This window comes from Lygodium microphyllum, chromosome 2, assembly GCF_053477565.2.
Source record: "Lygodium microphyllum isolate KBCC chromosome 2, Lygodium_microphyllum_v1.1.10, whole genome shotgun sequence".
NCBI lineage: Eukaryota > Viridiplantae > Streptophyta > Polypodiopsida > Schizaeales > Lygodiaceae > Lygodium > Lygodium microphyllum.
The window spans coordinates 134,634,500-134,706,588 of NC_141136.1; the positions used below are offsets into that span (position 1 = coordinate 134,634,500).

A 72,089-nucleotide genomic window follows, 5' to 3' on the forward strand; every position below is an offset into this window, starting at 1 on the left:
AGCAACTCGATGACTAAGAATTCATATTTATCTAAACTAGCTCTTATTTGCATGGGTTTGGTTAGTTAACTCCTAAAGATTTCATTATAGCAACATCATTAGGGACTATGGTCAAAACTAGCAAAAGGTGGTGAAAATCATCACTTGGGCTCCAATTCTTTAGGACCATGGAGTTGCCTTAAAATCTCAGCAATTCGATGGTCTATTTGAGCTCAACAACATTGAAAAGATAAATACAACAATTTGACTTCCATGAGATGCTACTTTTTTGTTTGGATGATACTTATATTGTACTCGGTTTAACTATTTGCAAGCCTCTCAAATAATGTGGAATCTCATCTCCATTGTTCACATCTCTTGTTCTTGTCAATAAGACTCTCAAAGAGAAATGAAGGATTGAAGTGAAAAGAAGAACTAAGCTAGCAAGGGCCAACATCTCAACTATGAGAAATTGCGCCTCACCTATAACTCTGTCAAATCAAAATCTTTGAATTTTAAGGTAAGCATGGGTTTTATGATAACATTAGTTATGTTTCTAGTTCAGCTCTCTTCGCATTTGCCAAATTCCTTATAGGCCATTGTTTATTATAATTTTTTTGCCACAAAACTTGCTTTAGTACGAAACCAAGTGTGCAAGTAATGTCTATGACCCATGCACAGGATCCGCAATCTACCTACTGACAGTTCAAGCTATTGAGCACAAAGACCTCACCACGTCCTCTAAAATGCAAGATGTCATACCATTTCAGTACATAATACTGTGATTGCTCAAGACTTTCCCAAGTCACTTCCAACGGCACCCACCAACCAAGAGCAAGAACCACTCAGGTTAAGGTCACAAATTCTTTAGTTTTTACTCACAAGGGCGGCCTAGGACCCAACATCCATCCGCGCCACCCCCTCAAACTATGAGCAATAATGGGAAACATAGAAGGTCAAGGTTGAACCCCATTTCATAGATGAAGATCCCCCCAATAAATGCCACAGCCGACCCTACACAAGACCCATACCACAGTACAGATGCTCCTATGAACAAGACTGGAATCCATCATTTTGAGGGTCCACGGTGAATGCAACTACCAAGAAACAGATCGTACCAGCTATTACTAGATCACCTTACTCTATTACTAGATCCCCACTTGTGATACATATGGACTCAAACCTGTGAGAAAAGATTATTGGAACAAATGGGAGCATGTTGATTGATAGACAAGTTTCCTTTACAGACTGAGCGCCTTTGTAAGAGTACATACACATGGCTTAGCTGAGTGACAAAAGGAGCATAAATTTTGAGAATCATCAGCCCTTCATAAAGGGGATTGACAAAAAAATTGCATGACTCTGCAGTATTACTACTGCACTCCGCCTCAATTGCTGTGGTTCCTTTTTGGCCAGCCCTCTGGTTGAAATGCAATGTGCTCCTTTACACTTTTTTCAAGCTTAGTGATCCTATCCTATGATGGGCTGAAAATGGCTGGTCTGACTATCTCACAAGTCCCCCTGTTATAAGGCCTGTGATGGATTGCTATGAAATGGCAAGGGAAGGAGCAGGTAATAAGCCTGTTTTACACAGGGTGTTTCCACCCGTCACTCAAAAATTATGCCACAGTTGTCGCAGAGATTACAAGGTACAATTCTGAATGGTGATCCAATCAGTGTAGACGATGCTTGATTCGAAACTTTGCAAGCAAGGCTATGTGGTCTGATGACCATTCTGGAGATGGAAGAGCTGTGTCTTTACGTATGCTGTCTTCATCCAGCAGCTCCAGAAGGCCCTCTACAGATAATGAATCCACTGGCATACAAGCAAATCAGGCATAGATAAGTTTGGCCATCTCCATACACTTGCTTTAAACACTACACAAGATGACAGCCTGCAGAAAACTCACCTGTGTAGAAAATGTAGTCAAGAGTGCCAAGGAACTCCCTGGAACAGTTTGTAAACAATGGTTCACCATTGCTCACATCCATCCTCTGCTGTTGCTCAAAGCTTGACCGGACAGCAGGGATATGTGCGAAGGATGCATAAGCACTAACCTGTCAATTTCATATGCAAGTCCTTTAGATGACAGAAAATAAATGCCTTGAATGCATGTCCTTATGACTCACAGAAGTGTCCAAGTATAGACAAAACCCAACGTGCTTACTTTAAAAGTTCTAAAGGACTTTAAAACTTTCTATCCAGCAGGAGTAAATTCACTACTGATGGAGTGCATAACAATCCCCCTGCCCTTATCTCGCCAGTAGCCCACATATAGGAGAAAAGAAATAGAAAAAGAAATGGGCTGAAAAATAGGTAAAGAAATGGAATGATAGAGATCGCACTTCTGAAATTCTAGTGTGCTCTACGTAATACTACTTTCATCATTTGATTTCAAGAAGCACTGGAAGCCAAATAACAGTGCAGAATAACTTTTCCCCTCTCGAAAAGCACTTGGAAAGAAAACAATAACAATGAAAACTCAACTCTCAAGGCATTCAATAGTCTTGCACCAAAACACTAAAAAGAAAGTTCTCCTGCAAACCATAGGAGCATGATGTATACTCAAAGTGACATGAAATATCATTGGCATTGATAAGGATCTCTCGCTCTCTCTCTCTCTCTCTCTCTCTCTCTCTCTCTCTCTCTCTCTCTATTTGTACATGTTATCCTTGCGCACGGGTTTTATCAGATGTATCCGAAGAGACTCTCTCTCTCTCTCTCTCTCTCTCTCTCTCTCTCTCTCTCTCTCTCTCTCTCTCTCTCTCTCTCTCTCTCTCATGAATGCATCTGTGAGAGAGAGACCCATCAATAAGTGCATCAATTGTTTCACACCTCACCTCTCAGTTTGAAACCTAAGTCTCTTTGACTTAAGAGTATTCCCATAAGATCCTAGCCACTGCACTCTCCACCTTTGAAAATACGACACTAGGGTAACTTATAGCTAAGCATTATGCTCATGCTTCAACAGTAAGCAGCCACAATTCCAATAGCATTTGAACACTGCTTTGACAAAAATTTCCAGTGCAATGCACAACACAAATGAGTGCGTCTGTGAGAGAGGCCCATCAACAAGTGCATCAATGAATTCACATCTCACCTCTCAATTTAACTGAAAAAGGACTGGTCACTCACACCACCTACTATCACACTCATGAAGAAATCTGAAGCACAACCCGCAACTCATGCCCCACCTGATTAGGATGAAAGCTCACTTCATTCAATTGTTGCTGATGTCAATGGTTGATGAAGAAATAAGAATGATTGAAGGGAATAGGGAAGTGGCCTAAAAAATAGGGAGCTCAATCTATCAGTTGGGGTGGCATAGGAGTATAGGAGAGTACAAAAGATTGCAGTTATCATCAAATGGTTATACAGTGTACCAGGGGCGGTGGGCGAGGGAAACTATCCACTAGTGGACGCACCCAGGAGCTGGAACTCCACTCTATAAAATTGCAATGGTCTCTAGTGTATTAGGAAGCTTCAAGTTCAACCTTAAAAGTTCAGCCTCAGACTTTTTACAAGCAGTGAAAGTGATGTCCCCAACCCCCACCCCCCCGGCCCGAAATATCTCCGAGAACATGAATAACAAAACAACTTAAAGTGATGTCCCCCCGCAAAAGCCAACAAAAAAAAACACCTCTGAGAACATGAATAACAAAACAACTTAAAATAAAGCATGACCTACCAAGGGAAGATGATGAGTCAGTTTACTTGCAGGCCGTAGAATTCCGAGAGGATCAATAGCCAGGTCAGGGTGTGTTGGATCTACTCTTCCTGTTGCCAATAGGGCATGGGGAGCACTGTCCACAACCGTCAAAAAACACCATGAACATCCAATAGAAAACCATATGAATAGAGAACATTATAATACAAATCCGGATATACAAACCTGCCAGGTGTAGAATTAAAATCACCACACACGATCATAGGAATATCTGCACTTGCAGCAATTTTCTCAAGCCCCTTCAAGAGAGTATTGACCTTCAACATTAATCCCCAAAAGTTAGTCCCAGATACATAACAGAAACACTAGCTTCTACTATCAAGAACTTGAACAGAATATATAGACATGAGGAAAAACATTCACCATAGTGCAGATCAACTCTCTTAAGCCACTTTACATAATATATGGGACTTGGGCACCTTCTCCCACCTTAAGTCACATGTGACTTGGATTTACACACCAGATCGGCAAATAGATAGCCCTCTGGTATAAGGCTTTCTAGGAATGTGCATATGGACTCATGCACACTGCTTTGTTGTAATAGTTTAGTGTGTGGGAAAACCCAATGGAGTGAAAACCCACCATGAAGGACCAGATAGAAAGATTACAAAACCCTGTTTGCTTCAGAGGTGGAGGGTTACATGTTAAAAATGCAAAGGGTTTAAGTGAGCAACTGTGCTGTAGTGTTGTTGAGCAACACACAATGTACACATGCACACATATCTACCTGCAAAGCAAGAATGAGGTCAAGATTCTCAAGCATAAGATCAGGCATGCATATTCATGCATGCAAAATGTGAGCATTTATCTGTGCATGTGCATGGTTAACTAATTTTCTGAACTGCAGAGGGTGACATTATCCTACCATTGACTGAATTATCTAAATGCTTTGAATGATTACATCAAGATCAACCTGTTCTTTAAGAACTTATAGTATATACCAACCTGCCATAGTTTTACATCCTTCAGCTCTGGATTAGCATGGACATGTGTATTGGCCTGTATACAATAGTCAATGTAAGAGCCTGGTCAGAAAAGAAAGTTGTATTATTTAGTATCCAAAACATACCTGAAGGGTATTAGTCTACCTAGAAAAGCTTGGTTAGCTTAAAGGGGAATAGATAAAACCTAAGAAAAAACATCAGATTCCTGTCCAATAAAATTGAAGTTCAGAAGTGTAATTTGAGACCAGTACATTAGGCGTGTATCTTAAGCCAGGATCTGAATCATAGATTATGCTAACTTTCATCTATTCTCTTTTCTTTACAGGTTTCAAAGCGATGTAGATTAAGGATCCTAAATTCACCTAATTTGTATGAGTTTTCATTTTCCCAGTATGTATGAATTTTCTCAGAATGGAGAAAAACACAAGCAGTGGCCATTTTGTTTTACCACATCCCTTTTGCCCCGCCCCACAATTGACCGATTATGATCCCACATACTCCTAAAAGAATAAGCATCTACTTGGGCCAATTGAATGAGACTAAAATCTAGAGTTGAACCAACTGTCTTAGGAAACACTAGCATAAAGCTAACCAGTCTGTGGCTAAGAAACTTTTTCTTTGACACAATTTTTTGATTCATGTTTGAAACATCATGCTTCATCTAAACTTGCCCATAAAACCAAACGTATAAGGAGTGCAATAACATAAGGTGGCCAACTCTCACTTTATTTCCAAACCCCAACCAGCTGGAGTGATTAGACTGAGCTTACCCTAGATGAAAACCTTAAAGCTAAATAAAATTCTATCCACGTTTACAACCTTCGATTGTACATTTAAGTACCAATTACAATCCCATTAACATACTATTTTATACTACATACCAGGCTTTCTTAAGATATATCAATATATGGTCAGTTCTTTAACACCAATATGATCTTTTTTTTTTCTTATTTCCTATTAGAAAAAAGGGTTGGTAACACACAATGCGGCAATTAGATGTGTTCCAATGAGAAGCTTCAAGCAATACTATTCTTCACGAAGTTGTCACATGACACAATTAGCACCCGTTTCCTAGATATTTGAGAAGCATGACATGTTTCTTTAAACGTTTCATTTTACGAATCCCATTGTTTAAAATGTTTGAGTCATATCTCTAAAAATACAAGGCAATTTGGAATAGAATAAGATGTTTTTGAACTACAAAATGATTGTGCAATTTATTCACCTCTCACATAGCCCCATAAAATTGAGAGTTTTGGTAGGAAAGTTTCCACAAACCTCTATAGGAGGGGCCCAAGGGAACAACCACTTTTACCCTCGAGACATCATTGTTCCAACTTCATGGTATGTGTGTGTTATATGTGTGTACCAAAAATTTTGGGATCTTGGTTTGGCTTGAGACTGAAACTTTGTTTTGCAACTCCACTATTTCCTGTTTCTGAACTCCTTGCAATTAAGTAGCAACTATCCTTCCAAGGTTTATTAAATTTATTGATCCCTGTGTGTGGACACACATTATTGCATGTAAATGTGTGTTTAGGTGTGAACACCTTTTACACCACTTAGCATTAAATAAGGATCAAAGCTGTAGGTGGATATCTCAGCCTATATGTTCAAACCCTATCACTTGTACTTTCATCAACATCTATCACATCAATATATTCAACTTTGTTGTGTACTTGCAAGAGAGCTCTCTCTCTCTCTCTCTCTCTCTCTCTCTCTCATATCATGGAGCTTCACCCTCCATAGCCTGCTGGCCACACAAGTGAGATCCATACCTAACAGTGGTATTGCAGCGGGTCTTATCTGTCCAACGAGGGTCTGCAGCCCATGACTGTTGCTGCAACAGCAGATGAAGTAGAAGAAGCATAGGAGGCATTGTCCTGGCCATCGAGCCCCTGCTAGTCTGGCCGTGTTCCCTGCACCCTGTGCCCTGGTCACACGTGCTCAACAGCCCCATTTGTGTTCCCTGCACCATGTGAGACATGCTCAACAACCCTGTCCGTGTTCCCTAAGCCCTGGTCAGAGGGACATAACCCGCACAATCTGTCAACCTGGTGCATCCAGGATAATCGCCAAGCCATGTCTTGTCTTATTGGCTCCATCCTGTCATCTATTGAGCACCATATCACATCGATCTGCCACATCTCGATTGTCACCAGCCCATCGATTTGTACCACATAAGCCCAAAACTAAAGCTTTAAGTAAACTTTAAACGTTGGATTCTTAAGGGCTGTTCATGTGCAAATTGGGCCTTTCCAATAGGAACCCAATTTCTCCAAAATTTGGAGGTTTTTCAACTGTGATCCAAAATTCGTAAAATCTCCTTCATAAAATTTGGGGTTTTTCAAATTTGAGCCTACTTTCTTCAAATTTCATCATCAACATTTCACCCTTTTTCAACTTGAGCTCTCTCCATGGCATCCACCATCAAGATGTCAAGATATGGCATCACAATTGAAAAATTCTCGGGTATCAAGTTCCCCATTTGGAAGACAAAGATAAAACTCATACTTATGCAAGAAGGCGCATGGAGAGTCGTCTCCACTAACGAGCTAGAGCACATTTGGAGCAATGCACAACCTCATCAAGAATGGCTCAAGAAGAACAAAAGTGCACTCGCCATCATCGAGCTCGGCCTCTCTGACAACCTTCTTCATCACCTTGATCTTACAAAAATGGCAAAAGAGATATGGGATGGCCTTCAAACCACATTTGGGGAGATATTAATAATTCCAAATTATTTGTGAAGATGCAATTGTTTGGTATCTCCTAAAATCCTTCGAAGACTCTTAAGTAGCATCTCGATCATTTATGTCTTCTTTACCAACAATTGCCCACTCTCAATAGCCATCTGGATGATGATGATAAAAAGGTTGTACTTCTTAATAGCTTGATGAAAGAAGCACGATTCCATGAAACTGTGGCAGCTTTCAAGATGGCTCAAGAGATGAAATATGAAGAAATACTCGCCATCCTTTTGGATGACGAGAGGCGCAACAAAAATGTTGACATAGCACCAATAGCCTTCTACATCAAGAAACCACTGCCCAAGGGTCGATACTACAAGTGTATTGGCCACACTATTAACCAATGCTACAAGAAGAAAGACAAGCAACAAGGCAAGCAACACACCCAATATGTCGCTACTAATACCTTATCAAATAGTGACTCTGATGAGCCACCTACCACTTTTGAGAAAGCTCTCAATGTATCTGTTTAATCATTATCTCTTGGCAATGCTGAACCCTATCAATATGTCTTTAGAATTAGAACATAAATAAATAAATAAAGTATTTTGGACTTAGACATTGACCATGCCAATGCATGTGTTAAGACCTTTCCAAACACATCTATTTATTGTGGGGGATACTCTGCTCGGATTTTTAACCAAAACGATTTATACTTTTCTTTTATAATTCAATTAGGAGCTATATTTTAGGAGGGATTGTAACCACTTCCGCATGACCTCTGAGTTAATCCCAAAAGCTATACCCATGTGTTTGGCCTCTAGTCATGTGCTTAGTGCCTTTAAGCCACGCTAGCTTTTGATCAACCTTCAAGCCATGCACACGTACCTCTAAACCATGCCTTACTTCGAGTCCCTGAGCTTTTTGGTACACAATGTCATGACCTTCCTCATGATGCACCTCTCTCATTTATGTATGTCCTTTCCAAAATAATTATACAGGATTAGACATTGCCTCTTAGAGGTAAGACCTTCCCTTTTCCTTTTCCATATATTTTGTGCCATGGGTTCAACCACCCATAACCTAAAGGAGAGGATACTTTAGCCTATATATTCAAGCCCTATCACTTGTACTTTCATCAACATCTATCACATCAATCTATTCAGCTTTGTTACGTACTTACAAGAGCTCTCTCTCTCTCGTGAATAAGTGTATATTAATGTTGGAATATTTACATCCGGCCTTCAAGCCAACCAAACACAAAGGATATAAGTCTCACATTTTTACATCAGACCATCAGGTCAGCAATACACTTAAAAGTCTACTAACACAGAAATATCACTCGGAAAGAATAGCTAGAGTGGAACGAACAATATCCAGCCAAGGAGCTGCAATGTCAAGAAGAACCAGATTAGCTGAAACCATAGAGGAGATCTGCCATAATAGTAAACCATGAATACGTGCCACATGACCATGGATAAAGAGCTCTCTCTCTCTCTCTCTCTCTCTCTCTCTCTCTCTCTCTCTCTCTCTCTCTCTCTCTCATCATGGAGCTTCACCCTCCATAGCCTACTAGCCACACAAGTGAGCTCCATACCTAGCAAGGTTTCCAATGGCCATCTTGGTGCCAAACATAGGGCTGAAAACTTGCAAAAATGATGCTTGGGCTTGGGCTGGGCATTAAGAAGAATATAGGTGACCATGGTCTTCCAAGTGGGAAATGCAAGTTGTGACCAACGTGATTCTGGTGCTGGCTTGCTTGCCACTGTAGTTTTGGGGCCAAACACATGACTTGGAAGAGATATTATGTGAAAACGCCGTCTGCAGCTAATGAGATTCTGATGTCCTCCTGTCTACTTGTGCAATGGCCTATTCTCAAACCTACAAGAGGATGGGAAGGCTGAGAAAGCAAGTCAGGTCCGATGTTGTGGACTGTTGAGACACTTTGATATAAACTATTACCAGCTGCTCACATGGCAAGGGTTACGAAGTTGCAGAGGGCCTCAAGCGTGTGCATGATAAACACTCAACAATTGGAAGGCAAATTTTTGAGAATCTATTTAATGCTGATCTGAGAACTTGATGGCAAGAAAAGTGTTTGCCAAAGCAGCCATTGCAAAAACGAAAATAGATGTTGATGGAAGTCCTTTTGACATGAATAAAGCTACTTGGGACTGAAATCAGGAGTAATATGCCTCTGTTGGGGAACCCTCCAAGCACTGCTGCCTCACTCAGAGAGCCAAACTCCTGGCAAATCTTGCTCCGCTCTTCTAAGGCTTGTGCCACCTCCCCTGCAATCCTTGCATCCTGCACCCAGTCTTTAGCCCAAAGCTACCTACTCTGTTTGTGCCACCTCCCCTGCAATCCTTGCATCCTGCACCCAGTCTTTAGCCCAAAGCTACCTACTCTGTTTGTGCACATTATCATGCTCATAGGCTGAGTCTGGGAACGAATGTGAGCGTAGGTCTAGGGCCAAATTGGATGCGTCCAAAGAAAGAACATGGGTATGATCTGACAATGTGATCCCTGCCAGCTGCCCTATCTGGCAGCCTCAAGAGCTACCCCCAATCACCCACCTAGAACTTGTCTAAACACTCCATAAGGCTGCCTCCCAATCACCTATAGCCCCAGGAGAAGTCCAGTGATCCATTCAGCTTGCAGAGGGCCAGGTCTCTCAAGACATCTCTAGCTCCAACTTCGAAAAGGAAGGCCTCCCAAGCCTCCTGCTCTCTATCCACAATATCCTGGAAATTTGTGCCTTTGCCTAGCTGATCTTCTAAGGTCTCTAGATTGTTGAAGTTACCTCCAACGATCCATGAGTCCACCCCAAGCAAGCCAACCACCACCTCTAGCCAAAAAGCAGCAAGTACTCTAACCTCTATATCAATGCATCCAACAAGGGTTGGTTGTAGCTCCTACTAAACGATCAGCTTCCTCAGATTCCTTACTCCACTAAAGTGAAGGCTATTCACGTTCAAAGCTGCTAGTTGTATGCTCATGGGGAAACTCTATGGTTTAAATGGATTCCCATTCAGCATGGTCAAATACGAGGATAGCAAGGAGATTCTCCCCCTCCCCATTCAGCTTGGAATCTTGGACCTTTATCAAAGGATATTAGACTACCTTGAATGGAACTTGGAAAAGATGCAGCCTAGAACCAGTGGGACAACAAATGGGCAACCAAAGGACAATGATTGAAATAAGCATACATTATTGAAGGAAAAATATCCTAATGTCAAAGGGGGCTAAGAAGGAAGAGATAACCATACCACTACCACGAGTCCCAAGGATAAGTTTTGTTCAAACTGGTGCAAAGATGCATGCCTATCAACTTCCTTGTCTTGAAGTGAATGTTAAGATGTTCTCATAACCATTTCTAGTCCCTTTCCAAAGCTTTCACTAACTCTAGCTTTTCACCCTTTCACATTCAAATATCCAACTAAAACTTAAATAGTTTCTAACATTGAATGGTCCTATAGAGAGTTTAAACCACATGCAAATGCACCAATGTGTGTATTGGAAGTGAGCTACAATTCTCGAGACATCATAAAGATAAACATCACATATTTGTTTTTGGGGAAATTCATGTCTACATACCACACACAATAACTGTTGTTTACCAGGGGCCAAGGCTTCCCCTCCTTGATTCATCTCCTTCACCTCCAAGACAACGATAAGAGCTACATTATCCTGTGGTAGAATATTCAAACTTAGTCTTCAGAAACAAAATCCAAATCCTTGTAAACCAAACAAGTATCAAGCCCCAAGAAAAATCACTTATCAAAGAGTCTTCAAAGAATCCAAATCTTATAAACTAAACAAGCTTTGAGCCCAAAGAAAAGCAATTTACTTTCATAAGCCGAGCCAGGGTGGCCTTCTTTTGAGATCCTGAAACCATCAAAGACTGTGCAGCCTTATTGAACTCAACCTGCAATATGTTAAGAAATCAATTTGCAATGTACAAAACATCCGTAGTCCTTTTTTGCACTTTTCAACAAACCAGCAAGTTATTTCGAAACTATAAAATTGAACCCAACCTGCAATATATATCAAGTCAATTTGCAAGGTGTACATCAAACAAGCTACCACAAACCCCTGTGCTTGTTTCAACAAACCACCAAGTGATATTTAATCAAAGACATTCACTACCATATAACTCATAACACTTTACTTTCTATATACAACCATGCATAGTATATATGCATGACCTTTACTTCATCTAGACAAGGCACAGGGTTGTACAAGGTTGAAAGCAACGCATGAGACAAAAAGACTCTTTTTTTTCCATCTTCTCTAGCAAAGTAAAAAGCATGAAAGCATGTGCATTTAAGTGTGGATTTAAGTGCCCCCTACGTTGCTTAATACAAGGTGGATGTGTGGCACCAACTCTTGAGGAATAATTGATAAGTAAAACATTGATCTACTCTTTCTGCCCTAGATGAGAATAAAGATTTCAGCCACTCCCAAGTAGGTGCAATATAGCCTCTCAACCTATTCAAGGATGGTTGTGAGTTGCTCAAATACCCCCCTCTAAGTTACATGCCCAAGTATACAGCCCTCAAATCAAGAGAAGCCCTCATAGCCACTCAACATTGATCGAGTCTACATAGGCCATCTTATGACCATTCGGCCTACAAGACATCTTTTCAAATTAAGAGAAGCCATAGGCACTAGACAAGCATAGCATCTCCAACCTGCATTTAGTTGTTGGCTACCTGCCACATCATCATCTGCAGCTATGTTTGCAATTTCAGCAATCAGCTACACCATCCAGACTCTACTCAGACTACTGCCCACTCTTCTAAATTGCTCTTGCCATCTTTAACCTTAATCCAAACTCTGCAAATCTGCAATTGCTGCTGTTGAACACTTTTAGAGGATGCTTGCTCCCATTCAGAACCCATACAAAGCACGACACACTCTCTAGCTCGTACCCTCTTCCTTGGTCCTTCAAAGACACAAGAGTTCCAAGTTTTTGTATTCACCTTGCATGGTGTGTTTGTTGCATTGAGCATTGTATTTATTCATTTATCTTCTGTATCCATTATCTTTGAGTCAACCCTGAGTTCTTTTATTAGTCTTTGCTTTGTCAAACGATTGTGTTTGTATTTTGTGTTTGAGTATTTCTTTACAAGCCAATGCCCACTCAACCAATGACTCACGTTGTTTCTATACTGTCTCATGTCTTGGTATATGGATTCAATTTCCTAAGCATCTCTTTTCTTCTGAGTTCTCTGTGCAATCTTCTTTCCTTCCTAGTGTTTCTTTTCTCTCCTCTCTTGTGTTACACAATTGGCTACAAATATTCTTATGCTTCCATCCCTCCACCCACTTCTAACACTAGCCAAGTCTAAGTTTGCAAAACGGTCGAACTGGTTACAAACTTTGCAGCATGGATGTTGACAACAACTAAGTGGTGGATCTAACACCAATCAAGTCTAAGTTTGCAAAACAATCAAACTAGCAATGAACTTCAAAGGATGGACGTTGACAACAACTGAGTGGTGGAACCATCATCTGAGTCTTGAGATCATCATGCTCCAGCCTAGATTCGTCACTCCAGTCACCAAGAATAGGTGAGTGAACTTACACATTTTTCATTCATATAACATAGGCTAGCCTATTATTGATTGAAGATTCTAGCTGCATATTTGTCATTCTCTTGCCATTTGAGCTGCAAGCAGCTACAAGAGCATTAGGTTCAAACTTCACCTATTGTCGAGGGCGGTACATCATCAATATAGTACTATATGGTCGTTTTGAGATTAGGCAAGAGCTATGTACTCAAACGTCATTCTTGGCAGCCCACTCACAATTCGGCAGCCTGCTTATAGTCCTAAGCTCACACAATCTTGGCAGCCCAGTCAATGCTCACAGTCTCGGCAGCCCGCTCACAATCGACCATTAACTAGACGTTGATGTTTCCACTACTAAGCTCAATACCAGCTAGGATAATATTGACAATTTACCAAGACAACGTCAATGAGATGATAGACCAAATTATATCTGAATTTTGAAACAGTACACTGAAGTTTGAACCAGGACAGCATGTCAGCAACTGCTGGGAGCACCTCAATCCTAAGATCAATACATTATACAATGCACACTATCACTAGGATGGCCACTGCTCACAAGCCAATTATCCTAAAATCAGACCAGTAGGCCATTGTCCATATAAGAGGGACTGCAACAATTCAGTCTTCAAGATAACAACTTTACTTCACTACTTTGATTGTGAGATGCAATTTAACCAGTGTACATTCTACAACGTTGCAAGTGTGTTTAGATCTCACAGTTGACTATTGGAATGTAAAATAGTATGTCATAGCCAGCAAAAGAATGATTTTAATGTTGCAAAGGACTGATAAAGTGTTTTTTTTAAACAGCACCAAGCAATAACTGCACACAACTCGAGGTTGCCATATCAAGATTGGAGTCCATGGTGTCGTGTGAGCACACCAACAATTCAAGAGTGATTGTGCATTTGCTATACCTTCTTGTTGAGCTTAAAAATGGTGATTAGCTATTTATTACAACCCCAAGACTCATATTAACCAAAGTTCATTAAGCATTGTGTGGTCCTAAAAAGTGTCTATGTTCCATAAGCCAAACCTTAATTTGGGAGGATCCACTCATCTATGAATAGACATGCTGCCCAACACTCGATCAATCCTTGTTTTGCAGATTGTTGGCGCCTGTCCTTTGCTGCCCATCCCGACAAATATCTCAATTCAAGGTGGTGGTCTATCAGCTTGCAGCTGTTTTCTACCCTGCAGGCCTGTGTTTACTGATCTGCAGCCATCAAGCGACAATTTCCAGCCATCATCCACTTCCTCAAAGTCACTAGACTACTGCATTTACTGGTGACCAAACATCAAGAGCCTGCATTTTCAATCCATTAATTGTCACCAAACTACCACGTCATGATTACTGCTGCATTTTGCTGTTTACAGCAGTCAGCTACATCCTACTAACAGTTTCCAACATGCTGCCTACTGTTCGAGCTGTCCCAAGCCTATTCAACACTAACCCAAACTCTCCAAATCTACGCTTGCTATTGCCGTACCCTTACGGGCAGGATCCATCAAAGGACAACACACTCTCTAGCTCATACTCTCTACCCTAGTCCTAGAGACATGGGAGTTCGAGCTTCAACATTCACCTTGCATAGTGTGTTTGCTGCATTGAGCATTGTATTTATTCATTATTGATTCATTCATCTTTAGTGTTCATTGTCTCTCAATTACCCTAACCATACTACGTTCTTTATCAACTTGTGCTTTGTCATATGATTGTATTTGTTATCTGTAAATGAGTATTTCTTTATACTACTCTTCTATTGGCGCCCTAATTTCAGCCATCGCCCTACTATCTAGGAGGTTCCTTCTTCTGCACTTGGTGTCCTACTGCAAGCACCAACTACCACTGTCATCTCAAACCCTGTCAAATCTATGTTTGTTGTTCCAACTACCAAGCGACAAGCCATTCTTCACATCTCCTGCTCCAAATAGAATCCACGAAACTACAACCCCTGATCTGCCATTTCCAATTGCCGCCTTGCTCTCCTAGAATGCCAAAACTACTCCATTTTGCTGAAGTTCTAGTCATACAATTGCCAGTACTATTTTGAAGGTCTCCATCAACATCCACACACCCCTAAAGGCTGTGTTTTGCTGCCTACCCTCTCCAACTAGTGGTTACAGCACTCCAAATCTCTCTCTAATGGACATCACACTCCCGCTACATTCATTGCTCTACCTTTAAGCATTCAGCACACTCTTTCCTTCATTTACAGCATTGGTTCATTCACTTCAATAAATTGGAGAGATGGAAACTAAGTCAAAAGAATCATGGCCAAATCCTCTAAAGATATCATCCTGCCAACGGATGCAAGCTCATCCCTATTATCCTCCAACCTATTGATATGGTCCTTCAGTGTGGAAAAGTCATGAACAACGAGCATCAGTAATCTCTTCTCAAGAGTAATCTGGTGGGCAAATGTCTTCTGATGGTACAAAGAAGCAAGCTTTGTCCACATCTCCGCTACTTTCCGCAACCTACGCACATGTACTAGGACAAAATCCTGTAAGCTTGTAAAGAGGAAAAATCAAGCTCTGGAGTTGAGCCGATCTGGACGACATTGATGATCCCATGGTAGGATCCTCCACTAGACAAGGAATAGGGTGGATAACAAACTCCCAATGATCGAAGGTATCAAGGATACACTCCACCTTACACAACAAACGCAAACAATTTGAACCATCAAGCCGGTCTTCTTTGGGTAAAGAAGGAAGTACAAGTGCCTGTATAGAGGGTGCCATAGGTGCCATTTTGAAGCCAATACAGCAGGCTTTCTATGAAACATGGAGAGAACCGAGAGTAATTAAACTAGAGATCCTATAGACAAACTCATGGCCCAAGTTGCTCAATTAGTTGCTCTTCAAATGGTGAATAAGGAAAGCAAAGAGAGTACCCTAGCTACCAATGAGACTTAAGGCAACCATTTCTACCCCTAAGCATTAATTCACCATTGGATATCATTTGTAGAAAGGGTATTCCAAACAACCATTATGAAGTAGGGGAGCCATCATAATGAAATGAAGAGCAAGAGGGATCCCATACAAATGGGCTAGGTGACCTCCATCTTTCTTCACAATCATTGTCGCATGGTATCTCCATACGCTCTTCACAGTAGTCTTCGCGATAATCTCCTTGCCGTTCAAAGGAGTAGTGAGACCGTGAGAATGCTCCTCACCTTATCATCAAAGCCTTGAAATTGGTTATAAGATATCTTCAATATCCTGCAAGACACCCAAAAGGTCCAAAATCTACAATAGACAAGAGAAATCAGCTACGAGCATTGTATGGATGCCAAACCTGGCCAAGATAGGCTATTGCTTGCCTAGAAACCTGCTTGCCTGGGGAAGAAGGGCTATCACCAACAGCCAAAAGGGGTCACTTGATGCAGAGGATGCTACTTTTGCAGCAAACGCAAATGTTGATGCTTGTGTTTCAGCCTAGGGTGGTCAAATCCGCAACCATCTCCACTCTGTCCTCTCATTTGGCGATGCTACTATGTGAGAGTGCGCAATAGAAGAAGGAATACACACACACACACAAAAAGCAACTTTGCAAGAAAAGAAGAAAAGAAATTTGCACTAAACAAGGAAAGAATGCTAAATAAAAGAAGAGGACTAATCAATCCCTGCACGCAGCCCATAGTGTCAATGAGGGCACCAAATCAAGCTAATGATGACAACATTGGAGACGGAGAAGAAAATCAAAGTCGGAGTGTACACCTGCCAAGTGGAAGACAAAAGAATGCATCTACCAAGTGGGAGAAGTGCCACATATATAGACACAAATCATGAAAACTAGTTGACTACACTCTAGGGCCCAAAAATATGGCCAACCAGCATTTATGGACTATGTCCAGCAAGTGGAGACTGACTAGGAAATGCAAGAACTACCCTACGAATGCACACAAAAAGCTGACTACTGAAAAAAATGCACAAAAATGCATGTTCAAATAGAGCTGCCTCCTTCATCAAAACAAGTGAAAGACATGTCAAAGCTCCTAAGGTCCTCATTTAACTCAGATTGAGACTCACATGCAAGAGATGACAATGTATGACAATCACAACTGCTAACACATTTAATGTCCCAACATTAATCGGCCTTGGACTTCGGCACTAATTTATCAGTTAATGCCACCACTAGACATTTAATGGCCTAGACCCAAACTGACATCAAGCACCCACAATACCTATCAAGCATAACTTTGTACAACTTTTGCCAATGTCACCACTAAACACCGGGGTTACTTAACTGACTTGCATTTCACATGTGCACGTCACATGTTCATAACTTAATAATGTCAAAACACACGTCCTCCCTCTTGAGCCTCATGGGCTTATCATGCTCCACGAGCCACCTAATGAACTCCTAACAAATCAATAAATCAGGTCAGAATGGTGATAGATTGGGTCAAATGTAATAACAATTCCGCTCCTAAGAATACAGAATATCCAGCAAAAAATAGGGGAAATACTGCCATGTGCAGGCATGTTACAACTTACAAGCATACAAGTGACAAACAAGACTCTACTGCAACAGGACCAACTTATCTAACCTGTAAGAGCAGTCAATTCTGACACTCTATACATATTTAAGATAGGAATCCCACTCCAGTTTCTCATTAGTAAGCAAGAGACGATATTGCAGGGTCAATGATACTCCGAGATATTGAGTATTTCCTCTTCTTCAAGTGGAATATGTATCTAGACCAATATATGCTGCTGTCAGTCACCCAAAGCCTGTTCATCTTCTTTTTTTTCCCCAAGGCACATGCTCCAAACTGCTTGCTAAAATGTCCCTCACTTATGAAATTATGACAGGAAAACAAAAGAAGAACATCTCCTCCACCAGCTAGTGTGGAGTTTTGGAGATGTTTCAGAGTCAATAAAAGAGTTTAAACTCAGTTTGAAATGGTAGAACAAGAACCGCAAATTTGTGTTAGTCTTTTAGGTATATGTACATGCATTTGTAGTTTGGATACATGTGCATATATTTGTAGTACAAATTACTACTTTACCCTTTAGCCTAAAGATGCTTGAAGCACATCCATAGTCACTAATTATTGCTGCAAGAGGAACTATGCATCGTCTCTCACCTGGCTCACTGCAATGGTGAGAAACAGGCTGCAATAAAGTGTCAAAGGGAGAGGAAGCAATCTAGAAGCGAGAGAGATGCCAGTTGAAGGCTGGAAGAAAGCTGTAAAACTAGAAGTTGAAGACCAGAAATGCATGTGATGGAGTTATAAAACACATCAACAGAGACAAAACATGCATCCAGCACATTTGGAGGTCCTCTCCAACCCAGCAACCCCCCAAACAACAAAAATAACTTCAAAGAAACCCCCCCCCCCCCCAAACCTTCCCACCTTTTTTTTGAAACAAAACATGCATCCTCCAACCCAGTAACCCCCCAAACAACAAAAATTACTCCAAAGAAAATCCGCACCCCCCCCCCAGGGGAAACAGCTGTTCAAAATTTTGAAACAGCATTGTCAGCCCCAGAAACACCATTCAATGCAACTACGCTAGTATAGTTTCAAGACCATATCCACATTGAAAATGAAAAGAAGATATTATCCTCTGAAAATCCCACCTTACCTCATACTTTTTCACCAGGGAGAAACGATCTCGTCTGAAAAAAGTTGCACAACCATCTATTGCATAAACTGCACCACCAGTATAGACCTGCAGAAACTTGTACGTAAGATTCATATGACTTAGAACAGACCACATAATAAGTTCGTTATTACCAAAGTTCTTCCAGGAAAGCATATCGAACCTCTGCTGTCTTCTTCTTATAGACAGCTGCATATCCATGTTTTTCCAGTTCAGGTGCAAAAAAGTCTTGGAAATGATCACTTTGAACCTGCAGCATCAACCAATAAAAAGGAATCACTCTCTCCTATACATCACAGAGTTTATGGATAAAATACTGTTGAACAGAAAGAAAAGGCAACTATTTTTAGAACTTTGAGACAAATTACCTCTTGCAGACAGATTATATCTGCTCTATAGCCAATGATCTCCCTTAACAGATTCTGACGGCGGTATGGCCAAGCAAGGGCCCATGGTGGACAATAGCTGTACAATTCATTTGTAGCATATATGTCTGCAAGCACATTATAAGACAGCACTGTAAAAGCTGCCACAGAACCATTTGCCTCTAATGCCACTCCATTCTGGACATTCAATGGAATCATGCACCTTGGAGTAGGTGAAGGGGCTGGTATGACTCTGGAAGTTAAGAGGGTTTTAGGCGGTGCCAATGGTGCTCCTGTGGTTGCATCAACCACAACACACTCTAGCTTTAGCACATGTCCCACATCCTCAATTGTGGGAGTGTACGTCTTACATGTACCAACTTCGATCCATGGCTCTGGGACACCCCGATCTAGATGATGCGAACTGCCCATAGATGCTGACACTGAGTTTCTACTGATAGGAGACCCAGTACTATTATACTGATCAGATCGAGTATCATCATCATTATGAGAATCCTTTGGAAGGCTGGCAGCATAGGCATGTACAGCACGATGAATTTTCCATGAATCAATAAAGCATTGTGTTGAACAGTGATAGCTTTTGATTCCTGGCAATGCAATTTTTGCACACTCAATACACTGAATCGTTGCTGGCTCTGTGGGGTGGACGTTACAGACTGCTACTCTCTTGTCAGCTTGACCTCGATGCCTGACCATGAAACATAGTTGTTATATTAAACACTAAGCATGCAAACAAATGATTTTTCACTCAATTTTCAAAAAATCAGAAGAAGCCCCTAATCACAATTGACTGACACTTGTATGTAGGATAAACTGTGACACACAAATTTGAAATAAAAGCAAATAGGAAACATCTAAGAAGCCTTCCCTACTGAAAATCCAACATTGATATGTAAATGCAACTTCTTTCAAGATTTTCAATCTCCAAAAAAGTAGGATCAGAGTCCCTCTTGCCATTCTGATTTTGGAGCCACCTTCATTTTATAACCATACCCTATAACTCCCCTTGTCCATTCTGACACAAATTTGAAATAAAAGCAAGGAAATGTCTAAGAAGCCTTCCCTACTGAAAATCCAACAGTGATGTGTAAATGCAACTTCTTTCAAAAAATTTCAATCTGCAAAAAAGCAGGACCAGAGTCCCTCTTGCCATTCTGATTTTGGAATCACCTTCATTTTATACCCATACCCTTAACCTCCCCCTTTCCATTCTTAAAGGACAGGAGCCCATCAGAGACGCAAGTTTCCGGGGAGAGAAAAAGACATCCCAGAATTTGACATTTCTCCTTTTGTTCCCATGCCAAATATCTCTAAAGCGCAATGATCTCTCTTAAAGGATTCTGACAGCAGCAAAGCACGGGCCTATGGTGGGAAAAAACTGTACATTCCATCCTTTCTAGATAACTTAATACACATGTTGGTATAGGTGAAGGGACTGCCATAGCTCTGCACAGTTAAGAGGGTTTGATACAGCCATCATTGACAGCCACTAGGCCCTCCCATGTACTCTATGAAGTTAAGAGGGTTTGATACAGGCATCATCAAGTGCCCTCCAATCTTGCTCTGTGAAGGGACTGACAACTGTTGCCGAGCTCCCAGCAGCCTAGGCATCCTCCACTTGGCCAGTGTCAGTTGATCGACTTCCCACACCACCCCACAAAAAAAAAAACCCACATATTTTACAAGTGAGGTAGCTAATAACAGTGCAGTACCAACAATCAGACTTTCCACCACACTGCGTTCATAGCAGCGGGAAAGTGTTCCAGTTCCAGCAGACTTCGTACCCATCAGTGTCACAACAACTAAAGAAGGGGGGGGAAGTGATACACACACACACACACACACACACACACATACAAGTTAAAAAGGAGCCTTGTGGATGAGCAAGCGTCAAGGTGGAAACGTACATAGTTTTCAAGACATATTGGGTATGTTAGATACATGATTCAATACGGTCTGAGATTTGAGGTACATAACATTCATAAGGTAAGTTTTTCAGAAAACTTACATAATAGTATACAAGTAACGCAAGTTTAGACAAAAGAGTGACCTATGGTCATTGAACAATCATCAATGCCAAGTGGCATTTACACACACGCGCACGTGCGCACGCACGCCCATTATCAGAATACTATGACATGCATGCACACACTCTTTTTTTGTGGAATGCAATATTTCATAAAGACCGGCGCCCCTCTCGGTATTTCTTTATCAATTAAAAGATGGAAAATTACAAAAATGATAACATTCCAAAATACATAACCTGTAAACAATTGGTTTTCATCTCTTCTAAGTAAATCCCAGCTGCATAAGAACAATACAACATGTCCAGATCAACATCCCTTTTAGGAAAGCATTTTCTATGACCAAAACTCAATGATTCCAATGCAGAATTGCAGTCTGCAGATCTCTGAATTCACTGTTCTTACTGTCCAACATGTGGAATTCATTGTTCTTACTGTTCAGCATGTCCTGCATTTTCTGTGACCAATACTCGATTATTCATGTGCAGAATTTCAGAGAAAACACAGAATTGTACCTTTGATGGAATCAGCCCATCATGCGAAGCATTTACTCTGAGAATAGAGAGAGAGTTGATCAGAGGGAGCAAGCTCTACCTCCGTACTTGAGTCAGAGACGTAGAAGTACTCTCCATGGCTGATTTTCTTGCATCAATCTGCACTCAGCTCCTCAAAACTTCATTCTCCCATCTGCCCCTTATGCCTACTGCGTTTTTTTTAATGCTCTCTCTCTCTTTTGGGAATTTGTGCCACATGGCATACATGTAACAATTTTCCTGTTTAAACCTTTTGGTCTAAAATTCTCCATGATCGGTGCAAAATTTGACCTCGACATAGACCAGAGAATTAATCCTCATGCAAAAACGAAGATAATGATGCGAACAGATTCTGGGGTCCAAAAATAGTAACTCCCTAAATTTTAGGAATGGTGACCCCTACATTCCTCAAGTTGTTCTGAGCAACTTTTATCATTGTGACCACATCAAAAAGTGTAATGTGGCTCAATTACGGTGACTTTTATTCCGTGAGCATTCTCACATGTGCATCTTCTGTCTTGGCTAGGCTCATTGTCTTGCACCATCTCCAATGGCTAAGCACACGTCCCAAACCACTGGCATTCTATTCTTTAGTGCCCATTCAATATGGAGCCAGTCCTAAGGCTCAGACAAACCATTAGTCCAATTTATCCCAATGGCTGCCTCTTCTGGCCATGCAAAGATCCCGACTTATTCCAAGAGAACTCTGGGGGTAAGAAGCAACAGCAACAAAAGAAAAGAAAAATAAAATATTTATATAAGTAAATAAGAAAAGCAACTGTAAAAAGTATCACCACCTGGTGACATACCCCCCTCTTAAAAGAAGCAAGCGACCTCAATTGCATGCCACACATGCTAACGGATGACACAAGGCGATAACAAGATTCTCCATGTTATTAGTGCCATCGCATGTATCACTTGCTAACAGATGGCACGGGGGGATAGTAGGAGTTTCCCCACTACTATTTGTGTCATTGCAAGTTCAAGTCTCACATAGGTGGAGGACTACATCCTATATCCAACTATGATTACTAGGAACCTTTCTAATATACATGTTTCCGGATGCAACACAGGGCGATAGCACATATGCGCGAACTATTAGTGTCACAACATGCATATTCATTCAACTGAAGTGTAACAAATACAACTTTAAAGCACTGAGATTTCATTCAATGATACACATGTTAATGCTAAATGTAAACCATACATTGTGCATTATTCAATGAGATGCAGTATTCAATTGTACAATAGAGAATGTACATTGCTTCAAAAAGCATTCTAAGTCACTATAGATTCTAGTAAGAAAGCTTATCGGTAAAGTTGCAATAACTGAGGCGAATCTATCAATTCGGCCTCTTCCATCCATTTGGCATCCATTGGTGAATAGTTTTTGAACTTCACCAAAAATCTTCTTATAACTCTACCTTTCACTTTCCTATCCTTATGTGCCAGGATCTGCTTAAGAACTAGAATCTCATCTAATTCCTCTACTTCAAGCTGTTCCTCTTGAACCATATATTCTAGCACTTCATCAATAAAAGACCTCAATAGGCTCACATGGAATGCATTATGAATTTTCCAATTCTCTGGCAATTTCAGCCTATATGCTACATCATTGATCTTCTCTGAGACTTGAAAAGGGCCATAGTAACGCATACTCAGCTTTGGAAACAAACGTTCCTTGCCCTTCTGTTTTCTTAAACGTGCCTTTTCAAAACGCAATAAGACCCAATCATCCTTTTTGAACAAGAGCTCTTGACAATGACTATCACAACATCTCTTTTTTGTTTAGCTTGTGACTTTTCTAGGGCATACTTGACCTTTTTATATGCTTCTTCCCAATCTTTTACATAATGATTTGCTTCAAAGATGTTATCTTTTGTCTGCAAAATGGGAAGCGATTTCTTTCCACCTTTCACAATCTCAAAAGGTGCTTTGCCAGTAAATGAGTGCATTGTATTATTGTATGCATACTCAACCAATGGCAAGTAGTGTTCCGAGTAAATCTTATGATCTAAAACATAACACTTTAGTAGATCTAAAACAATCGAATTTGCTTCTTTAGACTGTCCATCAGTTTGTGGATGGAAAGAAGATGAAAATTTCAACGTAGTGCCCACGTTTTCAAACAATGCTTTCCAAAACAAGCTAGTCATTCTTGGGTCTCTATCACTCATAATTGACCGTGACATTCCATAATACTTGAAGATATTTTGCATAAATATCTTTACCATGTGTTCTGACTTAATTATTTTTCTTACGGGAATGAAATGTGCCTGTTTGCTGAATCTGCAAATGATAGTTCAAATTCCATCATTCCCTGAAGAAGTTCTTGGAAGATCAAAAATGAAATCCATGGCAATACTTTCCCGTGGCCTTTCTAAAAAGGACAGTGATTGCAATCACCTTGGTGTCTTTTGTCTATCAAATTTAACCTTTTGGCATATAAGGCAAGATCTAACATATGCATCAACATTAGATCTCAAGGCTGCCCAATAGAAGAAAGTCTCTACCACTTTGACTATAGCATCAATACCACTATGTCTTGCATATGGTGGAGCATGACTTTTCAATAAAACTTTTGGCCTTAACTATTTTGTAACGCATAGTCTTCCATGCATCATGATAAAGCCTTCTTTGAACACATAATGATCATGATATTGGCCATTGATCAACTGTTCATAGATTTCAGAGAAATCTTCGTCATCAGCATACTCCTCTTTCATATCATCCAATTCATGGTGATAAGAAATTGAAACAGCTAACACATGTGGTTTGCGAGATAAAGCATCTACAACTACATTCTTCTTGCCTTCCATATGCACTATCTGAAAATGAAACATAGATAGGAAATTTGTCCAACGCATGTGTTTCTCTGACAATTTAGCTTGTGTGAGAAAGTATCTAAGCATTTGATGATCTGTTTGCACTACAAAATCAGCACCAAGCAAATAGTGCTTCCAACTAGAGAGTGCATGGATCACAGTCAATAATTCTCTCATAAATTTGGTAAGTCCTTTCAATGACAGAAAGTACTCTACTCTCATATGCCACAACTCGGCCATTCTGCATTAATAGAGCACCAATGTTGTTTCCACATGCATCACACTACACTACGAATGGGTTATAGACAAATCTAGCAAAATAAGTACTGGATCTGTAGTCATTTTTCCCGCAAATTGTCTTACAAATCTTCTGTAGTAAGAGCATAGGCCAAGAAAGTTGCGAACATCATGAACAGTTTTCATGTTTGGCGAAGAGACAATTGCTTCTATCTTTGCAGGATCCATCTTCACATCATCTTTAGAAACTATGTGCCCAAGAAAGTGAATCTCTTCCAAAAAGAATTCACTCTTCTTACCATTAATGAGCAATCTGTTACGCTTAAGCTCATTAAAGGCTGCAACTAGGTGTTTTCTATGCTCCTCTTCATTCTTTGAAAAGATAATCATACCATCAAAGAATGTGCCAAGGAAACTTTGATAAGGGCGGAAAATTCTATTCATCATCCTGTTAAACGTAGCAAGATTTGTAATTAACGAAGAATGTCATCTATCCTCGGAATCGGAAACCTATTCTTGGTTGTGTTCTTATTCAAGACTCTGTAGTCAATACACATTCGCCAAGAGCCATCCTTTTTTTGAACTAACAACACAGGTGAACAAAACGGAGAACTACTCGGCTGAATTAGTCCCTTCTCTAAAAGCTCATTAACTTGTGTCATAATCTCTTTCTGCTGCGCTGCACTGACCCTGTATGGTGGCCTATTGGGCAGACTAGTCCCTGGAATAAGATCTATGGTATGATCTTCAGGCCTCTCAGGGGGTAACTCTCCTCGTAACGAATCTGAGAAACAGTCACTGAATTTATCCAAGAAAGCCCTTCTACTTTCATCTAGTACAGACACATTACTGTCAACTTCATTAACTTGCTTTGCAAAAACCAAGTACGCAGAAATATGATTTTTCATTACAAAAGTGATTGCAGAAGCAAAAATAACTGGGACAGACTCTCCTTTAAGCTTCAGATCTAACACATGAGTCTTGCCTCTATATACAAGAGTAATCGTTCTATTGTAAGTATCCAAGATAGCGTGCTTCCTGTGGCACCATGGGATACCTAACAGAACATCACAGCCCTCTAAAGGCATAATATGGAACTCCTCTGTGTCCACATAGCTCTGAATATGCATACAAAGTTTGCCAAGAATGGGGATGACAGGTTCAGTATGTCCTAGGCGTGCCAAATCAGCCTGTCCAACTGGTCCCATTTCCTCAGGATGTATACCCAGCTTAGCTGCCAATGCCGGTGAGATAAAGTTTGCACGCGCTCCAGGATCAAAGAAAATAAGCATTGTGGAATCTTTGATCTTTCCCCAAGCTCTACACAATTCTGTAGCATCATCAACTAATTGATATCCCACCATATCAAGCACTAAGCCAATGCTGGCCTTCTTTTTACTTGGCGCACCTTTATCCTCTGCATCTTTAGAAGATTGCTGTGGGCACTTAGAAGCAATATGGCCTTTCTGTTCACATATAAAGCATTTGCCAGCCATCATTAAAGCCTTTCTTTCTTCAAATGATTTGCCAAAAAGTGGCCTCTTAAGTCCTTTGCCCTATTTAAAAGAAGTCTAAGGTTGCTGCTGAAATCTTTTCTTTCAAAAAGACTTCTTTGTAAAGCAGGTCTTTTTTGGAAATTGCTTCTTCTTCTTGCCAAGATCTTGCTTAAACTGAAAATCCTTCTTTTCAGTGCCTTTAAAGCTGTTAGCTTTTCCTTTCAACAATGCATTTGCCACACCAGCATTTTCAATTAATTGTACCATATTTGTAACCCTAGTCTTGGTATAATAATCCTTGATGGCTTCGGGCAAGCCGCAACAATACTTTTCAATTTGTTCTGACAGGGGCACTGTTCTGTAAGAACTCACGGGCAAAAGTGCTTCCCAAAATTTCTTATTGTACTCTTCTAAATCCGTACAATTTGCCATGTCCAATTTATACGATGCAGTCATGACATCTACTTCAAACGTGTTAGTTAACCATGAGGCTGCAAACAACTATTTAAAATGGACCCAAGTGGCAGGTGCATATCCTTGCATCAACAATATATTCCACCACTGCAAAGCATTACCTTTCAAAAACGTTGCAGCCTTCCGCACCTTAGAAGTCTCAGTAAAATTCCCTCCTGTGTAAGTTGCATCAAACTACTGTATAAATGTCAAAGCTTTCAGCTTATCTTGCATACCACTGAAGGTTTCAAACTTTATTGCTTGACCACCCTCTTTATAGTCTTAAGGCTTTGCACTTTTAGGTGTCAGGTTGTCATAGACAGGTGGCTGTAAAAAGGGAAGTCCCTTACACACATTATCAGCATTCATTTCACCTATCTTAGCTGCTCTATGTCCACTAGGCTGAAAAAAACAGTGGCTGCATTTTGTACTCCAGGCATCAAATAAGGACTCTACAGAGTCTGATAACCGAGCTGTAGACCAATATTAGCATAAAGTGGGTTCATTGCCTCAATAGGCATCATTCCTGGTGGCCCTCTAGGCAAGTATCCCTGATAACCCGTGGGTAATCCAGCCATTGCTTGAAAAACTGACCCACCACCAAAGTAACCAGGATAGGTAGCAAACTGAGGAGGAATAGTAGTCTGTTGTGTCACTTGTGCATTATTGCCTTGATCATTCACTCCCTGGTCCTGTGCTCGTACTTCTTGTTGCATTGAACGTGTCTCCATGTTTGGTGTCTTTTCCACATGCTCATACACACTAGAAGTTTGCCCTTTTGAGCGCTCCATGGTATGATGTGATGACTCAGCCTGAGAATCCTCATTATGTGACTTCAAAAATTTTTGCATCTGAGGATTCTTTACAAGCTATTCGAAAGAGCCAACCATACTACTGAGTTGTGCCATAAACAAGTCCTCCTGTTCTTGCTCCTTATCGTGTGGTTCAATGTCGGTTCTAGAAGGTGCGGACACCTGTGCACCAATACTCTCTCTTCGGTGTCTACGAGCAGAAGAAGAACTCTCTTTTTCTAAGGGAGTTTTCCTTTGCCTTTATTCATGTCTGCCATCTCTCTAGTCCTATAATCTCTCTCAAACCTGTGTATGGCCTTTTCACCCAAAAGTGTCCGAGCTTAAATTCTTACAGAAAATAATTCAAATCCCGGCAATGGAACCATGAAACCGGTCTATGACTCACATAAAGCGGTAGTTCCTTCAATTAACACCTGGTCTTTACACACACACACATAAGTAGAGACCTCACTCCTCGCTCAACACCAGATTGGCCCCAAAGACCGGTGCTCCTCTCGGTATTTCTTTATCAATTAAAAGATGAAAATTTACAAAAATGACAATGTTCCAAAATACATAACCTATAAACAGTTGGTTTTCATCTCTTCTGAGTAAATCCCAACTACATAAGAACAGTACAGCATGTCCAGATCAACATCCCTTTTAGGAAAGCATTTTCTATGACCAACACTCAATGATTCATGTGCAGAATTGCAGTCTATAAAACTCTGAATTCACTATTCTTACTGTCCAGCATGTCCTGAATTCACTGTTCTTACTGTCCAACATGTCCAGAATTCACTGTTCTTACTGTCCAGCACACTGTTCTTACTGTCTGGCGTATGCAGAATTCATTGTTCTTACTGTTCAGCATGTCCTGCATTTTCTGTGACCAATACTCAATGATCCATGTGCAAAATTTCCGAGAAAACACAGAATTGTACCTTCGATGGAATCAGCCCATCGTGCGAAGTATTTCCTATGAGAATAGAGAGAGAGTTGATCAGAGGAAGCAAGCTCTACTTCTATACTTGAGTCAGAGACGTAGAAGTACTCTCCATGGCTGATTTTCTTGCAGCAATCTACCCTCAGCTCCTCAAAACTTCATTCTCCCATCTGCCCCTTATGCCTATTACATTTTTTTTAATGCTCTCTCTCTCTCTTTTGGGAATTTGTGCCACGTGACATACATGTAACAATTTTCCCATTTAAACCTTTTGGTCTTAAATTCTCCATAATCGGTGCAAAATTTGACCTCGACATAGACCAGAGAATTAATCCTTGTGCAAAAACGAAGATAATGACGCAAACTGATTTTGGGGTCCAAAAATAGTAACTCCCTAAATTTTAGGGATGGTGACCCTTACATTCCTCAAGTTGTTCTGAGCAACTTTTATCATTGTGACCACATCAAAAAGTGTAATGTGACTCAGTTACGGTGACTTTTGTTCCGTGAGCATTCTCACATGTGCATCTTCTATCTTGGCTAGCCTCATTGTCCCTTGCACCATCTCCAATGGCTAAGCACACAGTCCCAAACCACTGGCATTTTATTCTTTAGTGTCCATTCAATATGGAGCCGGTCCTAAGGCTCAGACAAACCATTAAACCAATTTGTCCCAATGGCTACCTCTTCCGGCCATGCAAAGATCCCGGCTTATTCCAAGAGAACTCTGGGGATAAGAAACAATAGCAACAAAAGAAAAGAAAAATAAAATATTTATATAAGTAAATAAGAAAAGCAACTATAAAAAGTATCACCACCTGGTAGCAGGCATCTATAGCACGCACGCACATGCAAACACGCACACAAATCCATATGCATATATGGAATGATTATTTAACTGAGTACAACAAAGCACAATGAATTTATACATGCATACTCTCTCTCTCTCTCTCTCTCTCTCTCTCTCTCTCTCTCTCTCTTTGAGACCATGCAATATTCAAAAACCTTAAACCAATTATAGCAGGGGCATTTAAGTGTGTGCATGTGCACGCATACACCCACAAACTTACAAAAGAAGAGTTTTACAACCCCAATCACCCCTAGTGCGCATATGACCAAAAAGGGCACTTTTCTTTTAAAAATCAAGTGATCACTTACGGATCATTCTGTACATGCCACTAAAGTACCATACATAAATGAGATCGAACTGATCCATACATTGTACAGATGCTACCTTGGTATTGTCAGCAGTTAGTAGATCAGATATGAGCGATCTTAAGCAGCTCCAAACTTAGAAACAGAGGCTCTGTGACTGCCATTTATCCAATTTTCAAAAGCATAGCATTCAGGGAAAATCTACAATCTCAGTGCAGAAGAATGTAGTGCATTGTGCAGCAATAGTTCCCTTAACAAAATATAATTACAAGCAATAAAATGAAGCAGAAGCTTGTTAGAAAGATTCCCAAAACCGACCCTAAGTGGCCAATATAATGGTCAATTTTATTTTTTCCCCCTTTTGGGTGTACACTGCAAATCATTCAAGAATTCTTGGCTATTTATAGCCACTCTCCTCAAAGGCTCGGTCAAATCAGCCCACTGGCCAGTCTCAGTCTTCAGTGCAGTCATCTGCCTTGTACTCAGTTTTGATTCAATTCAGCAGATGCCCCTCTTGCCATATGTTCTCGCAGGACAGAACATGAGCCTAATCTTAATCAATGTCAAGTTGCAACACCGCACCACCCTACCAAATCACCAACCTAGCAATCAACCAACCATGTATTTGTGGGAAATGAACACGAGCTTGATCGAAATCGATGTTATGTTGTGACACCACACCACCCTACCAAATGACAACCTAGCAATCAACCAACCATTTATTAGTTCACCCTAAATCAGCACTAATAAATCTCCTTACCACTAGAAAGAACTAGAGGATGGACATACTGCAAACTCCTCTCCAGTCCAATAACCATGTATATTTCATTTAACTCCATCCCTGCAATGGAATACTAGAGCACAGTTGTGAGTGACACATGAAGAATAGAGGTGCGAGCCAAAAAGCAATATAATGTATTTGGCTCAAATATGACAGCATTATTCAAGCTTTTACACACCTCAACTCTTTCATGTTGTTGTGCTAGCCAGACTAATTTCAAAGACTTTGTTTTCTAGACATACTCATGTGCTCAAGAAGTCTCCACTCTGTCCCACTCTCGACAAACTGGATGTGCACAAGAACCTTCCTCATTTCAAAAAGGTGTTTGCCATCTAGAATTCCTGGCCACTCACCCGGACACCAGCAAATCTGGTGGTTAGCTGTGGAATTTTCCAGCAGTTTTACAGCCAAGGATGTCTGCAAACTTGACATTGTGCAAGTGACAAAACTCAGTCTATCCCTAGACATGCATAGCTGTCAGTGAGCAACTATTAGCAGGTTTCACCAGTAAGCTATACTTTTCCACTACCTTAAGCCACAGGAATGTCCTGCATGGCCCAATTGATGGCCAGCACAGAAGCCCAAGATACATCGATGACAGTAGATCTGCAGCTGAACCCAAGTATGTGTTGGCACATACCTTCAACCATACCAGTTCTGGTCTTTCCGACTGTAAAATTTTCCCTCTACTTTGACAATCAAAAATACTCCCCATTATCAATTTTTTCACCTCTTGCCTTCAAAAAGCTAGGTGACTCCAAAAAGACAATAATTGAGCATATTTGCACTGAAAAATAAAAACAAAACAACTACTCTTCCACATAGCCCTTTACATCTTCTGACAAACACTGTTGGCTATGCCCCAGGACTCCATAGATAGCTCAATATATTCAAAAACCTACCCCTCTGTCAGCCACCCGTGATGAGTCACGGCACTCCAGTCTCCTGCCAATATATTTTGACATATCATAACCATTTTTTGCTGGTCATCTATGACCATCTTTGCGTATAGAGTATTCTCTTTTTTTTCCAAGAAAGCATATAGAGTATTCTTTAAAGAATCTCGTCACAGGTCCTACATGTGAACTTGAGCAGCTTGAAATAAGGGTTCAAACATCCTTCCGTTCAAGGAGGACACTAATCCGGACTTCAACCATATGCAGCCTCACAGATCATTGTCAGATTCTTACGAATTCTGGAGGTGACAAACCTACCTAGTAACAAAGGTTTTGCAAATGATGCTAGAAAGGGACAGCTGGCTGTAAAGGTTGTAGTGATTGAATATAGTTTCAAGGGTGTTCCTTATTCTCCAATTGCAAGGTTAATGATATGTTTAATCAGTCTATACATCAATAACAAATTATTTGAACGCTACACAAGTATGCTGCATTGAAACAGTATCATAAATCCATCAGGCCACTATGTGGCACTGTACAGTGATTTTTGCCTCTATAGAAAACCCAGCAAACATGCCTAAGAGATGACAAAACAATTTCATGTACTTACTATGTGATGTACTATTATCCACCTTCTCTTCCTTACCTTTTCATTACAACTAAAACCTATCTTTTCCTCTGTGAGTACCTCCTCACACTAATCCAGTGCACTCACCGTTGCAGATAGTTATCAACTTTGTGATGTTTGAAGCAACTGACATGTGTCACTGATTGGAGCACTTCACACATGTGCTAAACACTGGCTAAAGCACATCACTTAACACTGTTAAGCGACTCCAATTGGAGCCTTATCCAATTCTAATATAAATGTTGTGACCTGTTGGTTCTACTGACGATAGCAGCTCCTTTTAGAACTTAGAATCAGCATTCAAATAGTTTGCAGTCACACGTTTGAAATATTCTGCAGCACTCAATCACTATAGGGGATTCACAACAAAGATGTAAGGAAAACGGAGTCCTTAAAGCTTTAACAAACAAATATATGTAAAACAACTACACATGTCGCAGCAGGTGCTGAAAAACATGTCCTTGGAGACAAGGAAAATTCACACCTCATCAGGCAGGCTGCTTCAATTTAGGTACGAGTGTCTTTTAATCTTAACCCATATTCAGTCACATGTGACCATCTCTTGCTTTATCGGCAGAAAACCAGGTTTGCAAACTCAATTTCCACAATAGTATGAAAAACTTCCAGCAGTGCCAGACAGAGACACGCGTGCACCTATAAATATGAGACCAAGGCAAAAACAGAGCATGTGATCCAATGCATCTCCCTCAAACATGTGCATTCACATGGCCTTTTCACGGTGTTTACACCTCAGATCACATCATCCCAAAATGTGAGGGAAGCAGAGTAAGATTGTGTACTCACCAGCGGGACCTCAGATACTGCCCATCAACAGGGGAAGACTCAGGGATGTCATCGGCAGTGAATGTTGAATCAGCACGGCGCAGGAGGACATACGGGGAGAGCTCACAGCCTACGATTGGGATGTCGGATGGCAAGTGCAGTCGAAACACGTGAAGCATGCTTTCCCACAGTTCCTCTTTGGCTCTCTCTCTCTCTCTCTCTCTCTCTCTCTCTCTCTCTCTCTCTCTCGATCGTGGCAACTAGGGTTTCTCTGTCAACTGCACACAGGATGCAGGCAGCAGCAGGGGGAGAGGGAGAGGGAGAGGGGGATCGGCCATGTAGAGAGCTTGATGTTGGATATCAAAAATGTTATTCTTGCAATTCCACCAGGATGCCGAGACGAAAGGGGGCCGAGCTGCGGGGAGCTACAACGCATACAACAATGGAGGCCTGGCTTCCATATCCCGGTAGCTACAGGACAGTGTATTAGCCTTCATCTCTGTGCAACCTGCAGAAAATGATCTTCTTGAATAGTTTCAGTGTGAGGGAAAACCTTTTTGGGCATGGTCAGAGGGCTAAAATATGAAATTATTCTAGTTATATAAAATCTTAATCTCTCGCTCTCTCTCTCTCTCTCTCTCTCTCTCTCAAACATGATATATGAAAACAATCACTAGCTTATGTTTGTCTCCTATACTAGAAGTTTGGGAGGCTTCCCAATGTAGGAAAATGGAGCAGCTTACCCTTGTTTTTCCTTACAATGTTGAACATCATGAGCTTCTATTGGGGAGCAACCTCACACCTAGCTAGGTGGGGTTGGGGGTAGGGGATGTGAATTTCCCCTTTTCCCATGCGCTACGTCTACAGCCCCTAACAGCCTTGAATGGTCTAGGAAAGGATTATGCACAGTTTCGGACATCCATTTCAGTTCGTGAAAGATTTCCTGATTTTGAGGAGTTGATTGCTCTTCTAATTTCTGAGGAACAGAGAAATGGTGGTGCATCTTCTTCAGGAGGAACTTCAAAAGAAGCTGTCTTCTACTCAAATGCTGGAAGAGGTAGAGGTAGAGGTAGAGGAGGCCGATTTGGAGGCCGTGGCAGAAATCAGAATATGCAGCAAACTCAAGAAAACCAGTCCTATGGAGGAGGACATGGTAACTTTAGAGGCAGGGGGAGCCAAAGAGGTCGTGGTGGATGGCAAAGAGGCCAAAATGCAAACAGTAATGTTGAATGCTACTACTGTGGTAAAATGGGTCATATAGCTAAAGACTGCTATAAAAAGCAGAATGACATCATGAATGGAAAATTGCAACAAGGGAATTATGCATCTTCTAGTAGACAGGGTGATGACAGAAATGAGCATCTGTTTATGGTGCAGCACATGAACAATTCTGTGACAAGTGCAGAAGAAAGCAATGATGTATGGTATGTTGACTCAGGTGCATCAAACCACATGACAGGTCATGCAGAATGGATGGAAGATGCAAGAAAAATGGAAAAACCAGGATTTGTGGATACTGGTCATGATACTGCACATCCTATTGTGCAGATTGCTCTAGCTAAGTGCGCGGTTCCTCCCTTGAAGAAGCTCATGATCTTGTCATTTTTGACAATGTGCAAATAATAGTGGAAATTAATGTGGTTATATAATCTCTCTCTCTCTCTCTCTCTCTCTCTCTCTCTCTCTCTCTCTCTCTCTCTCTTCCCTTTTCGTCTCTCCCCTCTCTCCTCTCTTTTCCTTCTCTCTCCCTCTCCTCTTTTTTCCTTGTTTTCTTCTTTTTCTCTCTCTTCATTCTCTCTTTAAATTTTGTTTCTTTTCTCTCTTTCTCTTTTAAATTTTATATTTCCTCTCTTTATAATGCTCTCTATCTTTATTCATATTCTTTTTCTTTTTCTTTTTCTCTCTCCCTCACTTTTCATCTCCCCTCTCTCTCTCTCCCCTTTTCTTCTCTCCTCTATCTCCTCCCTTTTCCTTCTCTCTCTCCTCTTTTTTCTTTTTTCTTTTTTTTTTAAATTTTATCTTTCCTCTCTCTATAATTCTCTCCATGTTCACCTCTCATTTTTCTTCTTTCTCTCCCTTTCCCCCTTCTCTCTCTGCCTTTTCTCTCTATAATTCTCTCTGTGTTCACCTCTCTCTCTCTCTCTCTCTCTCTCTCTCTCTCTCTCTCTCTCTCTCTCATTTTTCTTATTCTTTCTCTCCCTTTCCCCTTTTACTTTATTTTCTCATCTCTCCTCTCTCTCTCTCTCTCTCTCTCTCTCTCTCTCTCTCTCTCTCTCTCTCTCTCTCACTCATTTTTCTTATTCTTTCTCTCCCTTTCCCCTTTTACTTTATTTTCTCATCTCTCCTCTCTCTCTCTCTCTCTCTCTCTCTCTCTCTCTCTCTCTCTCTCTCCGGCCTCTCTCTTTTTTTATTTTTTCTTCTTCTCTCTCCCTCTTCGTTCTCTTTTTAAATATATATATATATTCTCTCTCTTTTTCTTTTAAATTTTATATTTTCTCTTTATGATTCTCTCTCTCCCTCTCTCTCCATTATCTCTTTAATTTTTTTTATTTTCTCTCTCTCTCTTTTAACTTTTATACTTCCTCTCTGTGTTCATATTCTCTCTTCTTGTTCTTATTATTATTCTCTCTTTCTCTCTCTCTCTCATCCCTTTTCTTCTCCCTCCTCTCTTTGCTCTTTTCCTTATCTCTCTCTCCTCTTTTTTTATTTTTTATACACTCTCTCTTTATTAAATTTTATATTTCCTCTCTCTACAATTCTCTCTCTTATTCCCCCCTCTCTCCCTTTTTTCTCTCTCCCTCTTCAAACTCTCTTTTTTTTCTCTCTCTCTTTCTTTTAAATTTTATTTTCTTCTATATAATTCTCTCTTTTGTCCCTTCTCTCAAAGCACAGCTTTAAAAAATATTTAATTAACAGATTAAAAAAGGAAAAGTTTAAATTAAAAATTTTAATCTAACTAAAAAGAGGGGAGAAGAGAGAGAAATTTTTGATTTAAAAAGAGGGAGAAATAGACCGTCTATGAAAAGTTTGATTTAATTAAGGGAGAGAATAGAGTAGTTTATTATCATCCACAGAAGGCCAAATTATGACCCATGGGACCTTTCTAGATATACAATGATTCTCCTCCCCCATGGCAGGAAAGGGTAGCTATGGTGAAAGAACAATCTATGCAGTGTAGTTCTTTCGAAAGTGTAACATGCGGGTAATGAGAGCCCCTAACTTCGATATAGAAATAATGGTCAAAAATTGGTAAAGTGACCCCTATAAAGGGATATCAAAGTCAGCCCGTATGTGTGCATATGATGGGCATGTCATAATCATGTGCTCCTCTCATTCTACACTTTGTAGTCCACACAGCTTGCATAACCTTGTCTCTCTTGCCAGTCCACTCCATACACCTGCTCTCTCTCTCTCTCTCTCTCTCTCTCTCTCTCTCTCCCTTTTCTTCTCCCCCCTCTCTCCTCTCTTTTCCTTCTCTCTCCCTCCTATTTTTTCCTTTTTCTTCTTGTTCTTGTTCTTGTTCTTCTTCTTCTTCTTCTTCTTCTTCTCTCTCTCTCTCTCTCTCTCTCTCTCTCTCTCTCTCTCTCTCTCTCTCTCTCTCTCTCTCTCTCTCTCTCTCTCTCTCTCTCTCTCTCTCTCTCAATTCTTTTATTTTCTCTTTCTCTCTTTTAAATTTTGTATTTCCCCTCTCTATAATTCTCTCTTTGTTCATATTCTCTCTCTCTCTCTCTCTCTCTCTCTCTCTCTCTCTCTCTCTCTCTCTCTCTCTCTCTCTCTCTCTCTCTCTCTCTCTCTCTCTGTGCGCTATTTTTCTTCTCTCTCTCTCTCTCTGTGCGCTATTTTTCTTCTCTCTCTCCTCTTTTTTCCTTTTTTGTTCTCTCTTGTAAATTTTATCTTTCATCTCTCTATAATTCTCTCTCTCCCCTCCCTTTCCATCCCCTTCTCTCTCTCTCTCTCTCTCTCTCTCTCTCTCTCTCTCTCTCTCTCTCTCTCTCTTCATTCTCTCTCTTTCCCCTCTCTCTCAAAGTATGGCTTTTTAAAAAGTTAAATTAAAGGGAAATCAATTTTTTAAAAAGCTTTTAAGAATATTTAATTAAAAGAGGAGAAAAAAAGGGAAATTTAAATTAAAAAGTCTAATCTAACCAAAAAAAATGGAAAAAGAGAGAAAGAAACTTTTGATTTAAAAAGGGGGAGAAAGAGGTAGTTTCTGAAAAGTTTGATTTAATTAAAAAAGGGAGAGGGAAGAGAGAGAGAGAGCCCTACATGTGAGAGAGAGGGAGTGATTAAACGTGAGAGAAATGGGATTTTCATTAAAAAGAGGATGTTTGGAAGGGAGGTAGGTTTGGGAAGCCCTTTGGAGGTTCGGGGCAAGCAATGGCAAAAGAAAAAGGGACAAAGGTGTGCTGTCTGTGTGGAAACATGTGATTAGTTAAAGGAAAAGTGGACTGCCTCTAAACCCACTCGAAAATGGGCAATCTCTCCTTCCCTGCACCACCCCCCCCCCCCCCCCCAAAAAAAAAACCATAAAAAAGGTGAATGCGATATGCCCTGGGCTTTGAGCTCACTGCATATAGCCAATAAGGTCTTTCCACAATTGCACTGACTATATTGTGAGACTTCCACTTTTTCGTGCATTGCCTCTACGTTGCATGAACACATGTCTAAGAGCAATACTTTCTTCTATTATTACCATCTAAAACCACCCTTATAGATGGTCCCAATTGCTCTGGAGATTTTGTTACCTACTATGCCTTAATGTGGCAGTATCCTTGAGAGTTAAGTGATTGAATATCTGAGATCTTACAAGTCAATTTAAGTTTCTAGATTTTCTTATTCCAATAAAGCTAAGATAGGAGAACATTTGATAGCAACCACTCTTGAATGTTGTTGTTTGAGGTCAACCTATCTATTTGTGGGAAAGAATGTTTCTCTTCTCGCTTACAAAATAGTGAAGTAATGAAGGAATTTCAAGCAAATTCATGTCAAAAGTATCCCATAATTTTAACATGTGCCTTCCTTGCAATTTGAGATGGCATGCCATGCTAAACTTGGGTTGACTTCTTCTTGGGTCTCTTTAGAGATTTGATAAAATTGGAAGGAAAACTTAGTTCTTGAACAACCTTTCTTATGGGTTGTGGTAGAAACCTCCTTGCATGCAATAACAATGAGGAAATTTTGCATCATAAGGGATTCATTATGCTTCTCAAGGATGAATTAGCACTCTAGGCCCAATGGAGCATATAGAAACATAGTTTTGATACCAACCAAATTCTTTTGTTGATTTGCTCTTTTTTCTTTCTTTCTAAAATGTGTGATGCAAATCATGGCTAAACATAGAACCCAGATTGTGATTTCTAAGGATACATTAATTTCAAAGAAAAGGTTTTCCTTCTATTGCCACTTTGCACAACTTAGATGATGACACAAAGTAACTAGAATACTAATGAGCTTTTCCTTGTTTGTACTTCGTGCACATCTTGACTATTATTGGAATGTAGCTTTTGCCTACAAAGTAGTTCTATTTGTTTTCATGCTATCCACTCTTAGTTCATCATTGCAAGTTTTGAGCAAATCATAAAAAATATTGAAGTATCACAATATAACATCTATGACATCTAATCGAACAAGAATGGTTAGAGAGATTAGGATCTAGTCCAAGGGATTGGCAATGTGAGGGTAGATGACTATAAAGTTATTGGCAACATATAGGTTGATGAGCTAGCGCATGGCTAAATTTTGTACTAAGCGGCCTTTATTGATGAGCTACTACATGGAAATAGATATAATGGACAATGCCCTTTGTAGATTTGGATTTGGTTTACTCTCCAATAAGACCACCTTTGAAATGCAAATATAGATACTTCTCCCAATAACATAATTTACAGTACTTGGAATTGTTGCACTACTTCAATGTAGACCTATTGCTTTTGACTCTAAAGATAAGGGAGTCCTTCAATGTTCAACCCAAAGAAATCCAAGCAAGGTAATGTGTGATCCAACATTCGTATGCAAATTTTAAGCTTCCAAGCTCATTTTAACAATCCTTGTATAGAAAATGCTTCTCCATTACAACTCTCTATATCCTTGATAGAAAAACCTTGATGAGATCTCCATCCTACAACTTGTCCCACAAAAAAATCTAGACAAAGGGTGTCACTCTTGATTCCTTATATTATCAAGACCATACAATAGAGCAATAATGGTATGTGACAACCTTGGAGTCTTAGAATAATGGTAACACTGTTCAATTTTTTGTGATTGATGTGCCAATGTAAAGTGAGTAGTGAGATCAACCCAACCAAAAGAGGTAATGGATATAGTGTGTATCTCCATTCACAAGGGAGGTTGATATGAGTTAAGAATGGCCCTTTAAAAACCATTTCAATTCCACTAAAAGCCTATTTAAACATAGCCTGGTAAATGAACAATTTTGTGTGCGCATTTAATCAAATCTCTCTCGCTTATTTCACAAATCTCTTCCACATTGATCCTAGCTAATTCTCAAATGGTATCTGAGTCTTCACGTCATTTTATCGTTCACTAATCATTGTAGCCATTGTCAATTGCATCATTGGCTAAGTCTTTAATAACTAGACAGCTCAACATAGGTTCAAGTTTCAAGCTAGTTATCTCTACTTGCTTGGTCATTCATTGAGATTATGGATTCAAAAGACTAAAACAAGAATAGGAAAATTCAATCTAACTTTATAATAATGAACCTCTGCAAGGATTACATCATTATTGATCATAATGATATTTAAAAATGACATTTATACCTTTATTTGAATATAGATGCCCCATGTTTCATTAGTACAAGGGTCAACATTAGACCCCTAGCTAGCTTGAGATCCTAAGGGACCACCCACATTGAGTGCCCAATGCCTCAATTTGGTTACCCATCATTTTTTTATGTATTAAAGCTGATATTATGAACATTTTAGCATTATAATATTAACCACCAACATACCCTCATAGTATTGTTTTCTAATGCAATAACTAAGGAGGATGTCATATAGACAAATACCAAGAGTTAAGGGTGGCTAAGAACCGTAGATTGATCAATGATACTTATGACATATAGTCCACCCAAATTTGAATTAAACCAATTCAAGCACTTGTGGGGAGATTTAGCAACGTGCATACTTATATGTAAGAGATCCAATAGCATTCCCAAATTCTTTATTGTAAGAAAAATTTATTGCAAATTGTAGATTTTATAAAACAACTAGTTGACATGGAAAACTCAAGAATCGACCCCATTGTCAAACTCTTACTAGATAGCAACTTTTCAAGAGCAACCAAGGATGCCATCAGGGCACTCTATGAGGCAAGAGCTATAGATATGGTTAGAGCATCAAAACTAGAAATGAAAGATAATTTTGCAACTTTCAGAAATCAAAATTTTGAGAATATAGCAAGAGTTGTAGCCAAAGTTTCAATGTCCATTGTGGTTTTTGTGAACTATGATAGATATGGAAATTATGCTCTATTATTATTTTTAGTGTTTGGAGACATTCCATGTACCTATTCAAGCCTTACCCCCTCCCTTAACATTTCCAACTCTACGAAAACTAAGATTGAGCATGCATAGGATATAAATAAATCCTTCAAGCATCGTAAGCCACCTAGGCCTTTTCTAATGCACCCTTCAAGAAGCATCCTATTGCATTGCATTAAAGAGTCAATAGATAAGGACATGCCTATGAAGCTCTACAAATCCTATGATGAGGAAGGCCAATGTAGTCCTTATGGACTACTATGTTCAACTATGCAAGCTCACACCATCTCTTTGTTAAGGTGTGAGCAATACTTGTGGTTCAATAAAAGTCAAAGCATGATACTAGGATGGTAAAATAGGTCATAAATTTGATTTGTGGATGTTGTTTTGGTTGTAGACAACATATGCGCTTGGACATTGGAAAAGTTTCATGAGTAAATTTTCATTAAATATAAGTAGTTTATGCAAAGCTTATAATTATCAATTTTGCCATTATCTTTTCGAGCAATAAAAAGATGAGATGTTCATCTCTTTATGTACTACAACTTTACCAATGGGATCTTCTAAATACGATCTTTGGGTTATTTTATACAACCATCGAGTTGACTAGTTACCTACCTATAGAAATATGGACTACATGTATTACAAACTTGGGGAGGTAAAGAACTAGAGCCATAACCATTATCTTGAGATTAAATATGAAAAAGACGCATCTACCTACCAAAGGGTTCCTGGAGATTCACTCACGCTATTGAGATACATCAAATGTTCCATATAACCAAATTGTAATCTTGGATTGGGTGATAGTAGACAATAGATAATGAGACACTATAGAGGTGTATCATTGAGAGTAAAAGGTGGTACTATGTGTAGCCCACACTCTTAGCATTGATGAAATTTTTATTAGACATATTAAACTCCTTAGTATTATTTTTGGGTTTGGTATTAGCCCATCACTTGTCCTTGGTAGCCGTAGCTACCCTTCTCTGTTGGATAAAGAATACTATTGTTTCCTTTACATTGTCATTATATTATTGGTCACAATTGTGTTCTATTTCCTCTTCATCACCAAATTTTCTCAGATTTTCCTATCCCCATTGAGGTTACTAAGAAGAGAAGTAGAAAGAAGCATGGAAGAGCCTCGTGAGGGGATAGCTTATTGGAATTGTGGCCAATTTTATCATATTTCCTCAAAATATATAGGAAAAAAAGGATGACAAGGTAGACCAGTGATGCATTGAGAAAAAATCACTCACACATATCTCAATTGCCCCCAATACAAGGCATCAACAAGCAAAGATCTTGTGCCCTCGATACCATTAATATTGTTTGATGTAGAAATGATTAAATTGGAGCCTAAGCATCATTACAAGAGCCTATACAATAAAGAAGGAGTTAGTATCCTAGAAACTTAAACATGGGTGACTCATGAGTAAGAAGTCATGAGTATTAAGAACACCAAGAAGAGGTTGAAGAGAGTTATATACAAGGTTCTCTTAAAGAGTGATATGACACTATACAATTTACAAAATTTGATGTACTTAATAGGCGAGCATTGTGATAGTTCCTTCTTCAAGCAATTTAAAAATAAGCAAAAGTGAGTGATAACCTAGACCCCAAGCATCAATTAGAGACCATGGGCTAGGTTAAGGAATGGGACAAGGAAGTGCAACACAAATTGGAACCAATAGATCAGGAGATGCACAATAGTGCTCGTGGGTCAATGAACATACACTTAAATGTTCAATTACACAAAAGTGTAGTAGAAATAACAAAAACAGGTGTTGTATAGAATGTTGTAGGTTCTAGTTAATGTTAGAGGACCATCACCATCTACTTCTAGGGGTAGATTTTTTGGGATAGTAGAGATGTAAAGGCTTGTGAGGTACCTCCTCCAACAAACTTGGAGGAGTCCTCTTAATAGTTGACTAAAATTCATATCCATGCACATCACCATCTTCTCTCCCCATGGGAAACCTTGGACTTAGTTGAACATGGGAATCTCACTTCTACTTCACAGGGGAAGAGTAGACAAGTCACCCCTAACAACAATCTAACACCCACCTAAGAAAGACCACTTTGTAATCAATTAAAAGCAAGAGTGAGGTTAACACTGCACTTGATTCAAAGAGAGTGAGAGATGGGGGAGAGTGTAACTCGATGCTCCGGCCCCCTAAACCAGTGTTAAAAATTGGTAACTAATCCTATCGATATTGGGAGGGTCAGGATTTAATCAACTCTATCTAATGTTGCCCGACTTATTGGGTCCACCTAGCCATAGTCATTCGGTTGTCAAGATTGAAGCCTCCCACTTTCCTCGATGGGGTTTGCTTAGTTTTCTAATTAGCAACGCATACTACCATGCTGTTTGGACATATAAAATCAGCTTCCTTTTATTACTCCGTTAAACTAGGTCCATTAAACTCAATCTTTAGCACATATAGATGGTCGTTTCTTGAATCCTAAAACATGGTCCATAACACCAAAAACACACAAAGGATACAAAGTATCACAATCAATTCAAAAAATCAGATACTTTATTTCATAGTAACATCCAGAATCATCCCTCCGCAGAGTGGTACAAAACCGTATTTCCGCAAAAAGACGCTGTCCAGCCTAGGATAGGACCTTCCAATCCCTCGAGATTGGGCTATATGTGATCGCACTCCATCCATGGTTAACAGGGAATTTACTGACTTAGAGCCCCTCTAAGCTTCCTTGAGCCTCCAAAGCCGTCCTACATAACATGGGCACTTACCACTCGGCCCTTTGCCCTCTCAGGTGCTCGAGTGAACAAAAATAAAAAACACCTACCTCCCTCAGGAGCATAGGACCCCCACCTGTATGTGAGTTTTTCCACACTTCGCAGAGTGTTAAGGAGCATTGGGTTGGGGATCCCAACATCTCAAACCACCATAATCCACGTCCATTTGTGCAAGCACGGAATCATAAGAGCCATAATTCATCATTCAAAAATCCAAAAGCAGTCATAACCATAAAATATTTTTAACACACTTGTCAATGTATGCGATGCATGGAATCTATCCCCTCTATCAATTCGCATGTTCCTTCCTAAAAAGCAATTGATAATACTAACATGGTTTTGTAAGTTTAAGTACGTTCTAACTGATTGTAATCTCTGTAACAGACTAGCTTATCCCTCATTCGGACGCTGTAGAGTTAATAGCTTAAAAGTTAATCATTTTCTTATGTATTGAACCTAATTATCTATGTTTGGCCATCCATCGTGATTACTAGTTATGGCCACAACCTCGATTTGTTGTGGGATGGCTGGTTCTTTGGTTTGAATGGGTTCGGGGTTAACTTTCGCTTGCGCTTCAGCATCATGTTGACTTTCCTCAGCAGCGGCCTCTTCCTTGCATTGGGGAGCTCTCTGAGTGTGACCTTGCTCAGCATCTTGACATCTCTTGGGAGCCGTGGAAGAAGCTGATGGATTCGAGTAGTGCTTCTGCATAGGTGTGGAGAGAGAGGGAGAGATTCGGCTTATTGCAGTAGAGATTTGTCTCGTTGACAGCAAAGAGACTTCTGCACGGGTCATTGTTGCTTTTAATGCGACACTCGACCCCTGTTTATATAGTAATAGTTGGGGGGGAGTAAAGAGAGGACGCATGCTTTTTAGCATTTTCGATGATGTCATTGATGATAAAGAGAGAATGCTTTCTTTTAGCGTTTTTGATGACGTCATTAATGATGCCAAGGAGGGGCACCGCATGTCATGTTGTCGGGGGTGGGTGTCACTCCAAGGCGGTGACCAAGGCATAGACCTTGGCATCTTGGCCTTGGCATACTTGGCAACAAGCTACGAAGGCTTCGTTGGAGCTGTTGCCTGTGTGAGAAGCTCCCACTAACTTGTAGGAAAATCTCCCGAGAGGTCACCCATCCCAACCGTGCCGTCATCCAAGTGCACTTAACTGCCAAGTGACTATCCACTAGGCTAGTTCTTTTTGTTGTTCTATACTACAAACATAGTTTTAATCAGCTAGTCTTGGGAGGATTTCCCAAGTCTTTCTTCCATGAAGTGGCATATAACACCTCTTTAATAATAGCAATTATATTCATAAGTAGAGCAATCTCAAAATTAAAGCTAGTTTTTAAAAATATGCAACATAAATCAATTTTCTTTGGAATGTATACACACATTGTTTATTAAAATAAACTAAGTAATGGGACATTACAAGGCTCATGACTTGATTGCATTATCTATTAAATCCACCATGATTTGACATATTCTCTCATATAAGACAACTAAGGATGCTTAGCTCGAATGTTTGTATGAATGAAGAAATGAGGCATGTGTTGCTTACTTGTGTAAATAGTTAGAGAATGAATATATGGATAAAGGTGAATCCATGGATAGTAAATATAAAATATCTTAAGGAGAAATTGATTTGCTGTAGATGAGATTTTACCAAAAAATTTACTTGTGTAGACTATTCTCAATGATCTTCATGATTCTTATCATAGTTTTGTACCTACTACTTGTTTGATGATGAAGGGGAAATCTGAATGCTTTGTCATTCGATGAGTTGATTTCTAGTTTTTTGCTAGAAGAACAATCCCAACAAAACAAGTCCATTATGAGTATTACATATCAAGCTTTTGTGGCTAGTTAGAAATGTGAAGGAAAAGTTGCATTTTCTATTAGTAAGCAAAAATCTACAAGTGTCCTTTGAACAGATTTCATTACATATATTATAAGGAAGAAGATCGCATCATATAGGACTATTTGAAAAAGGCTAAGAAGAAAGAGATTATAGTGGCTATTCTAGATGAGTCTCCTTCTAAGTTAGAATTTGCAAATGACGTGTATGATATAGAGTGGGTATATAGTGTGCAATGTAGTTATGGCCCTACTTTTCATGATTCTTACATATCTATTATAGATTCAAATGTATGATACCTTAGCAATGGCATCGCTTGATCGTGAAGTTTATCGATGTTAGATGTACAATTCATTATGTCTCTTGTGGTGAGACAATTATTGCATTTGGTTCACTATGTCATGGGCTATATAAGGTTAGCAATTATAGTAAATGTATAGAAGATATGGTATGTGCAATTGTAGATTTGCACATTGTTTTAGATACAAAACTTTGGCATGCACATTTTGGTCATTTGAAATTTTATAGTTTGCTACACCTCTACAAAAATTTGATACGATGCCTTCATTGCCTACTCTTTAGGAACCTAGAAAACACATTGTGAAGTCTACATATTGGGTAAAATGAAGTGTGCTTATTTCTAAAAAATGATATGGTGCAAGCTATTCACAAATTGTAGCTTATACATAGTGACATTTGTGGCCCAACACAAACGACATCTTTTGGCAAATACCTATACTTTGTGACTTTCATCAATCATTACTCTAGGCATGCATGGGTATATGTTTTGGAAGCTAAGTCCAAAGTGCTTTTATGCTTCAAGTAAATTGTTAGCATGGTTACAAATTTGTTGGACATAAAGTGGACACTCTCTATTCTAATGGAGAGTACATGTTTATGGAATTTAATGAATATCTAGGTAAGAATGGGATAAAACACTAATGCACAATGCAACATACACCACAATAAAATGACATAGTTGAGAGAACATAGATCTCTCATGGCGATATCACAATGCATGATTAAGAGTCAAGATTTGCTACAAAGTTTCTGGCTCGAGGCTATTTTATGTGCAACATATCTACTTAACATGTGTCTCACCAAGGTATTATAGTCTATCACTTCGTATGAAGCTTGGCATACCAACGAGTCATATATGGCTCACTTACATATATTGAGTTGCTTGGCTTATGCTTTGGTACCAGTACAAAAGCACAAAAATTTAGACGATAAGGCTATGAAATACAAATTGCTGGGGTACAATAATGAAAGCACATGTTATAAGCTATACCATCCACAAAGTGTATCTGCATACCTTGGTTGGCCATGATGTTGTCTTTCTAGAAGATGTTCAAACCTTTACTTTCATGTACAAAAGAGATGGTGAGATAGTAAGCTAGACACATGTGGACATTGATGATGGACCACTTGGTTAGATGGGTCCACACATCTACACTTAGCATGTTGTTGGTCATTATGATCCTTATATGTCCATTGACTTATCACTTATTATATTTATTTTGTTGCACCTATCTATGGCTAGCATAGTTATAGCACCAATCAATTTAGCATAGTCAATTATGCACTATTTGACTTAGTAGGTCACTTTTCTTTATGTTGTATCTTATCTATACTTTGTGTACATTGTATTGTGGGAGGAAGAAGAAGAAAAAGCCAACAAGAAAATGTTTTAGCCTCCATCTCTCTTCTTGTGTTCTTGAGTGAGCTTCATCTTGTGTGTATGGTGCGTGTTTGGTGTACCAACTTAAGCAAGTCCCCCCACCATACGATTCTTGATCTGAGGCCGTTTTTTGGGCCCCATTTTAGACACACAAGGTTGCAAATGGTAATTTCAGGGCATACTACAATTTCGATTGTGTTAGCCAAAAGTGGGTACAATTTGTAAGTTTTAAGGTGTTTATCAAGAAGTGAACATAAGTTTTATCTACAAACAAGTTGCAAATTACATGTATTATTGAGCATAAGTGAAAAAGACTACTTTGTGTATTGTTGTGCACTTGTTATGAAAGGTTAGAGAAGACTTGCCTATTGTTTTGTATCATTTTTGTGATAATGACAGAGAATAGTGGAAACCCTATCATTAAGAAGCTGGAGGGACAAGAGTAACTATCCATCATGGAAGCTTCGGAGGATGAACCTCCTTATTGGAAAAGGCTATCTGCAGTCATTGATAATACTATGTTGGGGCAAAAAGGTGATGTATTGGCTATCTACAGTCATTGATAATACTATGTTGGGGCATATCAGAAATGCGGAAACTTCACATGTAGCTTTGATAATTTTTGAGAATATGTCTTTAGTAAATACAAAGGCATGGAAGATTCAACTCAAGCAAGAGTCGAATACTTTGAAGAAAGAAAAAATACCTATTAATGAGTATGTTTTGAAGGTGAGGGACATTGTAGATGCTTTGGTAGCGATTGACGCTATGCTTGATGATAATAATTTGGTTTTATCTACCTTTGGATGGCCTTAATAATGAGAAGGCTTAGAAATCATTTGTCACTTATGTATATGTACAAAAGCCATTTTCAGATTTTGATAAGTTGGTCTCTCTCATGATCACCAAAGAGATCAACATATAGGGTGAATCATCTAAAAGAAGTGGTAAATAGGTCCAAGCTTTTTACTCAATTTCAAAAAGGGGATGTGGTAAATTCACTTTAAGAGGCTGTGGTATGGGACGTGCTGATGATAACTAGCAAAACATGTTAAATTAACAATTCGATGCAATGTAAGTTTTAGGAGGCCGTGAAAATTTTAGAGGTGGGGGGAGCTCTAGAGAAAAATGTGGATAGATGAATAGAGGATCTAGAAATTCTGGTATTGTTTGTCATTATTGTGGCAAAATAGTTCATATTGTAGCCCATTGTTATGCTAAAAAGGATGATATCTGCACAGGTGAATTGGAAACTATGCATAATCTTCATGACAAAATGAAGAAAAAAATGAGTATTTGTTTGTTATGCAGCATAGGATGAATGTTGTTATAAGAAAGAGAACACATGATGATATATGGTATGTTGATTCAAGCATATCTAATCATATGATTAGTCATGTTGAATGGTTTGGAGAGATGCAGGGTTTACAAAATTCAAGTTATGTGTAGACGATTGATAATTCATGCCACCCGATTTCACAGATTGAAAAAGTTCCCTTGTCCTTGCATGATGGCTAGACAAAGAGTCTGTCAGATATATTACATGTGCCATCAATCACAAATAATTTAGTATATATTGCCCAAATGGTAGAGCAAGGGTTGTAGGTTTAATTTAGTGCAAAAGGTTGTTTTGTAGAAGACTTTATATTGATAAAGGAAATAGAGTTGGTTGCATGTTCACTTTCGATGTTTGAATTCCTACTAGGAATATTGTTATGTATACTAAAGGAAAAGGAGTGGTTATAGACATTTAAATATGGCATAAACGTATTGGACATGCAAATGTGCAAAGGATGAAATTAATGGAGTCCAAAGGATTAGTTATAGGGTTGCCTCCTTTTAGAGTTACAGATTTTTATAAAGTGTGTGAAGCATGTCAGTTTGGTAAGCAGGCAAGACAACCTTTTCTGCACGATAGAGATGTGAGCAAAAACATACTTGATGTTGAGTATACATATATTTAGAAGCCTACACAGAACATATCTCTTGGTGGCTGTAAATACATTGTCACGTTTATTGATAATCGTTCAAGAAAGATATGGCTATATTTCATGGAAAAAGAGTGATGTATTTGAGCACTTTAAAACTTTCAAGACTGTTATTAAAACATAAACAAACTTGAAAGTTAAATGCTTGAGATCAGATAGAGGGGGAAGAATATCCCTCTAATGAGTTTAGTGACTTTTTGAGGTCTCATGGGATAAAGAGACAGTTTACTTGTAGGTACACCCCATAGAAAAATGGGTTTGCAAAAAGTAAAAATAGACATATTGCAGAAGTTGCATAGACATTGATGGGGATGAAAAGAATATGCCAAAATACTTTTGGTCCAAAGCTATTCATACAATTGTCTATATTATGAACAAAACTCCCACAACTCTATAGTTTATGGGATGACCTAGGAAGAATGCTTTACATGCAAGAAATCCAATGTATCACACTTGAAAGTGTTTAGTTGTATTGCATATGTTCATGTGTCAAGCAAGCTATGAAAGAAGCTTGATCCAAAGGTTGAAAAATGTATCTTTATTGAATACTCTTTAGAGTAGAAAAGAGTATAGTTGTTAATCCCTTGTCACTCCAGGTGAGTTTAAAGTGAGTAGGGATGTTATTTTTTATGAGATGAGCAGTTACATCTAGTGGTGATGATGCATTGGATGATGATCATGATCATGATAGTCATGTGTAGAATAAAAATCAAGAATCATGGAGTCTTAGTGGACTAGAAACATCATATGGTACTATATCTACAATTAGCCCTTGGTTTGGGAGACTAAGGAGTAGCCCCACATCTTCAGGTCCATCTACAAGTGTTGCAAGTCTACAAAGGGAAGAAGAAAGTGTTGGATGGTAATGATGCATCTATTAGTTATTTGGGATTTGATGGAGATTCCAGTGGTTCAAAGAGCTTGGTATTCCTTCAATCAGGGTACCAAGTGTACAAAGAGAAAATGATAATATAAAGACTCCACTAAGTGATCTAGTAGTATGCAAGTCTAGCAGGATTAGATACCATGTTAAAAGATTTGGTTTTGAAGGTTATGCAGCTCACCATTATGCTTATATGGTAAAGGTGGTTAAGGATGTTGAGCTTACTTATTTTGAGGGTGCCCTTGGTCATGCTCATTAGGATGCAGTAATGATGAGGAGATGGTTGCATTAGAAGCCAATAAGACTTGGGATCTAGTACCATTGCCTAAGGGCAAGAAAACTATTGGCTACAAGTGGGTTTACAAAATTAAGTATAATGTAGATGGTTCTATTAGTAGACATAAGGCTAGGTTGGTTGTAAAAGGCTATGCTAAAAAATATTACATAGATTAAGAAGAGACATTTAGTCCAGTTGCTAGAATCGCAACTGTTAGATGTGTGATTCCTTTCACATCAGCCAAAAATTAGAGTTTGTAGCATACAGATGTCAAGAATGCCTTCTTGCATGGTGAATCGCAAGAAGAGGTGTATATGGAGCAGCCGATAAGTTATGAGGATTTAGAGCTCAAAGAGTATCTTGTCAACATTGGCTTTTATATTTCTGATGCTGATCACTCACTTTATGTGAGAAAGAGAGATGTAGGTTTGGTCATTATAGTCATCTATATGGATGACTTGATTACTATAGGTGATAGTGACAATGAGATTGTTGAAGTTAAGGAATTTCTGAAGAGGAATTTTGAGATGAAGGATTTGGGTGAGCCGAGGTACTTTCTTAGGATTGAGGTGATAAGATGTGATGGTGGTATATGGCTATTCCAAAGGTAGTATGGCTTGGATATGTTGTCCAAGTATGGTATCATAGCATGTGAGCCTCTTTTAGTGCCATTGCGGCAAAATGTGAAGTTGAGTATTGATGCTGGGGATGAGATAGAAGACTCTACTTTGTTCAAGAAGAGGATAGTAGGAAGTTTGATTTACATGACTATCATGAGGCCAAACTTAAGCTATGCTATTGGCATTATTCGTCAAATTATGCAAATGCCTAGAAAGCCTAACTTGGATGTAGTTAGAAACATATTGAGGTATGTGAAGTCCACTTTGCATTATTGACTTTTTTATGAGGCAGCTAAAGATATACATGTGTTTGGATACATGGATGTAGCTTGGGTTGATAGCATGTTTGATAGAAGACCTACAAGTGGATTCATGTTTTTCCTTGGTAGTGCAATAATTATGTGGAGTAGCAAAAAGCAACCTACAGTTGCTTTATCAAGTACAAAGAGTTGAGTATAGAGGTGTTGCTATTTCAAAGCTTACTTAGAGTTGTAGAGATACAATTGAGCTTGAGGGGGAGTGTTGAGATGGAAAGCTCAACACATGCAAACATTGATGATAGACTGCCTAGTTAGAAGGGTCTACACTTAGTATGTCAATGTTCATTATGATCCTCACATGGCCACTGACTTATCACTTATTATATTTAGTTTGTTGCACTTGCTGGCATAGTTATAGCATCGATCTATTAGTATAGTCAATTACTGTTTGACTTAATAGGCCACTTTCCTTTATGTTGTATTTTATTTATACTTTGTGTACATTGTATTGTCGAAGGAAGAAAAAGAAATAAACCAACAAGAAAATGTTTGGCCTCCATCTCTCTTCTTATGTTCTTGAGTGAGCTTCCTCTTGTGTGTATAGTGTGTGTTTGGTGCAACAACTCAAGTAAGTCCCCCCACCATGTGATTCTTAACAAGAGACAAATGTATATTCCCAGGATATCTATGACACTTTGTTGTCTCGTTTCAATGGTGGATAGCCACATGTAGCACTAAATGAGGTAGTTTTAATCTTATGTAGGTTTCTCATGATACCATAGATTAGCCTATTTTTTTGATCCAAATGTGAATGATGAAGTTCTTAATGAAATAGTAGAGATTGAGCTGTCTAAGATTAGGGAAAGATAGCTTGTGTAAATAGTGCATGATAGTAAGTTGGATGCATAATTTATGATTAGTCATACTTGTCTAGGCTCTCATAATGCCTCATGTGTTGGATTGTTATGCATTGGTTGTTAATAGTCTATGTGAGAAGGATGAGCTTGTTTCTTTTGAAGAGGCACAAAATTCAAAACATTGGATGGTTGTTATGCAATTTGAGTATGATGCTATTCTAAAAAATGATAGCTTGTTCTTATGTGGTTTGCCACTTGGCAAGAAAGCTATTAGTACGTAGTGGGTTTACAAGTTAAAGTGCAAGCTAGATGGTATTGTGATTGCTACAAAGCTAGACTTGTGGTAAAAGTTTATAAACAAAGGCCGCATCAACATTGATGGTATTCCCTAGTACTATTCGCCGAAGCAAATGCGTTAGAGAACTAAAGTGTCCAAATAGAAATTGTGCTGGCCGGTCGATTTTTTGCTCACCAAACCAGGTAACATGGCTAGGTATAAGACTCTTCATTTGCTCCACTATCATGAAATATTTGCAAAGTAGCATGACCTGGTTCTAGTGCCCTATTACGAGTAAATCATACTAATTAAGCCCCATTACATGCCATGTAGGAAAACTTAATACTAACATACCAGCTATCAGAATGCTAGCCAATGGTCTTGAAAGCCTTGGATGCTTCTATTGTAAGAACCCCCCCATCCTGCTCTCCAAGTGCAAGTGTGTAGTGTATTATGTAATGTCAACAAGCACAATGGTGATAAAGTACACTTTTCCAATTATCACAAAATAATTGGCCCAAATTTTCCAAGGTCTTAATGCTCCCATAGATCTTTGTTTAGAGTGCTTATATCCTTAGAAGAAGTGCTCATCTCAACAAAGCCAAAGGACTTGTTGTTAAAGAGATTATAATCAATGCAATATACCCCATAAAATGATGAAATCATGAATCTTACCCTAAAGAACAATCCTTCAAGAAAACCCAATATGGGCATTAAACTTACGGTAAGAAGGGAGTTGACAATTAGCATGGGGGAAGGCCTAACTTCTTCACATATAATGAACAAGGATGTTTCAAGGCCAAATTCCCAAGGCATGGAACAACCGCATTAAATCAAAAAACTTAGAATGTGTTCCACATAATTTTTCATGTCCCTTTATATCTAACCATAGCCAGATTCTTCATATAGAAGTTATGAACCCAACAAGTGATCCTTGTAATGTAGCCTACTAGAATCTTTGACTCTTAAACCAAGCACCTTTGTAATTGCACCGTCACTATGCATCTAGTGTGATGGAGAGATTACTTAGAAGAGGAATGCTACCTAGGGTTAATGAAACCTCCCTTATGGAAAGTTGCCCCTAGCTCTTATCAAGATGAGGATATCTTGAATTCTTTAAGGGGAAGAGGATGTAATTTCCCCAATATTTTATCAATGTTAACAATATCATTTTAGAATGTTTATCAACTTAAAGATAGTTTATTATGAATGTTAATGACATCCTTTTAGAATATTTTGTTAGCTTTAATATAATTTTCATTCCCCAAGTGATTGATTTTTGGTCAAGCTTAATTCCCTTAACTCTCAAATCAAGTATCACAATCTCATATTTTTAGAATGGTTTTATTGTTTAAAAGTGTGTGAGTTGTCCCTTACTTCCATGGATATAAGAGTAAAATCCTTAAAAGGTATAAGCTTTCTTTTAAAATAAGCAATCAAAATCGGAGGTCACCAAATTTTAAAAAACACAACTATTAAGGTGAGATAAAGCATCATAAAATTATGATGCTTTGTATACTAGCACGATGATTATATTAAGCTTATAAAAGCTCATATAACTAAAAAGAAAGAAAAGCAATGCTAGTTTGACCCCCCACCCCTTGAATTATTATCATAGGTATTTTTTTCAAGCATTTATAATCAATAAATGCCTTGAAGCAAATTAATAAAGTAACTATTGCTAAAATTAATTTTAGTGCCCACACACACCCTCTCAAAAACTATTGTAAAGGTGCCCCATAACCTCATAAAACACAAAACTTACAACTCTAGTAAAAGTAAAGGGACAAGCTCGAGTGGGAGCATGAGCAAGCAGAAGCAAAGGAGGTGTGAGCTATGGCGAATGGAGCTTGAGAGAGAGAGAGAGAGAGAGAGAGAGAGAGAGAGAGAGAGAGAGAGAGAGAGAGAGAGAGAGAGAGAGAGAGAGAGAGAGAGAGAGAGAGAGAGAGAGAGAGAGAGAGAGAGAGAGAGAGAGAGAGAGAGAGAGAGAGAGAGAGAGAGAGAGAGAGAGAGAGAGAGAGAGAGAGAGAGAGAGAGAGAGAGAGAGAGCCAATAGTCATAATGTATGACTGGCCTTCTCTTATTCATTAGTCACTAAAAGAAAAAAAAATGAAGTGACAGTGATGGGCACCCACCACTGGTAGTATACAGGTATGTAGGTACCATAAGTGTAGTAAATATATAGGCGGTGTAGGCATTGGCACCTTTAAACCTAATAACCTCCCAATTTGAAGATGAATGTGCCTCTACTGAGGAGAGAACAAAAAGAAGTGACAAAGCACAAATGTGCGTAGAGTACAATAGGATGAGAAAGATATCATCTCATCCAACACAGTGAGCAGATCTATAAGATTTTGGTTAGTTGAGATCTTAACAAATTCAATGGACTTATTCTCACAACAATCTCTTTGATAAAGTGGTAACACACCTCAATGTGCTTTGTTTTTGCATGGAAGACTACCAACTAAATAGCACTCATAGAATTTGAATGTAGCATAGGGACCACATCAGTAATACAAGGGTCTTTGCCACTAGACAGCCTAATCAAAGAGCCTCCTTGCAAGCCATAGTGGCTATAGCATATTCTGCCTCTACAATAGATAGGGCCATGCATTTTTGTATCTTGGATATCTAAGAAACAACGCCGCCAGCAAAGGTGAAGACATAGCTAGAGATGACTGCATGTCTTTCATAATCAGAGTTAGTGTACCCCAAACTCCTGTATCCTAGCCACTATAATATATGCACATATTTGTAGTGCCCTTAAGATACCTCATGATACCCTCGTGATATCCCAATGCCACTTGCCAGGTGTAGTCATATAGCGTGCTACAACCCCCACTGCAAATGTTATATCAAGACAAGTGGCTATCATGGCATATATCAAACTTCCCACTACAGATGTATAAGGGATCTTGGTCATCTCAACCTTTACTCATTAGACTGTGGACAGTTGGCCTAACTAGCCTTCACATGAGAAGATAAAGGATAGTCAATAGACTAAACATTATGCATATGAAATTGCTCAAAGACCTTTTGGATGTACTCATTTTGTACTTCTAACAAGTAAAGGAGCCCCTTAGAGCGATTGCATGCTATGCGCATCCCAAGAATATGTGAGACATGTCCCATGACCTTTATCCCAAATCTCTTCTTATAAGTTAGCTTTTCAAGGCATCCAGCTTATTATGAGCACTCCCAACAATCAACATATCATCCACATAGAGAGTACAAAAATTATAAGGCTACCGTCATGGACCTTCTTCTATATAAATATAGATCCATATCACTATGGGTATATCCCTATGAATGCATGAAAGTATCAAACTTGTAGTAACATTCCCTAGGTGCTTGCTTAAGGCTATAGAGGCTCTTTCTCAACTTGCACACTAGGTGTTTCCTACCTTTTTCTTCAAAGCGCTTAGACTATTACATATAAATGTCATCATGCAAGTCCTCATATAAGAAAGACATCTTTACATCCATCTAATAAAGGTCCAAATATAACTCAGCAACCAAAGCCAGTACCAAGCATAGCATAGTCATCTTGACTATAAGAGAGAAGACTTCATCAAAGTCAATGCCATGCTCCTGCTTAAAACCCTAAGTAACTAATTTGGCCTTACACATTGGCTTGGGATGTCCAAGGATACTCTTCAACTTATATACCCGCTTACATAGCAAAGTACACTTTCTATTAAGCAAAGGAACCCAATCTCATGTATGATTTTTCTACAATGAGTCATACTCTAACTACATGGCCCTCTCCAAGAGTGACTATTACCTTTGCACATGGCCTCATCATAGGTAAGAGGCTCACCAGCATCTGTCACCATAACATAGTCCATGGAGGGCACAAATCGCTCAAGAGGATATCTATCTCTAGTAGAACGTCTCACAGCATGTTGTGGAGCCCTTTAACTAATATATTAATTAATTAATTAACTTAACTAAATAAAATACTTACAATATAAAGTAAGTAATATTAAGAAATTAATTTATTATAATAAATAATATTAATCAATAAAGTAAATACTACTATTAAGTACTAATTAACATATTTAATAATTAACTTATTAACTAGTTAAGATAATTAACTACTAATGAAGTAATTACTAAGTAATAAAATAATTACTAATTGATATTAATGATTTTCATTAACTATTTTTGACCAATGTATTAACTAATTTTAATATTAGTTAATGAGTTAAGTAACTAGTTATTTTAACTAATAAGTTTATTTATAATTTTAAATAATAATTAAATTTAGCTAATATATTAATTAATTATTTGACTAATAATTTAATTAATTATTTTACTTACTCATGGCATGTGGAAGGTAGGTAGTTCTTCAAGCTAACTTAACTATTCATTTCACATTGACGCATTTTGCTCCAATGCAATAATGTTGTCCTTAATTACCACAAGTGCAGGACGAGTATGATATAGCAGTGTGGCCAATCGAATAGAAATGGACATAGTTCTCTGACTCTGAGTTTAGAACCAAGTGGGGTGAGATGTACTACAGTGTTCATGAAAAGCTCATCAAGAAAACTCGATGTTTGCTAAGAGTTGTAGACCCCAGCCTTGTAGAGAAGTGGTATTAATAAGTTGCTACCTCTCTCTATACTTGCCATTGATATCACTCAAACTACATTGGTTCGGAGTAACAATGTTTTTGTCAATGCAAAACTATGTTGTGCTTGGAGTGGGGCTCCGAGACTAAGGGCGTGTTGAACGAGGAGAGAGTATACATATTGATGTCCTCAAAGCTAAATGAGACACATCGCGCAAGGATATTGAAGGTCATGGAGAGTTCTGATAGGAAATTTCGAATGTTGATGGGCATGCTTGAATGTAGGTTATTCTCATTTGTCTATATTATCTGCATTGTAAGTTCGATAAATTAGTATTAAATGAGATGGAAATGCACAGTTTTGAAGTTGGGTGAGACAAAAGACCTTTGGGCCATGTTGTAAGATGGTGGAAGGAGACCGCTCTTGAGTTGGGAGGACTATTATAACATTTGAGTGGAACACGATTTGGTCTTCCAATATACATAGGAGATAAAAGAGAAAACATAGAGAGCAAACGTTTCGCACTGACTTCCATGATTTCAAGCCGGATGAAGATATAGAGTCACAGAAGTTATCAAAGTTGGCAGCATGGAGGCTTTCATATAGGTAGTTCACAATATCCTTCTCTTATAGAATGTTTGTGATGGTATCTTGCCAATCCATTCTAGAAATGTAATGTTGACTTTGCCTCTCAGGTTCATGTATGGGAAGATGGAGAGGGGGGCTATACAAACTCTACTAGGAGAATGCAAGGATTGGGTGGACCTATAGGATGATCAATGCATGTATGACGATTACCTGATAGAGCAAGAGTGGGATGAGGAGATATATCAGAGATGCCCTATCTTCCTCGACTACCCAGAAGGTGAATACTCATCCAATGAGAAAGGTTTGTACAAGAAATATTCAAGTAAAAAACAAAGGCAAGAGACACAAGGTTCCAGAGGCGTGGTAAGTAAAATGAGTTACATTCTTAGGAGTATATTGCACTTTGTTGTCTCCTAATAAAGAGACTATGATCGGTTTATAGGAAACCGATAATAGTAGTGAGGTCGTAAAAAAAAAAAAGACTAAGCGCACACCTAATATTGTCGTTGAAGAAATGCCAAGCGAAGATTGGTCCTCATTGCCAATTAATTTCGTTTCTCCACATGCAAAAGATTTGATGTTTTAAAGTATTATAGCCTAGATATCTCTTGTATTCTTGTAGTGAAAATATTTTACTAAACATAAATTGTAACCACTAGACCATGTAGGTCCCTTGATTGATAGCATTGAAGAGTAGATCACAATCCCAACGATGCAACAAACAACGCACTCAAGTAGAGGTAAGTCAACTGAAAGCTGCAAGTTTGTCATTTATTACATGTTCATCCATATTGTTCCAAAGGATTTGTATTGTTCCATCCCTTGACATGTTTTCAATGGACCTAATTTGTAGTAGAAGGCACCACCAAGGAGGTCCGTGCCATTGGCATGGATAGAAGGATAGAGCAAGTTCTTCCGGATCTTGTGGTGGAAAGGCTTACCTTACACACCACTATAGAGAGATGCATGACAGTGACGGAAAGTGGTGAGACAATAACTAAGGACATGGCATTGCATTCCATTGACAAGCATATTACAGAGCATTGAGATGGTAAGCTTGCTTATGTAGAAAACTCATGATGTGAAAGCATGTAAACCTTTTTCATCATTGAAGTAACAAAACAATAATGTTTTGTACTATGTAGAGGGTGAAAGAATTGAAGGTCTTCGATTTGCAGTGACGGCGGATGTGGCTCGTGCGTAGAGAGATAAAGAAATGGTGCACATGAATTTCACATGCCGTGATCATATGATGTGAGAACTTAAAAAAATATTCTATCATTATATGATATTAATAGTGATGTGCCGCCTTGTGTAGGGAAGAAAAGAATGTATGAGCACAGACTAGCCGTGGACAAGGGATGTAACAGCTATTGGTAAATGTTAGGGGCACAAACCCCTAGGCTATGAATTCCATTAGTAACCTTAGTCTTTTACTTTTATATATGGATCCAGCCTATGTAAATGTGTCTTGCAATGTCACAAGACTGATTCCTTGTATGTTAGGGTGCTGATTTTGGTATTCAGGGGGTTACTTTTCTTCAGGTCAGTCATGTGATTCTGAAATATATACAGGAAGGCAACGCCATGTTTTTATGACTGCCGCAAGCTATTCTTAATAATGTTTGAGTCTCTGATTTGCATTATGGAATCACTAAAACTCTCGGCTATGGTGATTGTAGTCTATTCAAATAGTATATTCGTGTTCATGCTCTCTATTTTTAAGGCGATGATGTACTGTTGTATCCTTTCTTTCTTGTGATGTATACCTTAAACACTTTGGTGATCCTACTAGTTTCATCCTTACCAGGAGCAGATATGGGGAAATCAAGGAGGCTTTAGCAAGTTAACAACAACAGGATGCAGGGATGGATGATAGGAGAGGTTCAGAAGGCTTGGATAGGTTGGAAGAGGAGCAGTTTATTGATGTTGGGTAGATTTCTTTGGAAGGGGTGCCTCTATAGGTACCTCAACAGCATATCACTCTCCTGCCACTTCAACAGACTCTTCAAATTTATCCAATGGTGAGGATATATTACCTCTTAAACAACAGGATACCCCTCCTAGGCAAGCATTTGAGAGGCTATAGCATGCAGTGCTGGGAAGAACGTTTTTGTTAAGAAGGGTTAGAATTTCATCTCAGAGAGTTTTGAATTTTAATCCATTACCACCTTAAAGGAAGCCCAAGAAGAAAATCATAATGAATCAAAATCAGTTAGTTAATCCGAAGGTTCGAGCATCCAAATTTTCAGGCAAGAAGAAAGAAGACCCGGATTGCCATGTGGCATAATTTGAGATAAGATGGACAGCCAGTGGCTTTAATCAAATGTATGGGGACTAGGTCAAAAAGCAATAGTTTGCTGCCACCTTTCAAGGAAAGGCTATGGACTGGTTTGCTAGTTAGGTATGGCAGTCTTTTCTTCATATGATGCTCTAAAAACATCATTTTTAGGCAGGTTTCGTAAGGACAAAACTCCGGGAGATATTTTAAGGAAGATAAAAAAGATCAAACAAAAGACTATGTTGGTGGAGGACTATGCCCAGAAATTCAGGAACCTATTGAAAAGGCTAGATGCTGATGATACACCTTCAGTGGAAATGTAGATCACCTATTTTATGAAGGGTTCGAGAGGTAAGATTTGGAATCCCATTGCCAATGTGGAGATGGGTTAGAATGATACATTGGACACATTGATTAGGGTAGCTATGAGAGTGGAGAAAAGACTTGGTATCTCTAGATCTAAGAATAGTAAAGATGAGGATTCTTCGGACTCAGATTTTGATACAAATTCAGAATCAGATTCAGACACAGATAGTGATTACAGCTCAGATTCAGTTGATGATTCAAGTGATTTGATGAGGATAACTCTAGCAGGAGGAGACATAAAGAAATCAGGATCAACCAAGACCAAAAAGAAGAAAGCAAAGGACAAAGATAGGAAGAAGTTAGAGGACAATGAGTTGGATAAAATGATAAAACAAAAGTTAAAAGATTTGGGTATTTTTGAAAGTAAGAAGAAGGAAAAGCATTGTGAAATATGTCAAAGAAAGGGCCATGAAACTAGGACTTGCTGGTATAATCCTAATGTCAGGATGGCACATGAGATGCTAGTGATGCAGGCTAGGCCAAGACCTATTCAACCACCTGCAATAAATCAGATTATTCATGACACCATACTATAGAGACCCTTCAGAGGACCTAGAAGAATGCAAGCAAGAGAGCCTTGGGAAAATTTTTAGGCACATCAGCAAACTACCCAAATGGGAGCATGCCACTATTGTGGAGGTCAAGGACACTTTGTTGGACCAAACTGTGAACTTTGGGCAAGACATAAGACAGAGAGGAATGCTAGTAGCAAGGTCCCACAATGACGGAAGACCTGCAGGAGCATCTCATCAATAGCATCCACCTACCCCAATTGCAGCAATCCTTATAGAGTTACCTAATCAAGATGAGAAAATGCAATCTCTTGATGGTGTAGGAACTGTTGGTTGTAGGAAAATTCAGTAAGAGAAGGTTCAACACAAGGCAAAGGGGGTGTCAGGTAATATTAATACTGCAAGTATGCATATTCATTGTGATTTTTCTAGTTGTATTGAAGAGGTGGAATGTCAAGAGGAACCAAGGGTTTTAGCAGTAACTAGGAGCCAAGCTGGTATGAAGCTTGATTGGCAGGAGTAAGAGAAGGCAAGGAAAAAGGCAACAAAGCAAGCTAGAAAAATGCAAAAAATGGCTGAAGAATTTGAATCTATTCAAGTTGATGATGTAGGGGATTCAGGTATGCAAAAACCTAAACTGCAGAAGCAGTTTCTTGAATATCAGGAGTATGTTCTCTAAGGAGCTATTTCAAGCTTTAGCAAAGTGTTCTTTGCATTTGACCTTGGAGAAAAATTTAGATCTAATACTAGGATTTAAGGAGAAATTACTACTGAAGATCAGGCAGAAGTAATAAGAAGTTCTTGAAAGTATGACAATTCAAGATTAGGTAATTCCTGAGTGCTAGGTAGTCATGCCAACTCAACAGGAAGTTGTGGATTATCAAGTACCCACCATTCAAGTTGAGTATGTAGAAAGAAAATATGATGATGTCTTATTGGATGGAGGTTCAGGAGTTAATATACTTCTTGAACATACATATTTGACAACTAAGCAAGAACAGTTATTCCCAACCCCATTTCAGGTCTGGATGGCAGATCAAAGGAGGTTACAGCCTTTGGGTATTCTTAGAAATCAACAAATTCGAGTAGCTGTTTGGCCTGAAGTTTAGGGTCAATTTTGTGGTTCTGAGAATGTCAGAAATTCGAGTAGCTGGCCTAAAGTTTTTGGCCTAAAGTTTAGGGTCAATTTTGTGGTTTTGAGAATGTTAGAAATTGGAGACTCTTATACAATGCTGTTGGGAAGACCGTGGTGGTTCAGACTGGCTAAACTTAAGCAAGATTGGGGAAATGGCTATGTGTGCATCCCAAGAGGACTTAAGGAAATCAGGTTATCCACAGTAAATAAGGTTGTTTTGAAAAGTTTAGCTAGACCTGTAGTAGCTCAAACTATTAATTTCATAGACACGGTAGAAGATGACGAGGAGGAGTTATTTCTTCAAGAAAATCCTTCCGTGGTTCTAATATTTGAAATTGATGTTGATGGTATTATAAAGAGTATCAGGAGTAGCCCGATATGGCTGGAAATGTTGTCCAGTAACAACAAATTGTTCGAACTATAGTACAAAATCAGTCAGGGCAAAATTTGGAAAGTTTTCTTGAAGATTAGGAGCAGCATGTATTTCAGGACAGGTTTGGGAATGAGCAGAATAAATTAATTCAAGATCAAAGTACAGCTTATCCTAAAGTTTCTTAGTAAGAAATCTAAAAAATAGCAAACTGATATGGATAGGTTTATGGATAGTTCTGGTGCATTGGATGCAGAAGGGCAGAAAGCTATTGTTTAGGCTGAACTAAGATATGAGCATACAATGAGAAGATCATGAGGTTCAGGAGGTTAACCTGAATATAGAAGGAGAGCCTAAACCCATCAAGGTGAGTATTTTGGTGGAAGACAATTTCAAGCAAGATTTAATTTAGTTGTGTAGAGAGTTTCAAGACATTTTTGCTTGGGATTATACATATATGAAAGGATTTGATCCAATTATGTGTCAGCACAGGATAAATTTGAAGAAAGATGCTAAGGCTATTGTCCAGAAGAGGTATAGAATGAATCCTAACTATGCTAAACAGGTCAAGGAAGAAATTGACAAGGTTTTGAGAGTTGGGTTTATCAAATCAGTTAATGAGGTTACTTAGTTATCTCCTATTGTTGTAGTGACAAAGAAGAATGGGAAGATCAGAGTTTGTGTGGATTATAGGAAATTGAATGCATCTACTATCACTGATCCTTTTCCCATTCCTTTTAATGATTCTCTTCCGGATGATGTAGCAAGTCATGAGATGTACAATTTCCTGGATGGTTTTTTAGGGTATAATCAGATCAGGATATGCATCCAGAAGATATGGATAAGATAGCTTTCATTACACAGTGGGAGCTTATGTTAGCATAGTTATGAACTTTGGGCTGAAGAATGGACCCCTTGAGTTCCAAGGAGTTGCTCACAAAACATTTGAACCATATTTAATAACTTTTATGAGGGTATTCATTGATGATTTTTGTGTTTTTGGCAGCAAAAGGGAACACTTAAACCACCTCAGACTATGCTTTCAGAGATGTAGAATGTTTGGTATGTCATTAAATCCTTTCAAGTCAATGTTTACAGCCAAAAGAGGTGTGTTGTTGGGTCATATCCTGTCTGAAGAGGGTATGAGTATAGACCCCAAGAAGAGGGTATGAGTATAGACCCCAAAAGAGGTGTGTTGTTGGGTCATATCATGTCTAAAGAGGGTATGAGTATAGACCCCAAGAAGATTGCAGTTGTGCAGAAGGCTAAGGCTCCCAGTAACGTGCAAGAGATCATGAGGTTTGTGGGGTAGATTAAGTGGCATAGCAGATACTTAAGGTACCTCTCACATATATGTTCTCCTCTTACAACTCTCATAAAGAAGGGGATGCAGTTTGTCTAGAGAGAAGATCAGGAGAGAGAGCTTTTAATGTTTTGAAAAAGATGTTGGTGGTGGCTCCAATTTTGCAACCTCCAACATGGGAATTACCTTTTCATGTTTTTGTGGATGCATCTGATTTGGGAGTGGGAGCTGTTCTCATGCAGGATAAAGTGCCAGGTTGGTACAGACCAATTTACTATGCAAGTAGGAGATTGAGTGTTGCGAAGAAAAACTATTCAGTAACAAAAAGAGGATAACTTGGAATGGTCTTCTCAGTGCAGAAATACAGACATTATTTATTGGAAAATCAGGTTGTTTTCCATGTAGATCATCAAGCATGGTTGTTTTTGATTAATAAGCCCTAGTTGACAGGTAGATTGGCTAGATGGATGCTGCTACTGCAAGAGTTTGATTTTAAGGTTATTCATACCTCTGGGAAAGAGCATGCCATTACTGATTATCTCAACAGATTGCAAACTGATGAGTCTGAAGTAGGAATTCATGATCAGTTACATGATGCTGAAATTTTTGAGGTTCAAGTACTTGACTCTGGTTCATATTATGATCCATTTCCTAAAGTTAGGAATTATGCTTGTACACCTTTCAGTAGATCAGAGAAGAAGGTTGGCATTAAAGAGTAGATTATTTCAGGTTATTTTGAACACATTGCATAGAAGGGGAGTTGATAATGTATTGAGAAGGTGTGTTCCTGAATTCGAGCAACCAGCAATGTTGCATGAAGCTTATTCCGGACTATTAGGAGGCCATTCTTCAGGTGAGATTTCAGGCAAGAAAATATTGCAAGCAGGCCTTTGGTGGCCTACTGTGTTGAAAGATGCTCATCAATATGCTAAAGAGTGTTTGCAATGTCTGAAGGAAGGTCAACCACTTGACAAGAATAGGATACAAGATCATCATGTATTACCACTTGAGCCATTTCAGAAATGGGGAATTGACTTTGTCGGGCCCATCAAACCAGTAGCTAAAAGGACATGTAATAGATACATTTTGGTTTGCACTGATTATGCTACAAAGTGGGTAGAAGCTCAGGCATTAAAAGATAATAAACCAACAAGTGTGGCCAAGTTTTTATACTCTAACATTATGACCAGATTTGGTTGTCCTATTGAGTTGATTAGTGATCGGGGAAAGCATTTCTTGAATCAAGTGATTAGAGAACTCACTATCACGCAATATGATTTTGCATAAGAAATCTACTCCATATCACCCTCAGCCTAATGGTCAAGTTGAAAGTTCCAACAAGATTTTACTCCGCATTTTGAAGAAAATTGTTGAAGATGATATGGAGGATTGGGATATTAAACTTGATTCAACATTATGGGCATTTAGGATTGCATACAAGGTTACAACTGGGTTGACACCTTTTAGACTTGTGTATGGGTTGGAGGTTGTGGTGCCTATGGAGTTTGTTGTCCCAAGCCTAAGGATAATAGTCACACATAAATTGGATCCCCAGGAATCAGTGAACCACAGGTTAGGACAACTCATAAAGTTAGAGGAGGACAGGATTCTTGTTGCCTACATTTCAGGGATTACTCATCAGAGGAGGCAAGCTTGGGTTAACATGCATATCAAAAAGAAAAAATTTCAAGAAGGTGATTGGGTTGTGGTATATAATTCCCGACTTGGTAAGTTTCCGTGTAAATTGAAACTCCGTTATGTAGGCCCATTTGTGGTATTTAAAGATTTTGGGCAAGGCACATTTTTGCTTAAGGATCTACAAGGCAAGGTGTTGCAGCTGCAGTCAAGCCTGCAGTCAATGGATTTAGGCTCAAAAGACTGGTTCAACCTTATTATGCATAAGTTAATTTAATTTTACCATGGTTAGTCAATTCAAGCGTGGCATGCAGTGATTGTGTGGAATGGCCTAAGGTACGTAGTACTAAAATGACAAATGGCACGAAAAGATGTAAATTAGTAGTGTACTGGGCCTTTAGCATAGAGATGGAGAAGATGAGTCCTTCATTTGTCACCTCTTCTTTCTCTCCTTCTTTGTTTGTGTGTTGACCTACGTTGGCTGCCATGACACACACTTGACGTACATCCACCAAAGTGTTGTCCAGGAAGAGGAGAGTTTGTGTTGAGGATGATGAAGATATTGAGTATGATCGAATGCTCAGAGCAACATGAGTCGACACCAATAATGAAGACTTCTCCTAAGGTAAATGCTGCAAGTGCTATGTCTACACCATTTGTAGACTCTATTTTGACATTGGATGTTGACCATGAACCTACTAAGGCATGGTTGGAAAGAATCGGGATGTTTGAATTTGCATGCCTTCCATGGCACACATGGATTGCCAACACACATGCCTCGATACAACTGGATGTCTTGAGACAATCTCAGGGTAAGATTGCAGGTTGGTTGGAGCTTACAATTGGTGTGGTAAGCCATGTGTTCGCACTTCCAATGAATGTGATTTCTACCTTGTGGAGATGCTCTGATGAGCAAATGCATGATGCATTTGGTGATGCCACGGGTTCACGCAAGGTTTATGTTATGAAGAGAATTGAGGCTAATCACAGGATGCATCTCAAGTGGTTTATGGAGAAATTCATGCTTTTCATTAAGACCAATTCAATAGCTTGGGAGACTTATGGGTTGACTAATTATGCAAAGAATGTTGGGATGCCAAATTGGGTTGGAGTGTTGTATGACATGTTAATGACAGAGATAAAAGTGCTGAAAACTAAGAAAGTTTTCCACAAATCTCATATGGGTTGTTTTCTTGCAGCCCTATATGAGTATGCCTTTAAGCAATATCCTGGTTTGACTATGGAGTCTTTATTGACTTGGACACCTGAGTTAATGTTTCAAGATGCAGGTCATGTTGAGATTTGATAGAGGATACTGATAATGGAAAATATAGTGATGATGCTTTGAATATTTTCAATGGTGATGAAGATAGATTGGCTATCTATAAAGATTTGTTTTAGGCAGGTTATCAGGAGTCTTATGCTAAACAAGTTGCTATGGATTTTGTCAAAGATCAAGGGAAGTCAATGCATGATGAGAAGATGGAGCATTTGGATGCGGAGCTCATTGGGGATGCATTAAAGTCTGCAAGTACTATGGGGAAAAAGAAGCAAAAGATTGGTAAAATTTGGTTTAGGGGTACATCCAGGGTGGATGATTAGCCACAACAGGTTTCGGTTAGTGCATCTGCTCATGTCAAAAAGGCTTTGTATAGAGACTTTGAGTCTGCTCATGTGTTTGGTACTCCTTTGGTTTCAAGTGAGTTGGGTGTTGATGCTTCTAGGGTTACTAGTATGATTGATATCATGGGTATGATGCAAAAAATTATACTTTATTTGGGAGAGCATGAAAAAGGTTATTCGAGTATGGCAGCACATGTTCTGAGTTTGCAGGATCAGTTGACTACTAAGAGGAGGAGGGTTGAGGATCTGGCTCAGCAGGTGGATTAGAAAGTAGCAGAGTATGATGCTTTGTTGGTGCAACACAATGAGCAGGTTGCAGCATTGAAGCAACAGATAGGGCATAACAAAATTTCAATCGGTGTTTTTGAAAGATGGACTGAAGAAGTGAAATCTCAATGTTTGGGTAGTATGCAAAATTTTATGGATATGTATGCACACTTGCAGGTTGAGAAAAAACTATTGATGAATAGGTTTGAGCCTTTGAAACTAGTTGAGCAGCAATTTCTGCAAAATTTGGATGTAGATGTGGATGGGTCTATAATGCTTAAATCAGAGTTTGATGAACTTCATAATGCTTTGCTTTTGGAAGTAAAACAATCTTGGCAAAAGGTTGCTCAAGCATTGGATGCTTTAGTGTCCTGACCATTTGGTATGTTCAAGGATGTGTTTGTGGTACAATAGCAAGTTGATATGCATGGGAGTGAAGAGTTTCATATGAAGATATCTTTGCTTGAGAGTAAATGCCATGAATTGGAGATTAAATTGCAAGAGGCTTTGGAGGTGAAAAGAAATAGTGAGGATTATGTGGCTACTTTGTTGCAAGAAAAGCATTTTCATGCTGGTGATGCCAGTGATGTTGTGGAAGAGGTTATGCATGATGAATTCCAAGAGATGAGAGGTGATGTATCTGTTGGTCATGAGGGTAAATCTCCTGGAATGCAGATGTCATCTTGCAGAGACATTATTGTCTATGTTCCTATTACTTTCTAGTTGTTCTAGTATCATGTTGTTATGTCTTTTTGATCTTTGTATTTCAGCCATTTTGTTCACTGGCTTTAGAACTGCTTATGCAACTGCATCAGAGGGGTTTGAGTATCCTAGAGGGGCTCTACCTCACTACTGCTCAGTGTGGCTTGTCAAGGGGTGCAAGGCCTTTGGCAAGGTATAAGTATGTTCTTTATGTCATACAGTTTCTTACTTTTTTGCTTGTGGGTTTGGGTCATGCCTTTGCCAAGGGCTGTGCTAGGTGTTAGGGGTACAAATCCCTAGGCCATGAATTCCATTAGTAACCTTAGTCTTTTACTTTCATATATGGATCAACCTATGTAAATGTGTCTTACAATGTCACGGGATTGATTACATGTGTGTTAGGGCACTGATTTTGGTATTCAGAGAGTTACTTTTCTTAAAGTCAGTTGTGTGATTTTGAAATACAAACATGAAGGTAGCACCATGTTTTTATGGCTGCTGCATGCTGTACTTAATAATTGTGTCATGATATTTACGTGTTTGAGTCTCTAATTTTCATTATGGAATCACTAAAACTCTCGGCTATGGTGATTGAAGTCTATCCAGATAGTATATTCGTGTTCATGTTCTCTATTTTTAAGGGGATGATGTGCTGTTGTATCCTTTGTTTTCTCATGATGTATGCTCTAAACAGTAAACAAGCATGACTCATGGTTTTTTTTTCTCCCCACAATATAATGTTGATAGAATGGTTTGTCTTTCTGCAAGAGGGGGGGATATAATTCAAGATTATGAACCTATATTGGCAGAGGATGTGTGAGCCACAGACACATGTGAACTAACGTGCCTCAAGAATATTATCTATAATAACATTTTGAGGGAGGAATATGTTGCTAATTGTGAGGTCATCGTGTAGAGGGCCATACCAAAAGTCATGTGGAAGCCCCCTTGCAAGACACTATCTTCCACGAAGCTACAATGGTGTAGGATGTGCCAGTCACACGCAAGTAAACAAACATGTCTCAAGAATATTATCTATAGTAACATTCAGTAATAAAAATATGTTTCTAATCGCAAAGTCAATATGCAAAGGTCCATATGAAAAGCTACATGGAAGACCCCTTGCAAGTCATTGTCTCCCATGCTGCTATGATGGTGAAGGTGGAGTGGCGTACTATTCTTTATGACTTGTTTGAGATAGGAAATGCATGATGAAGTGATCAGCCAAGTGAGGCATTCCCCCAATTGGCAGAGGTGTTGGAGGAGGTCAACCAACACAAGATGGTTGAGGTTGACGAAGAAACCACAAACACATCATGCAATATCATGGTGGTTCATCTCCCTGAAGATAGTGCCATGCATGGATTGGGGGATGTAATTCCATCACAAAACTCCCATATTGAGGGTTACTGAGTGGCAAGATGGATCCTTCACGTGGGAATTAAGGTCTACTGCCACATTGTCAATGACTTCTGACTAGCATTCCTATCAAGTTCAGTGATGAGCAAGGAGGGATTATGCTTATTATACATCCTCTCTCTTGGCTTGATTTTGATTATCATAAGTACAAGTGAGCTGATTATTATGACGTGGCCTATCAATGAAACATGGATTTATACTCTATATTTTGACAGAGTTTCCAGAGGGCCCACTAACACATGAGCGTTGGTGTGGTCATTAAAGATCCCCTCTATTCCCATATGAGGGAAACCCCATGGACACAATCGTCCTAGAGCACATGCTTCCCTACTTGATCAAGCTAGCATGCTTCCATGGTTCGGTCCTAGACTTTGTCAGAGATCACCCATTTCACCCTCTAGCAATGGAACTTGATTGATATTTGATGTGCATGATGAATATCTACTTTTATAATTATTTGATCGTGTTGATTCATAAGCACAATGAGAATGAGAGAGAAGAGGAGAAAGAAAGAGGACGTGCAAGTGAAGAAGATTATGCACATACCTTTGCTCAACTGCAGTACTATGAGATGTGTAAAAAAAACACGTGCAAATATCTAGGAAAGGGTGAAGTGTAGATACATGCACGCATGTGAATGTATATGTGCACAGTAGATCATGTAACAATGAAGTAATATTATTGTCATGACATTAACTATTTGAACAATTTGAAAAACAATAGTTATCACACATTACTGCAATAAGTGTAACAAATTGTTTGATATTGTATCCTCTTGTAGTAAGTACACAATAATGCACAATTGAATGTAGCAAAAACATGTGCCATATAGTTTCACTTATGTGTGCACAATGGAATTGATGGTATATTGATATGTAATAGCAAATCATGCACATAAAAAAGAGAGACACGTGAATGTATATGTGCATGTGGGAGTGACAATGTGATATTCTTTTCATCTTGATCTTAACTACTAAAAGTGTTTAAGATAATGGATCTCATGCAAACCCTTGACCCTTGCAAAATTACGAGGATTGTGAAAAATAGATGCATGAATGTCACAAAATTGAGAGAGAGAGAGAGAGAGAGAGAGAGAGAGAGAGAGAGAGAGAGAGAGAGAGAGAGAGAGAGAGAGAGAGAGAGAGAGAGAGAGAGAGAGAGAGAGAGAGAGAGAGAGAGAGAGATATGAGGTACTTAACATGGGGGGGAGGGGAAACATGGGTGGTGGAAGGGGTAGAGGTGGTAGTGACAACAATGGTGGAGGCGGCAATAGAGGCAGCAATACAGGTGGTGGTGGTGGTGGCGGCGATAGTGTGGAGATGGTGGTGGTAGTAGTGGTGCTTGATATGTGCTTAGGAGAAGAGGAGGAATAAGTGGACTATGTGGAACAAGAGAGGGAGGTTGCCCAAAAAAGCTCGCTTTTTGCATGCACTAATTTTTCTAGGGCTACTTTGTATTGCTTTAAGTTAAAAAACTCTTTCATATTTATGGATTCATGAGAGGGGAGAAGATAATATTACTTCTTGCTCTCTTGATGTCTTTCCAAGCTTGAGAGACTTCTATCACTCCATGTTCTTGCACCATTGTTTTTCCACTAAAGCTTAATACTTCCAATGAGATGGTATCAAACAAGCATGGATTTTTTGGAAGTAAGGATGCTCATAATGGAAAAATATGTTGAGAAATAGACTAAGTGTCTTGTCATTGTTGATCCTACCCAAGATTGTATTTATGAGTCCAAGCTTCCATCTTGGAACCTAATTCACTTGTGTAACAGTTTGTCTCTACTTGTCCATGTCATTATGAGTTTGGTCTTCATCTTTCATCCACCATAGCTTGTGTCATGCTCTAGATCCGCATCTTTTAACATGGTATCAAAGCACAGTTGAGCATGGCACAGCTCCATTTTGCTCTCATCTAGCTCAGCTTGAGTTCAGTCCCCACCAGGATCTCATCTCCCACTCCTTCTTCTCCACTTAACCTTGTGGTAGCCATAGCCAACAATACCCTGCCTGCTTGAAGCTCTGATATCTCTCTCTACTGGCCAAATTTCACCAAGCTTCCTTCTAGAGAAGTGTTCCCCCACTACTGAAGCTCCTCTCTATCACTTGAAACATTAACATTGCCCTCCCATAAGCTTAGCATGATCAATTTTCTTAGGCTCTGTTCTATGTCTGCCATAGCCAGATATATACCTACCTCTGATTGAGCTTCTTGATCTCCACCTATAGAGCATAACTTCACTTGCTCTCTTCTAGAAAGTTGTTCCTTGACTAAAGGCGCTTCCTTCCATCACATTAGAAGCCAACATTATGCTCTATATGACCAGGCATTGTCAAAAAACGTGAAATAGGCGCATAAGTTACAGGCAGAGAATCGACGTGATCCAGTGACCAACACACCATGCAATCATGCCCAGCTTCATAGGGTTTTTGTAGAGCATGAAGAGAGCTTCATTTCCATAAAAAAACTTTTGAAAATGATCCACTGTAGCTCCTGAAATTAGTGAAAGACCAAGCCTAGGTCAAAACCCTAATCCAAGAAGCCATAGCCAAAACTTCAAAATTATACATTTTTCACAGTTTCTTCTCACTGAAGTTATCAACAATGATTTTAAAATCACTGAGCAATACTCTCTGAAGTTCATTACAGTTCTAGAAGTGCTCGAGGAAGCTCAAAAGTCATCCACGAAGTTTGTGAGAGAAAGCAGATCAAGTACCGACTAGTATCCATTAATACTCAACTAGTGCCAATTTGACACTGATTCTCTTGTGTCTCTTGACACATTAAAATACAATCTTTTGCTGGTTAATTGAAGCTTATCAACATGGCAGAGCTTGAGAAAATAGCTGAATTCAATGGTGAAGGTTTTCATTCCTAGAAGGAGAAGACCATGTATCACCGGATGCGAAAGGACTTGTGGGACCTATTTGAAGATGATGCAGATAGCAAGAAGGAAGATGATGAAGATGGGTTTGTTGAAGAAGACTAGCTCAAAACCAAAGAATGGAAGAAGATGAATAACAAGGCACTAGGCATCATTGCCTGGGGACTAAGTGATGATGTGCTACATCAGAGGAACCAGACCAGTAGTCTTCTAACTATGTAATATCTAAGTATGCATAGAAACTCACATACTATCTAAACCACAATCTATACACAATTTGGGTCCTCTAGTGCATGACATTGCTCTCACCTTGCTTAGAGTTTGACCTATCTCCCAAACTAATCCAACTACGTCTTGTGCACACAATAAGAAGACTAGCACTAACCCCTAGGGAGAGACCATATGAGAGGTTTTCAATTGCAGGTATTGATGACTCCAACGAAAGTACCGTTAGCTCTTCATCAACACTCAACTCTGAACTCTTGTCCTTTCTCATCATGCAAGCCCACCAAAGAATCGTCACGTTGCAGAATCCCCACAAACCAACACCTATGCTAGCCATCAATGCGATTCCCAACCACAAACAACCCTATCCCTAGCTCCAACAATCCTACCACTAGCCACCACCAAGCCAACCATGTGCCCCCAACGACCTTCATCTGCACCACCACTAAAACTCCTCCAAGGCAACCACAGATGCCCCTTCCACCCACATCTTTGGTGTATGTCAAAGTCCACTACCTACGATAGTGAGTGCCATGGGACTAGCACTCATCTAGGAGGGGGTGATGTTAACCCTTAGACAAACAGGGTGGAGAATCTAGAAAATCTAAAGCAGAAGGCAAGGCCAAGGCAAAAGTGAAACAAAAGACAAAGGTGTACCAAGAAGAATCTGAAAACACAAGAAGTTCAAAAAAGTCCTAAATCAAGGAGAAAGGCGCACGAGAAAAAGTGTAAGTTAATACTTTTGTAAAAAAGTGCAATGCATACCATG

At 39.2% G+C, this 72,089-nt stretch overlaps 1 protein-coding gene and 1 pseudogene across 1 annotated transcript; both read right to left on the reverse strand.

Annotated features, from left to right (window-relative positions):
- Nucleotides 1-1,181: 1,181 nt before the first annotated feature.
- On the reverse strand, nucleotides 1,182-33,069 carry LOC148040352 (carbon catabolite repressor protein 4 homolog 1-like). Its single transcript, XM_087698707.1, has 11 exons — nucleotides 32,489-33,069; nucleotides 18,902-19,607; nucleotides 18,697-18,783; nucleotides 18,516-18,602; nucleotides 11,192-11,269; nucleotides 10,939-11,031; nucleotides 4,653-4,706; nucleotides 3,873-3,964; nucleotides 3,669-3,783; nucleotides 1,890-2,037; nucleotides 1,182-1,795 (listed from the first exon to the last, which is right to left on the reverse strand). Exons 1-11 carry the CDS (start codon nucleotides 32,644-32,646, stop codon nucleotides 1,653-1,655), a joined length of 1,761 nt encoding a protein of 586 aa, XP_087554833.1. The 5' UTR covers nucleotides 32,647-33,069; the 3' UTR covers nucleotides 1,182-1,652.
- On the reverse strand, nucleotides 25,012-27,950 carry LOC148040353 (uncharacterized; annotated as a pseudogene).
- Nucleotides 33,070-72,089: the final 39,020 nt, after the last annotated feature.

What these genes read in the sequence shown, in the direction of transcription:
- LOC148040352 (XM_087698707.1), bottom strand. Translation starts at nt 32,646, where the DNA reads ATGCTTCACGTGTTTCGACTGCACTTGCCATCCGACATCCCAATCGTA. An exon ending in AGGATGTAAAACTATGGCAG is followed by an intron (nt 3,965 to 4,652) that starts GTTGGTATATAC and finishes TTAATGTTGAAG; the next exon opens with GTCAATACTCTCTTGAAGGG. An exon ending in TTTAATTCTACACCTGGCAG is followed by an intron (nt 3,784 to 3,872) that starts GTTTGTATATCC and finishes GGTTGTGGACAG; the next exon opens with TGCTCCCCATGCCCTATTGG.